The sequence below is a fragment of the Protopterus annectens genome, chromosome 17.part0 (genome assembly GCF_019279795.1).
Source record: "Protopterus annectens isolate FY-2018-M chromosome 17.part0, PAN1.0, whole genome shotgun sequence".
In the NCBI taxonomy this organism is placed as follows: domain Eukaryota; kingdom Metazoa; phylum Chordata; order Ceratodontiformes; family Protopteridae; genus Protopterus; species Protopterus annectens.
The window spans coordinates 750,099,254-750,171,342 of NC_056751.1; positions in this window are offsets into that span (position 1 = coordinate 750,099,254).

Below are 72,089 nucleotides of genomic sequence, written 5' to 3' on the forward strand. Positions count from 1 at the left end.
ACCTTTCAACGAAATGAGTTTTAGTGAAATGAGCTTTCAGTGAAGTGAAGTAGACCCATCTATATACATATGGATCTACTTTTAGAAGACTGCAAAAAACAAAAGACTGAATCACAAAAGACTGAAAATTCAAAATACTGAATGATGGAATTTGTCCCTATCCACTGTTGTGCGATCTTGGAGTTGGTATAACTATATATATATATATATATATATATATATATATATATATATATATATAGTTAGCAGAGTGTGTGTGTTTTCTGTGGGGGAAGCAGCCCCCCAAATGAGGGGTGAAGGGGGGCTTGCCCCCTGAATTAACAATGTGTTCATCATTTTGAATTTTCAGTCTTTTGGGATTCAGTCTTTTGGTTTGTCAGTCTTCTGAAGTAGACCCATATATATGTATGTATGTATATATATATATATATATATATATATATATATATATATATATATATATATATGTGTGTGTGTGTATGGAAACACTTTATAATCTTGAAATACTGAAATATCGAATTTAAGTATCCCGAGAGCATAAAATCAAATGGACGGAAACTGTGAACTCAAAAATGTTAAATTTGAAATGTTGAACCCGCGGTATGGATAGCTCGCTAGGTAAGTGTTGGGATTTTTAGGGTTTTGGGAGGGTTTGTGTGTTGTTGAGTGTGTTAGGGAGTTTTAAATGTGGGGTAGGGTTGGTAGGTAAGAATGTGAGTGTGTTACTGTTGGGGGTGGTGGTGTTTATGTGTGTGTGATGTGTGTTTGTGTAGGGGGGTGTGGAATGTGTGATGCTGAGTTGTCTGTGTTATGGAGTGTAGTGCGACCTCTGAGTTAGTATATATTGGTAGGAGAGGTAGGGGGTGCAGTCCCCAGGGGTAGGTGTATGTGTTTGTTTAGTTGTGTGCGTGTGTGTTGTGTTGCTTCTTTTAGAGTGTCTGGAGGTATGGGTGCTTGTGTTTGTATGTGTTGTGCAGTGTATGCTCTGTTTTCATGGTTTTGTGTTTCACGGTTTTGTGTGTCGCAGTTTTGTGGTTTTGGTGATATGGATTATTGGCTTTATGGTCTCGAGATACTGAAATTCGATATTTCAGTATTTTGAGATATGAAGTGAATCCGTATATATATATATATATATATATATATATATATATATATATATATATGCATATACATGTGTGTGTGTGTGTGTGTGTGTGTGTGTGTGTGTATCATTCCAAATGCTTTTTTATTCAGTTTCTTTTACAATATTTTTCCAGAACCTTTACATCCTTTTACTTTTCAGAATTTTATGCTGCATGGCTTCTAATTCATCACTGCGTCCTTTAACCTCTCAGTCTGTTTCTTTTTCTGGTTTGTTCCTGTTTTCTGACTTGGCAGTTAGCATTGCATAATCCAGCTTCCATGGAGAATGCAAAAGTCCACTCTCTGGTTTTATTCTCCATCACAGAGTATAACCTTTTTATGACTTCTTCAATTATTTTCCAAATAGATTTCATAAAATTACTTTGTAATACACTGGCATAATTTATCTTTTATTCTTGTATTCTTCTAGATTTCATTTCCATGTTCTCTTTCATTTAATCATCCATACAAGTCATTTCTTGCATCTTTTTTTTCTTAAATCGTCTTCCTTCCCTTATTTACTGTATTTACTTTTCATACATAAACTAGAAAAATAAACTCACAAGTGTAGAAGTAATGCCAAGCTATGTCTTCCTTTTCATATTGAGCACTTTTGTCTTATTATTGTATTGATTCAGTACTGCTGAAAGCACCATTTCAGCATCACCAGTAAATGCATCTCACACAGTTTGTGGGGTACTTCTTGTCCTTATAAACAGATGCAGTACATTAGAGGACATCATGCTTGATGACTATGAATCAGGACCTGCCTTCAGTCATCCCTATTTGCATTTTTTAAGCACTCTTTAGACATAATTATTTATTTGCATGCAGTGATATGCTCATTTATATCCCCTCTTTCTTGTGCTTTTCTCTCATTGCCCCATAGTGCGACTGACACCTACTGGTATGTTATCACATTCTTGTATGACAAAACTATGTATTATGCAAATAAACTGTGAAGTCTGGCCAATGATTTTGCCATAAGTGTTGTGACAAAGGAGGTACTGCCAGCACAGCTATCTGGAATTTTGTAAATAATTATATGCCATTTGTGAATATCGACATGATTCATATAAGATACTTGTGTTATAAATGTATTAGCACTGTATGTCAGGTGTATATCAAACTGCTGGTACAGAAGTGTGTGCTGAAAAGGTTTTTGCAAAGTGCTTAAAATGTAACCACAGCATGCCCTACTGGAATAGAACAAAAATGTACCTGCACTATTGTAACTGCTTAGGTGTATATATTTTAACAGTGGAAAATGGAATAAAGAAGGTTAACTTCAGAAAAATTGCTGAAATTAAATTACTTTATGGCCAGGCCATAAAAAGATGTTCACCGGGATTCATGAAGCTCAGAGCAAGGATGGTTTTAGCCTTGCACCGAGCGTCCTCCATAGAGATGGCGCAGCAGCACCATATGGATATTTATGAGGGCACGCTGCTGCACCCTCTACGTGCACAGGAAATGTGTGCGAGTGCAGGGGGCATGTTTAAGCATGGCACAGAGGCTTAAACATTCCCCCACAGTTGCAGAACCTACAATGCTTACTATTAGAGCCCGCCTCTAATAGTAAGCAATTAATTCAGTGTCCGTGGATACTGAATGTATGCAAAGCATGCAAGAGTGTCCACGAACACTGAAATAAAATCAAAGGAGTAAACACACAAGCACGTAGTGGACTGCTGAGCCACTGTCCCTAGAACTATCACATTTAAATTCCCCGTGTCCCTATTTTACATTTGTATTGCTTCGTTATTGAAAATGCAAGCGAAGCGCAGTGTGTTGGCGCGTTGCTGCCCTTTGCTTAGCGTAGCTTACATGTCAAAATCATCCAAACAGAAAAAAAACATGCAGAATCCACGTTAATGTCAATGGTGTAATGGTTAGAGCATCTGCCTAACGAACAGGCATTCACAGTTTGAGTCCCCCTGCAGCACATATCATTTTCCATGTGGAATGTGTATATGAACATATTTTTACATCTTTTTGCTGTATAACCTACATAATAACATGTAAATGTGAACTGGAGCACTGCATTAAATGTTTAACTAATTTTATTTAATTAAAGTGGTAGTGTTATAATGGATAAGGCAATAGTAAGCAGGTTTAAGTACAAATAAGCAGTAGTAAACATATATAAGTACTAGTAAGCATGTTTAAGTGCATTTGTGTGGGTGTAAGCAGTGCCTACCCACATTAAGCATAGTAGAATGTAACTGAATTTAAGAAACTGTAATCGGAAGTTAGCAATGCTTACCATTGTGCAAACCCGCATACACCCGCTCACAACTGCTTAAAAGTGCATTAATCACCCTGTATCCAATGGCCCGTGTTCTGCCCAGCAACAAAATAAATGGCCTCTGCAAAGGTGAAACCCAGGACCCTGCACACCACAGCCAATGTGATTTACCACTAAGCCATGGCAGTTATACATAAATCTGATGTTATCACAAACATATCATCCAGCACAGTCATGCAACAGCATAGGAAATGTATACAATTATGTAGATGTATGTGCATGTGTATGTACAGATATAATATATATATATATGTGTGTATATACGTGTGTGTGTGTGTGTGTGTGTGTGTGTGTGTGTGTGTGTCTGTGTGTGTGTGTGTATATATCTATATATGAAGAATGAACATCGTGACAATAAAGCAAACAAAAAGAATGAGAAGGAAAACAACAGCAACGCCTGTATTACCTTGTGCTGTCATCTTATGTCATATCAAGCTGGGCAGGGGTGTCATCTTATGTCATATCAAGGTGGGCAGGGGTGTCATCTTATGTCATATCAAGGTGGGCAGGGGTGTCATCTTATGTCATATCAAGGTGGGCAGGGGTGTCATCTTATGTCATATCAAGCTGGGCAGGGGTGTCATCTTATGTCATATCAAGCTGGGCAGGGGTGTCATCTTATGTCATATCAAGGTGGGCAGGGGTGTCATCTTATGTCATATCAAGGTGGGCAGGGGTGTCATCTTATGTCATATCAAGCTGGGCAGGGGTGTCATCTTATGTCATATCAAACTGGGCAGGGGTGTCATCTTAAGTCATATCAAGCTGGGCAGGGGTGTCATCTTATGTCATATCAAGGTGGGCAGGGGTGTCATCTTATGTCATATCAAGCTGGGCAGGGGTGTCATCTTATGTCATATCAAGCTGGGCAGGGGTGTCATCTTATGTCATATCAAGATGGGCAGGGGTGTCATCTTATGTCATATCAAGCTGGGCAGGGGTGTCATCTTATGTCATATCAAGATGGGCAGGGGTGTCATCTTATGTCATATCAAGCTGGGCAGGGTTGTCATCTTATGTCATATCAAGGTGGGCAGGGGTGTCATCTTATGTCATATCAAGCTGGGCAGGGGTGTCATCTTATGTCATATCAAGCTGGGCAGGGGTGAGCAAATCATTGCTTCTCAAACCACAGGCAGGACACTACCAGTGGGACTAACATTGTCCACCTGCTAAGTCTACCTTACAAACAATTACAGGGTAGTCCCTGGTGGGACTACCCAAAAAGTGCAGGTTGATTGGACTTCCGACCATTACACAAGCCAGGGCAGGTATGTTCAAGGACTAAAAGGTTGGGAGAGCCTGATGATACATGGGTTGAGACAACATACGTGTAGGTTCCCTAACGCTGGGGAGAGGGCGATGTGTAGAGGTGTGTTATGGCTGTGATAACAACTGGAGAATGGATGGTTTGCATGCATGTTGAACTCAGGTGGGGTGGAGGAACCATGGGTATGAAATTATGGATCCAGGCGTGTCAGGGTTGGATGGCCCGGTTCTAATTGGACCATCTCATGGAAGTCAGTGAGTTTGTTATAAGTATATATGCATACACACATACATACATCTATATGTAGAAGTACATTCCCTGTACCACATTCATTCGTTTTGCAGACATAAATAACCTGAAAGTATTTATTTATTTTATTTTTTATTTTTCATTTGTTGACCGGGCTAGTCTAGCTGGATACATGTCCATTTTCAGTAGAGGCCCGGGGAGAAAAGCTCCAAAGAACAGAAGTTACTAGACAAAATATCAGCAGATCAGTAAATTATTAATACATTCATAGGCAAAATAAAGCAGATCAGTAATTATTAATACATTCATAGGCAGAATAAAGTAAACAAGTAGGTCATACATATTGTTTAAAAGAGGTACAGACTTGTGTAGATGGCTAAACATAGCTACATTGTCGACCTTTAAGGTTTTGGGTTGGGTAGAGGGTTCGGTGTGCTTGGGATGTTTGCTGTTAATCTGGATTAGAGCAAGGGCATAGCCATTGGGAGTTTAGGAGAACCTTGAGGTGTTTTTTGAATTGGTGAAGAGAGGTCATGTGTCTTAGGTTGTTTGGGAGGGCATTCCAGGATTTGCCAATGGAATGGAAAGTACCCCTACAAACCTCGACAGTAGAGAGAATAATCAGTTGTGAATAACCATGAATGTAATAGGTTCATAGGTACGTACTAGGCTATCTACCCAAGGGCATGTATAAGCCTAGCCAAGGTGTGTCGGGGCTCGCTGCCCCATTGATCAATTTACTGAGCTTCTGTCAAGCAGAGCTATTGAATAGATCCCAGTATGTTCCAGTCTTTGTCCCCCCCCAATTATATTTGGCTTTGGCTAAACTTCTTACATTATGAGGTTGAGAGGTATGATTTTTGTGTTTGTTTAGTTGTGTTGTTTGGTCTCTAAGGCACAAGTCATGACTGAATGGAATCCTGACTTGTTGGAACAGTTTGCATACTCGGTTAACAGATGTTAAATAAATAAACATTTATCTATAGTGTATTACGGAAAAGACAGTGAACCTCTTCTCTGCACTGTGGCTTATATATCACGACTCAATAACATGCAAAATACATGGCCTTTGTAACAGTGCAGGCCTTACCTAGACTGTCATGAAATGCTTGTCATCTATATATATATATATATATATATATATATATATATATATATATATATATATGTATATATATATATTCTCATTTCTTTGCAACATTTGGCACGATTTTGCTAGGATATACAATTCCAAGATGAAATAAGTTTTTTTTTTTTTTCCGTTGCATATTGCAGTACTAGAGTTAGAGAAGATAGAGGGAAGGGACAAATCAGCAAAAATGCAGAAGTGTGTATTTTGTTTGAACTTAGTGCTGTTCTCAAAAAAATAAAATGTGAGGACTTTCTCACTATGAAATAGTGGAGCCATTCCTGTGATTTGCAGCTACGTCAATGCCAGTCACTAAATCGGTCTTATATGTAATATAATTTTGCCGAACTCATACATTATTACTTTTCATGTGTAATGTGTGCGTTATCATATAGTCATAGTTATTAATTTATTGTAGTGTCTTGTTAATGGGAGTAGCGAAGTAATGAATTATAGAGTTTAATCTTGAAATAAAGACATGTGTGTCCCAGGTGGGACAACCCAGACATTGGGAATAGTGTCCTATTGGTCACTCATTTCACTAATGTTTGTGGACTAAAAGGTTGGGATGTCTGAGGATACGTGGAGTGAGTCAACCCATGGGATGGGTCGACAGGAGTAGGGAGTGGCCAATGTTTAGTGGTGTGGATACACTGTTTCTAACTGGAGAATGGATGACTGCTGTGTCAGTGAAGTGTTGGGGTGGGTGTTTGGGGAACTAGGATCCATGAGTATATGGGTATAGATGCAAATGAAGCAGCACCGCAATAGTGTAGTGGTTAGAGCATCCACCTAATAAATAGACGTTCCCAGTTCAAATCCCACTGCAGCACCTACCATTTTCCATTTGAAATCTCTATATGAACATATTTTGACATCCGTCTGCTGTATTACCTGCATACTAACAATTAAAAGTGAACTGGAGTGAAGTGTCAGTGTCATAATGACTAAGGCACTAGTAAGCAGGCATAAGCATCAATAAGCAGTAGAAGCATATGCAATTACTAGTTAGTGTGTTTGAGTGTCGGGAAGCAGTGCTAACAGAAGGTTACAGTTTCTCACACTAAGTTAGCTTCTAGATTATTTAACCTATGTAGGCAGTGCTAACCCCCGCGCAAACAGGCTGAAACCTGCCTACTGCTGCTTAAAAGTGCTTATTCCTCCTTACCCCTACACGAACAGGCATAGACACGCTTATTGCAGGAAGGTGGTGAAAAGGGTCATAAAGAGGGAAAGACAGTAGGCAAGATAGCTAGGGATGTGCAGGAAAGGTGTAGGAGAGGTCCATACCTGCCCATGTCTTCTACAAATGTGCTGATGCTCATTGCCACCTGCAATGATAGCATGATACAGGTATTCCCTGGTGTCAGTGGCATCTGTCCATACAGGGCATGTGTGTAAGGCATTGTATGTCCTTTGTGGATCAAATTTGATGGCACCACATATGTTGCAGGCGTCCAGTGGGGAACATAGTGATGGTGCATTGTCCGCAATTATGTGCCTATTGTACCAGTGGACAGGGTGCCATGCCCTCTGCAGCCCACTGCAATCACACCATGCTTACTATATGGTAACAATATGCAAGGTACTAGGAATATAGTGGTGGTCATCTATGCAAGTGTGTTTCTGTATGAGACATGGGTTAAAACTGTATTCTGGGTAATATTAGAGTGGCTTACTTTGTTCACCAGGCCTTTTATCAGATGTAGGGTTATGGCTTGCCAACCCAGTCTCTTGGCTGATTGAAATCTGTAATCCTCGTCAGGTGGACATTGTGACATATAATATGGCTACCATATAGTAAAAGTACAAGACCCACTCCTCAACAAGTCTAGTTTTGAGGCACTCACAGACACATCCACATAGGATATGACTGAGAAACACACACAAACATACACACCTGCCATGTCTCAGAATAGAACTCCTATTTAACTAGTTCATCACACTACAGCATTACGCAGTTATAGCATGCGCTATAGAAATTACTGGGCTACAAGGTTCCCAGATGTGTATTTCCAGGTGGGTGACATCAGCAGCCTAATCCTGAATGCCATGGCAATGTTGGGTATGTGAATTGTATGGAGTGTGACTACTCTAAAAAGCATTGTTCTCTACTCAGGCAGACGAACACACACACACAGTTGCCAAGTCTGGGATTAAAACACCTAGCTAACTACTTTACCACACTATAGCAGTACGCGGTTACAGGATGCACTACGGAGATTACTATGTCACAGCATCCCCAGAGGTGTATATCTAGGTGGGTGACATCAGCAGGATTGCCAAAGTAGGGCCAATGAATTGCAGTGAGTGTGACTAGCTAAACATGCAGTGCTCTCCACATAGGCATAGGAACAGACACAAAAGCATCCCCAACTCCCATGTGTGGGACTAGAACCCCAACCAGAGTTCTATATCACACTACAGCATTACACCATTATAGCACACACCACAGAGATTGCTGGAGTACTCATTTCTCCAAAGGTGTACTCCCCAGTGATTGACATCAGCAGGATTGCCAATGTAGGGCATTTGAATTGTATTGAGTGTGACTAACCTAAATTGCCACAATTAGTCTGTATGCATTAACTGCTGTCCTGGCCAGACCAAAAAAAGCCACCTTTGCAGGTCATAAACCCAGGACCCTGTACATCATAGTCAAAGTAACTAACCACTAAACCATCACAACAATACACGAGACTGAGGTTTCGCCACAGTAGTCCCACCATAGGCTAATCAAAGTGAACATGTGAAAGGAATGTGTATACAGTTGTCCATAAAAGACCTCTCCAATGCCAACTTCATGCTACTCAAGGCAGAAGTGACAATGTTTGTGACACCCATGGAGACAGGAGCTGACAGTTCTACTGATGAATCCTGCACAAAGGTACTGTATGAGCACATCCACTTTTGCATGATTCCTGACATCCCACATGGAACGACAATGCTCACCTCCCAAATAAGCAAGCCAGTCTGGTAGTCTCCTGCCATTAACAGAGTATACAACAGAAGGTAGACACTGTTGAAGCAAAATGGATACTCCAAGGATGCAAACAACTCCCTTAATAGCCACAGTAAGACGATGAGATCCCTCATGGAATCCTCCAAAGTTGGTTATGTAACTAAAATCACCACAGATTCCATAGACAACCACACAGCATTCTATAGTTATGTCCAGAATCTAATTGGCAATGCTAAGAAGTGCTCTGAGCTATGACAGAATGGCATTACACAGACTGCTCCCACGGATTGTGCTAATATCCTGGTGGATTTGTTTAGTGCCACAGTCACCCCTCCCACCCTCAAAAGGGTCCATGGCAATATGAACAGAGTTCCACTGGGCAGTAATCATGGCCACACAGGCAGAAGCTGCACTATCCACAGTTAAGACTACATCATCCATGGGACCAGACTGTCATGTGTAATCATAACCTCGCATCAAGCCTGGTGCCCACAGAGTGGTGCACAGCTGCAGTTATCCCACTCCACAAGGGGGGATCCACCTTAGATCCCCTGGAACTACTGTCACATCAGTCTGACAAGCCTGACCTGCATGGCCATGGATTGCATTATTGGGGAAGTTTGGAACACAGACATCGGCAACCCTCAAACACTAGACCCTACACAGATTGGGCTCATGGAGGGCCACTCTTGCCTCCTGAAACCGATTGTCTGCTTTGACTCAGTCTGCATAGCTGTTGAAGAGGGCAAGGCAGTGCACAACATCTATGTGGACCTCGCCAAGCCCTTCAATACCATACACCAGTCTGGAAACATAGATTAACATACTAATCTGGCCATACATCCCTATGTCACTCGATGGTGTGCCACATGACTTACTGACAGGACCCTAACTGTAGGTATAACCATTTCCAAAGCCATCCCTGGACAAGTGACAGGTGTAGTACCTCAGGGTTCAGTCCTGGGACCAATGTTGTTTGAAATCTACATCTCTGTAGTACAGGCCAACAGTATGGGACTCTGGCTAACAATGGTAACAGATGATGGGAGACATTATGAGCCTGACTGTACTGCATGATATATTACTGATGCCAGCCTGACATCATACAGGTGGTATGGGGTATTGTCAACATCTTGTGACCTTGTTGTGTAAAAGTCCTGGTTATGGGATCTGCAACAGGTGGTAGTGTATTGCAGGGCAGACATGTTTGGCTGTGGGGGGAATACCTATTCGTGCATGACGTATGTTTGTGCCTGTCAACCCCATTCATGGTACATGTAGACATATATGTTTCTGCTATGTTCCCACCATATCTACAGATGTATGTCCGTATATACCTATATAGATATAAATATCTGCTCACACATATGTGGATATATATATATATATATATATATATATATATATATATACAATCCACTTAAACACCGACTTGCACAAAATTCACTAAAGCCGTCACTCCTTGCGAACACTTTATTAATTTTAAAACGCTAAAAATAAACTACATTTTTCATCTAACTCGAATGGTTAGACTTCTTCAGAATAAAAGCCAAACAATGTCAGTTACAATTCAAGCCACTTATTTATAAATTTGCCCACTCAAGTTTCAAGGGCTTACGTATCTCTTAAAGATATAGACTGTTAAAAAGCATGGTATTTCATTCATAACGATTAGAATGCTTTTTTTACTGACCTGTGCTTAAAAGCACTTGTACATCATTGCAGCAACCCTATTTCATTCTACTCACATAAAATAACATAATATAACAACTTGCATAAAATTAGAAACACCAGTATTATGAATGCAATAATAACTTCATAAAATGCTGTCTATAAAACGTACATCCTAAGATCCATCCCTTTGCACATATATATAGCCCTATTCTTATAATACATGTTAATATATGTTAAACGTTAAACTATACTAAAAACTGACAGTCAACTGTACGTAAAATGAATTCATAACTCAAACACTCGAAAACATAAACAATGCATCCCACACAATTTCATCTCCCACCATTGACATTAATACTGCATAAATGTTGTAACTATGCTAAATTCAAAATATACCAAAGACATTCTAAAATTAATTTATCTTAAATTGATGACAAATTATGATAATAATCCAACTTGACCCACCATCCACATGTACTGTAATGAATTGATGAATGACTATGAAATATATATATATATATATATATATATATATATATATATATATATATATATATATGTATGTATATGTTTCTACACATCAATATTAGTTTAGACATAATCAACCTATTGTTGAATTATCTATCCAAACTTTTAAGTTTTAATAAACACATAAGGCTACACTTTTCATTTAAGCCTGGATTTGTATACGCATTGAGCTTGATTTGCCATAATAACTCCATTTTCTCCAGCAATAGACCAAAAGGGCCCCCTCTCACATCTTGCTTAACTTGATCGATTACTTTGAATCGAAATTTATGATCCGGGAATGTGAGAATATGCCTAGCAAGGGCATTGTCTTCTTCTTGTAAATTAATACTTCTCTGATGCTCATAAACTCTGTCTTTTAGTCTACGCTTGGTTTTCCCTATATAAAAAGATGGACAGCATTGACACACAGCTAAGTACACTACTCCTTTTGAGTTGCAGTTGAATTTACCTCTAGTGCACAATTTAAATCCATTAACCTCAATATTAACCCCCAATAGCATTAGATAACAAAATGAACAATTGCCATCTTGTGTCATCCCTCTATTAACTATTAAGGGATTATCTTGTTGTTTTTACTGCAATAATTCCTTGAAACTTAATCCCTTTCTCCAAACTAGTGTACTGTCATCATTCAATATAGTCCAATTTTTCATTATAATTTTCCTTATATTATGATAATCTAATGAAAACCTCAAAATACAGGCTAAGTTAAAGTTAACTTTAATTTCTTGTTGAATACATTCCTGTGTTACTGCACTAATGTCTACATCACTTTGGTAGTGTAAACCATTAATATGCTGTTTTAATATGGGTGTATATATCCCATTTGTTCTTTTAAATGTTATTTCTTCTATTAATTCTTCTATAAGTGTGATAGGATATGCCCTGTTCAAGAACATTTGTTTAACATTGGCACGTTCATCTAAAAATTCTTCTTCTGTTGTTATCATGCGCGCAGCCCGTACCAGCTGACCTTTGACCACTGACTTTTTTTGATGTTGTGGGTGTGCGCTGGAATAGTGTAAAAATTTATTTGAATAAGTGGGCTTCCTAAAAATCTTTGCTTCTTATTCCTTCAAGGTATCATTTTTAATAAGTGTAACATCCAAATATGAAGTTGATGTTGAATTGAATGTGCATGTTAATTGCAAAAATTCCATGGACCCATTTAGCATGTCAGCTACATTCTCAGCCACATGTTCATCTCCTTCTATTATGATAAAAATGTCGTCAATGCATCTAACATAAAATTTTACGACATCCTTAATAGAATTATTCCCAAACACTTATGTGTTTTCCCAAAATGGCATTACCAAATTGGCAAAACTGGATCCACATGGAGAGCCCATGGCTACTCCTTTTCTTTGGATGTAGAACTGATTATCAAATAGTATAAAATTATATGACAAAATGATATCCAAAAGTTCTTGTACCAAAGAAATTTCATCTTCTGGTGCACCTTTCTGTCTCATTCTTGCTGTTACCCATTCAATTCCTTGCTGGTGCGGGATATTAGTATATAATTCTTTTACATCTACTGTTAAAAAATTATTTTCTTGTTGGTATGTAAGATTATTGATTTGCTCTAGGAAAACCCAAGAATCCTTCACTATCCATTGTTCTGTTGCTACATATTTTTTCATAATCTCATCTGCCAGTTTGGCACAGTCATACGTGGATGACCTTCTCCCATCCACTATTGGTCTAAAAGGAGGGTTGAAAACATTTTTATGAATTTTTGGAACACCGAACATATAAGGTGCTCTTGGTGACTCAATGACTAAATAATTATACATATTTAGATCTATTCTTGCTTCGATGAATAATTCATTTAAGAAGCTTTTAATGAATTGATTTGATCTAATATATTTGTTGATCGATGATTCTTCATATGTGTCAGTGGTTACGATTTCTTTAATTTTCCTATTATAGTCCAGTGTGTCCATCACCACCAACCCCCCTCCTTTATCTGGGTTCATCACCCTCACATCTGCTGCCAGTAACACCTCCAAATTCTCTTTTTCCTCTTTACTCAAATTATATTTGTGATCTGAATTTGTTTCACTCAATTTCCTCAAATCTAACTCACATATTTTCTCAAACAAAAATAGTGTATTATGTAATGGTGGGTTAAAGCAACTAGGGACCCTTAATGGGACATTATTTATAACTTGACCACCTAGCAGTTGTTTTAAATTCAATTTTCTCACAAATAATTTTAAATCACAAATTGTTTGTGCCAAGTTCATTTTACATGCAGGAACAAAAGTTAAACCTTTTGACAATATGTCCACCAATTGTCCAGAAACATGGAAAGAAGAAAAGTTAAATACAGAAAAATCCCCCTGTTCATTTTTAATCACTTCACATGTTTTGTGTTGTTGGTTAATCAGTGTTATTTTCTGTTGTTGTAATTTATCCTCTTGTTCCATTGTTTCTTTTGGTTTTGTCTTGGAAAACCCTGTTTAGTATTGGATGTGGACGCCTGTTGAATACTTCTTGTTTCATTATTATTGTTGTTATTGCGTGTTTGTGGACGCCTGTTGAATACTTCTTGTTTCATTGTTATTGTTGTTATTGCGTGTTCGTGGACGCCTGTTGAATACTTCTTGTTTCATTGTTATTGTTGTTATTGCGTGTTCGTGGACGCCTGTTGAATACTTCTTGTTTCATTGTTATTATTGTTATTACGTGTTCGTGGCCGCCTGTTGAATACTTCTTGTTTCATTATTATTGTTGTTATTGCGTGTTCGTGGATGCCTGTTGAATACTTCTTGTTTCATTGCTATTGTTGTTATTGCGTATTTGTGGACGCCTGTTGAATACTTCTTGTTTCATTGTTATTGTTGTTATTGCGTGTTCGTGGACGCCTGTTGAATACTTCTTGTTTCATTATTATTGTTGTTATTGCGTGTTCGTGGACGCCTGTTGAATACTTCTTGTTTCATTGTTATTGTTGTTATTGCGTGTTTGTGGACGCCTGTTGAATACTTCTTGTTTCATTGTTATTGTTGTTATTGCATGTTCGTGGACGCCTGTTGAATACTTCTTGTTTCATTGTTATTATTGTTATTACGTGTTCGTGGACATCTGTTGAATACTTCTTGTTTCATTATTATTGTTGTTATTGCGTGTTCGTGGACGCCTGTTGAATACTTGTTTCATAGTTATTATTGTTATTACATGTTCGTGGACGCCTGTTGAATACTTCTTGTTTCATTATTATTGTTGTTATTGCGTGTTCGTGGACGCCTGTTGAATACTTCTTGTTTCATTGTTATTATTGTTATTACATGCTCGTGGACGCCTGTTGAATACTTCTTGTTTCATTATTATTGTTGTTATTGCGTGTTCGTGGACGCCTGTTGAATACTTCTTGTTTCATTGTTATTGTTGTTATTGCGTGTTCGTGGACGCCTGTTGAATACTTCTTGTTTCATTGTTATTATTGTTATTACGTGTTCGTGGATGCCTGTTGAATACTTCTTGTTTCATTATTATTGTTGTTATTGCGTGTTCGTGGACGCCTGTTGAATACTTCTTGTTTCATTGTTATTGTTGTTATTACATGTTCGTGGACGCCTGTTGAATACTTCTTGTTTCATTATTATTGTTGTTATTGCGTGTTCGTGGACGCCTGTTGAATACTTCTTGTTTCATTGTTATTGTTGTTATTGCGTGCTCGTGGACGCCTGTTGAATACTTCTTGTTTCATTGTTATTGTTGTTATTGCGTGTTCGTGGACGCCTGTTGAATACTTCTTGTTTCATTATTATTGTGGTTATTGCGTGTTCGTGGACGCCTGTTGAATACTTCTTGTTTCATTGTTATTGTTGTTATTGCGTGCTCGTGGATGCCTGTTGAATACTTCTTGTTTCATTGTTATTGTTGTTATTGCGTGTTCGTGGACGCCTGTTGAATACTTCTTGTTTCATTATTATTGTTGTTATTGCGTGTTCGTGGATGCCTGTTGAATACTTCTTGTTTCATTGTTATTGTTGTTGTTGCGTGTTCGTGGACGCCTGTTGAATACTTCTTGTTTCATTGTTATTGTTATTGCGTGTTCGTGGACGCCTGTTGAATACTTCTTGTTTCATTGTTATTGATGTTATTACATGTTCGTGGACGCCTGTTGAATACTTCTTGTTTCATTATTATTGTTGTTATTGCGTGTTCGTGGACGCCTGTTGAATACTTCTTGTTTCATTGTTATTGTTGTTATTGCGTGTTCGTGGACGCCTGTTGAATACTTCTTGTTTCATTGTTATTGTTGTTATTGCGTGTTCGTGGACGCCTGTTGAATACTTCTTGTTTCATTGTTATTGTTGTTATTGCGTGTTCGTGGACGCCTGTTGAATACTTCTTGTTTCATTGTTATTGTTGTTATTACATGTTCGTGGACGCCTGTTGAATACTTCTTGTTTCATTATTATTGTTGTTATTGTGTGTTCGTGGACGCCTGTTGAATACTTCTTGTTTCATTGTTATTGTTGTTATTGCGTGTTCGTGGACGCCTGTTGAATACTTCTTGTTTCATTGTTATTGTTGTTATTGCGTGTTCGTGGACGCCTGTTGAATACTTCTTGTTTCATTATTATTGTTATTACATGTTCTCAGCCTTTCACTTCTCCTGACATTATCACTATCAACTTCTTCATTATTAAAGTTGTTCTGACCATTATCTTGATGCACTTCCTCACCCCCATTATGGTGAGCATCATGAATTGTGTCTATATTTTCATCATGCCTAGGGTTGATGGCTTGTTGTTTAGACCATATTTGTGATCCTGGGGGTGGTGGGTAAGCTGTCCTTGTACTACATTGTTTTTGATCCCTTTGAAGCTTCTTTATTTTGGTTTGCCTTATTTTATCCAAGTGTTGCTCAATGCTATAGGAACAGCAAAGATATTCATATTTATATCTCTCAAAATCTGCATGCTGTTTAATTTGCCCATCTAAGGATTCAATACATTGCTCCAATTCTTTATTTGTCAAGCTATAATGCTTGATCATAGTTTGTAATAATTGTAAACCTTGTTGTTGAAAAAGTTTGATTAAGTCCTGATGGAAAAATGATCCTGGCAAAAGTCCGGTGGGGTATCGCCAGGTTCTAAGCCCTTTCGGCACAATTTCCTGTTTTAAACATTCTTCAAAATACTCTATTTCCAAACAGAACTTTTTGTATTTCAACATATTTTGGTCAAATGAGTTTAAAAGTTCAGGTAATGTTTTGTCTGAATTGGTTCTATCTGATGCTACATTACTCAAGTTATTTGCCCCCAACAACCCTATTGGGGAAATTAACCAATCCTTTAAGTTCGGCACTTGTGTTGTCTCACTAACGCGACTTTGCATTGATTGTTCATGCATAGATGGACCATTTTGTGCCATTAACCTGTTATTATTGTCATTAATACCAACAGCATTACTATTTGGTAAGTTAGATGCAAGTTCTCTTTGCATTAATTGTCTATGTTGCCCTTGACTACGTTCAGCATTACAAGTTGGCACAGTACCTGTTTGCAACAATTGTGTGGAACAAGATGGTACCATCATTTGTCCCACTTGTCCTGGTTGAAGAAGGCTAAAATCCACTTGTCCTGTTGTTGATGACCGACTGGAATTAAGAACAAACATTCGGTCCTGTTGCTGCTGATGCACGTTTACGACCGTGTCCAATCTATCATTCATCAACTCCACTTTCTGGGATAGGAGTTGAATTAACATACTAAGCTTATGCATTGATTGTGGTTCCTCATCTGAGTCCTTTAAAACATTAGGTGTGTTCTCGAATGAGTTATTGGCCATAGCGATCCAAAACAACTGATACAATCTACTTAAACACTGACTTGCACAAAATTCACTAAAGCCATCACTCCTTGCGAACACTTTATTAATTTTAAAACGCTAAAAATAAACCACGTTTTTCATCTGACCTGAATGGTTAGACTTCTTCAGAACAAAAGTCAAACAACGTCAGTTACAATTCAAACCAGTTATTTATAAACTTGCCCGTCAAAGTTTCAAGGGCTTAAGTATCTCTTAAAGACATTGACTGTTAAAAAGCATGGTATTTCATTCATAACGATTAGAATGCTTTTGTTACCGACCTGTGCTTAAAAACACTTGTACATCATTGCAGCAACCCTATTTCCTTCTACTCACATAAAATAACATAATATAGCAACTTGCATAGGAGTGACGGCTTTAGTGAATTTTGTGCATATATATATATATATATATATATATATACATTTGTATCTGTGTAGACATTAATATATTCTCACACACACATACATCTACATGTCAGAATACATTCTCTGTACTGTTGAATGACTGGGCCGGATGATATGTTTGTGAATACAGTAGGGCTATGTATATCTGAGGTAGCTTAGAAGTACATCACTTTGGCTGTGGTGTGCATGGTCCTTGGTTCAAGCCTAGCAGAGGTTGTTTATTTTGTTGCTAGGCAGAACAAGAGCCGATGGATACAGAGTGATTAAGGCACTATAAAGCAGTTGTAAGCATGTTGTCAGGCATGGTATGTTTGTTGTGAGTCACATGTGAAGGCACCATAGGTGGTGCAGGTGTCCATTGGGGAACATGTTGGAGGTGCACTGTGTGCATGTACGTGCATACTGGACAGATGGCTAGAGTGACATGCCCCTGTAGCCCACTGCTATCACTGCATAGCTACTACAGTGGCCAATATGCAGTGTACTACCCACATATTGGCTGTTGCCTAGGCATGTGTGTGCGTATGACACATGGGTTGAGTGCATGCTCTGGGTAATAATGGGGTTGCTGTGATTGGCTGGCCTTGATGTCACATGTATGGGTATGGCTTTGCACCCCAGCTGCACAGCTGATGTACATCTGTTATCCCTGTATGGTTGACATTGTGATATAGAGTACGGCCAACATAAAAAATATGCAAAACCCCATCCACCTTGCCCACAAGTGTCATATACTTACAACCACCAGTACAGAGGATAGAAGTCACACACACACACCTGTCATATTCGAACCCCTACCTAACAAGTTTATTGCACTACACCAGTATGCAGCCACAGTACACGCCACAGACATTACTGAAGTGCCTCTTCCCCAAAGGTGTATTTCACAATGAATGACATCAGCAGGATTACCAAAGAAGGGCATTTCAAGTGAACTGCGAGTTTTATATTTCTTTTAAACGTGTTTACCCACTGCTTAGTGTTGCGAAAACACATTTACACCCGCCTCATTCTGGCCTAAACAAAGTTATTAACAACCCTCGCAGGTCCTGAACCCTGGACCATGCACACCATAGTCACTGGACTTACCACTAAGCCCTTCTGAGTTATATACATGTTTCATGGTTTTTAGAATACACCATTAATACAGGTATTCCACAGTACTGAAAACACATAGGACAGTCACTTTGTGTACATATGTACAGTACCTTTTAATGTACTGTACTTTGTGAAACAACACAGACAAGTCTACATATGTACAACTGTTTTAAATACATACTAAATATATATATATATATATATATATATATATATATATATATATATATATGCATTTCTGTGATGTGTACACACACACACACACACACACACACACACACACACACACACACACACACACACACACACACACATATATATGTATATACACAGACACATGTATAGCCATATATATAAACATCTCTGAACACCCTTTGTGACACAGAAGGATTCTGAGGGAATTGAAGTGTACACAAAGCACAGGCAACTCTTGTATTATAACATTCAAATTTTAATTAGTACACCAGAGAAGGGATGGTTGTTGTGTATGTGGAGTTTTGAGTGGGGACTGATGGGTAAGGAAATACACCCCGGGAATTGAGGAGTTTGGAGGGGGAATGATGGGTAAGGAAATACACTCCGGGGAGCACTTTTGTGTCACTGCTCGACAGTGGCACAGGACAATAACATACCCAACAGTATTCATTCTGACTGTCTATTCTTTTCTATTCCTACCTATGTAATATTCTGTAGACTCCACTCACCACAGATGACTACCATGGTGTGCAGCATGTTAAAAGACATAACGCATGTGTATGCCTGGCTACCGGGTAGTCACACACACACAAACACTTGCCAGTATTGTGCTTACAGGTCTTGCCTATGTAAAGGTTACTAGTAGAGTGGTAAGCAGTTGGGGGATGTGCCACAGAACCCATACAATTACAGTTAATCTGATTCTGCATCTAAGCTGGGTGACATCACAGGAATAATTACTTGCAGTGGGGAGGGGAAAAAGGGTGGTTTAGTAGATGACAAGGATAAAGGCCAGTGCAAAAGGTGGTTTCTCTTTGGAAAGCAGCAAAACCTGCTGTCATGACAGGATGCAGACACAAATACCCACACACACACACACAGTTGCTAGTGGTGGGATCAGAACTCTTGTCTATCTACAGATCACTATTACAGTACTATGCAGTTGCAAGACACACCACAGAGATTACATGTTTCCTGGCAGTCAGAACGCCCTTCTAAGATTGAGGGCATTAACAGGGATACTGACAGTTAAGATGTACATAGCTGTAAACCTGTGTGTTTAAAGTAGTCCATTACAACCTGTATGCACAAACAAGACACATCATCTGCAGGTAAGACATAAATAGGCCTGAAAGGTGTATTTATAACACAACAAGCCCTGTACTGGAGCATGTCCATCTGTGTAATGGACTACTACTATCACTATACAGGGTTACAGTGGGCATGCCCATACACTTAGTAACACAGGGCTGTTTTGGATTCACTCTGATTCTAACTACTGAAGGCCACAGTGGGCATGCTCATACACTGATACGTACAGAACACATTGTAATGGACTCTTATTGTAAACACACCGGTTTACAGCTATGTACATTTTAACTGTCAGTAAATATGCACATCATACAGGTTTACTAATAGATACCTGTATGTGGCCCATAAATGATAAATCTGCTTCTGTGCTGTGTGATACACATGCTTACACGTACATGAAGTACTGCCATATATATGTGAAGTATGCACAATCATGCATGTGTGGAAGTGACAGACAATTGGTTAACTGGGACACACAGGTGGAGCCTAAGTACAGCCTATGTCACACACATAGCTGCCCTGAAAGGCATACATTGATATCAGTTTGTGGACAGTGGCATCATAGTTGGAACAGTGGCATGTGCAAACATAATATGTGAGCCACATTGTCTAATGGTACTGAGGTGCAGGTGTCAAGATGACCTCTGCTGCCTGTGTTAGTAGTTGTCATTATTAGCAGGACTGTTCCACTAAGTATATCTCACATTGGTCATCTACACAACGTCTGCTGCTGTCCATCACCTTAGATGTAGCATGTGATACCAAGCACAATACTGCCACTCGCAGTGATGCCATGGTATGAGTGGCAACTGCTTCATCAATACAATGAGCCAATGTCCTGCTGTAATTATGAGGTTGTCCAGTGTCTGTCATTCCGGGATGACATGAGTGAAAGAAGACAAGCCTTTGTGACATATCACATGCAGCCATCATTCAAGGGAGTGTGGATAATATCTAGGTTGCATTTACCCATATAGTGCCATTCCAAGGCAAATGTCCTAAACACAGAAGTAACACCCTGACACCTACAAGACAACTGCATTGGATGAATATACTAACCAGTGCTAGATGTGTTCATAGGTTCATAGATTCATAGGTAGGTACTAGGCTATCTGCCCAAGGGCATTTATAAGCCTAGCCAGAGTGTGTCGGCTTTCGCCACCCCATTGATTAATTAACTGATCCTCTATCAAGCAGAGCCAATGAAGTGATCCCAGGGGTGTAGTTTCTGTTACCCATCCACTCATCAAGGTTTCTCTTGAAGAGTGTTAGTGAGGGGCTCTGCCTGATGTAATTTGGAATTTTGTTCGAAAGCATGGGGAGTCTCTGTGACAGGAATCCATCCCTCCAGCATGTTCTATTTATTGTTGTGGTGACGTTTAGCTCACTAGAGCATGTGGCTCGCAGTGACTTGGATTTTTTTAGGTGGAGCATGTCCATCAATTCTGAGTTTGACATGGCTTTGTAAGTCATGCAGAGATCACCTCTGAGTAAGCGATATGCCACTGAGTACAGCCAGAGTTTTTTCAGTTGGGCTGCATAAGACATACGTCTGAGGCCAGTAATCCTCTTGGTGAGGTACTTTTGTGGTCTTTCCAGCTGTTGGAAGTGTCTTGTGAGGTACATCCCAAATGGGGCATTGTACTCCATGATGGGTCTAATGAGTGACATGTAGAGGGTCACTATAACCTTTTTATTTCTAGATGTAAACCCTTTAGTAATTAGATAGGCCACATAGAAGGATTTCCTAACTACTTTGGCAATATGATTGTCAAAGGAGAGATTACTATCTACCTGGGTCCCCAGATCTCTTATTACCTCTTCTGTATTAAGGGGGCTGCCACCTATGTGGTAATTTGTGGGTGTTTTGTTTTTCCTAAATGGGATGACTATACATTTTTTGGCATTTAGCTTGTGGCCATGACTTTGACACCAGGTGTCCGTCTCAGTAAGGCCCTTTTGGAGGATGTCTGTGTCAGCTGGAGAGTCAATTATGGCTCCCAGTTTGCAGTCATCGGTGAACTTGGTTAGCCATAGTCCTTCTGTGTTTGCCTGTACTTCTGAGAAGTATATGCCGAACAGTAGGGGTCCCAGGACCGAGCCTTGCAGGACACCACTTGACTGGTTTAGAGTTGGACCTGGAGCCCGCTATTCTTTCCGTGTGAGTTCTGTCTGTACGCCAGTTGGCAACCCATCTCGTGACATAGGGGTTTATGTTCAGGCTGTTGAGTATTTCTGTAATAACCGAGTTGGGAATGGTGTCGAAAGCCTTGGCGAGGTCAAGGTAGGCTGTGTGAACCACCTTTCCCTCATCTATGGCCTTGGTGACTGTCTCGAAGAAGTCAACCAGGTTTAGTAGGCATGATCTGCCCTTAACAAAGCCGAACTGGGTCGGGTCAAGTGTTTGGTGGTTCCCAATGTCTTTGTTAATGAGTTCCATGATGATGCGCTCCATAGCCTTCCAGACCATGCTAGTCAGGCTTATGGGGCGATATTTACCAGGGTCGGTTGTAGCCCCTCCTTTGTGAAGAGGAATAACCGTTGCTGTGCACCATTCTATGGGCACATAGCCTGTGGAGAGGCTGAGGGTGAACAGCGTGTTTAGGTGGGAGATTAGTTTGTTCTGTAGTTCATGCAAGATGCAGCCTGGGACACCATCTCGTCCCACTGATGCTGAGTTTTTGGCTTTTGAAAGGGCTGTTTCCACCTGTGCATCTGTGATTTATGGAATACTACACTTTTCTGATATTGTTGTGAGCCCTTTTGGAGGTGAGAGGGGGATGAAGTTTGCACTGAATCTATCTGCCAGGATGTTGGCAATATCAGTAGGTTCAGTATATGTTGTGCTATTTTGCACTAGTTCAGTGCATATCTGCGAGTTGCCACTTAGATTCTTAACATAGCTAAAGAAGGCTTTGTGGTTATCTTTTGAATCCTTGGCAAATTTTCTTTCAAAGTTAGCCTTGGATGATTTCATGAGGGACCTTAGTCTCTTACTGATACTGATCAGGGATGTTTTTCCATCTTTTTCACACATTTCACACAATTCCACACATTTTTTCTGAACTAGTTTCCTTCTTCTATTGTATTGTCTGTTTATTGCAGGGGTCCATCAAACTGGTTTCCTTCTCTTAGAGGAGTATATCTTGGGTTTGCTAGGGATGGCATGATCCATGCATCCTTGTAGGTGCTCATAGAGTGCATTTGTAAAGGTTTCTGCATCTTGGGCAGCATTATCCTTTATAGTGGGGGCTGTGAAACTTACCACCTCTGTCTTAAGTAAGGTGAAGTTTGCTTTAGAAAAGTTTTTTACTGTGGTTTCCTTTCTTGGAGGTGGTGGTGGGGTGTGGACATCCAGAGTGATTAGTTTATAGTCTGATCTAACCAGTGACCTCCGGTGTGGAACACCTGTCGCCCATGTTGGTGATCACCAGGTCCAATATGTTTTCACCTCTGGTAGGGGAGTTTACCAGCTGATCCAGAGCATTTGAGTTGATGAATTCCAGGAAGTGCTGGGCCTGGGAATTTGTACTCGAGTAGTTTTCCCAGTGAATGGTAGGGTAATTGAAATCGACCAATATCAGGGAGTTCGGTAGGACCTTCATGTTTTCCAATGTCTCCAGAAAGGTGGAGTGGTGGTCCTGGGTCATGGAGGGTAATCTGTAGCAGGCCACAATTTGCATTGCAGATATGCCCGATGTTAGCTGCACATGGATGATCTCAGAGGTATCATGCTGCACCACTAACCTGGAGGTGTAGGTATCCTTGATGAATATGAATACATCCCCTCCTTTTGTGTTTCGGTCCATGTTCTGTGGCCGAAATGTGTGGTTTGAGTTGTAGCCCGGTAGTGCTGGGGTGATCTCTGGAGCCATGAACCAAGTTTCACTTACTGCACAGATGTTGACGTTCTCCATACTGAGGAGTGCTTCGAGTGTGTGCATTTTGAGATTTAAACTCCTTGAGTTGAGTAGCATAACCCTCAGTTTTTTGTTAATTGTGCTGTTTATGGAGGTGGGTTTGACTTTTGAGCCTTGCCTAAAAAGGCACTATGGGGGCAGCAAGAGCCTTGTCGAGTATTCAAAAGCCTAGGGGTGACAGGTGCAAGCTGTCTCTTGTGAAGCAACGTAGCTTGCCGAGCATGTTGTCCCAGGCTGACAGACACTGGATCCCTGTTGAATGACACCGGAAGCTTAGCCAATTGTTGAAATTGATCATTTTTTTTATACTGAGGTATCATTCTTGGTGAGGGCAGGATGCTACTCAGAGTCAGGGTCATATAAGCCTGGGCTGCATGATCAGAGAGCTCTTCCATGTCTCTTTTTATGTAGTCCAGGGAGGTACATCTCAGGTCGTTAATTGTGCTGTTTACAGAGGTGGGTTTGACTTTTGAGCCTTGCCTAAAAAAGGCACTATGGGGGCAGCAAGAGCCTTGGCCAGTATTCAAAAGCCTAGGGGTGACAGGTGCAAGCCGTCTCTTGCAAAGCAATGTGGCTTGTCAAGCATGTCATCCCAGGCTGACAGACACTGGATCCCCTTTAAATGACACCAGAAGCTTAGCCAATTGTTGAAATTGATCATTTTTTCTTTATACTGAGGTATCATTCTTGGTAAGGGCAGGATGCTACTCAGGGTCAGGGTCATACCAGCCTGGGCTGCATGATGAGAGCTCTTCCATGTCTCTTTTCATGCAGTCTTGGGAGGTACATCTCAAGTCATTCACACCAACATGAACAATGACAGAGTCATATTTGTACTTGTTCTGGAGTGACCTGAATGCTTGTGTTATGTGGCGGATTCTGGCTCCCGACAGGCTGCTAACAGTAACCTTCTGCTTATCCAGCCTGTTGAGTGGGACGTCAGTGTGCCTGACTACAGAGTCACCTATTACTAGTGTGTTAGGTATGTTATTTTGCCTTAAGGGCTGTGATTGTGCGTCACACTAATTTTGTGTTTTATGTGTTGTCTGGTTTGTGACGGGAAGTGCAGATTGTTTGGGTGTCTACTTTGGAGGTCTCTGATGCTTTTGCAGGTTTTTATTTAGAGCCTATGAGTGTGATTTTGTGTATTTATGTGTATTCTTTGCCAGTGCTGTTTTAGTAGGTCTATGTGCAGCTGGAGGTGTGGTGCAAGTGTTAACCGTTTCCTCTTGACTGTTTGTTCCAGTCTTTGGTGGAGACAGCTTAGTTTCCAGTTTGGCTGTATAATTGCATCTCTCGTATATGTTAGTGTTTTGTGGTAGGAGGAGATTGTTGTCTCTGTACAGGAGGCAGTTGTAACATTGCCTCAGGATACCCATATTCACCAGCTGGACTGGAGAGTGCACCTGAAGTTGTCCTTTGGTCATGCCTAAATAGTAGGGTGAGCTGCTTAGTCGCTTGGTTGGTGAGGGGTGAATAAAGAGCCTTGCCCTGCTCGGCAATCAGCGTCAGGGTATATTAGTGCTTGCTATTAGGTCTGAGCAAGTGCTGGGCTGTAAGATGCTTTTTGAGTGCTTAGGTTGAGAGTTAGACTAGTTTCAAGGGAAAAACTGAAGAGGAGACTTAGTGGAGCCGGGAATAATTTAACCGTAGCTAACCGGCACTGCCCGGTGTGCAAAACTGTGCAAACGCGGTTTTTATAGTAGGGAAATGAAAGAGATAGAAATTAGCCCAAAATGGCCAATAAACTACTAACTTCTGGGCTGCAACCACTCCTCCAGGGACAGATAGATTTCTCAAAACTCCCCCCTCTCACAGGTGAACAGAGAAACTTCCTTCTATCCAAGTAAGGTATGGGCAACTCAGAAACTAGTATCACAGCCCTGAATTCAGCACTAGCCTGAAAACTGAACTATACTAGTTAGAAAGGTGGGAAACAAGGAATTTTTTTGTTTTTTTGTTTTTTTTAAAAAGATAAGGCAAAAACAGTAAAAAATACGCTTAAAACAGCTTTAAACGACTACAAACGATCAGAAGAAGCTATCACACATTAGTGTGTAGCCTACAACAGTTAAACAAATTATTTAAACAAAAAACTTTTTTTAAAGTGCAGGCAGTCAAATAAGTACAATATGTGAAAAAAACAAGTTTTTAAATCACAATAAACGCTGGAAAATCTGCGTTTAGGCGGAAAACAGTTAAGTACAGCAAGAAAGTATAGAAAACTGATACCTAATCACCCCAAAGTCTCTCTTCCATGCCAGAAGGCTTGTATCAGTTTAAGGCTTTCTAGTGCTACCAGTAGGTTAGTTACAGGAAAGATGGGAAACAAGCGCAGATGTGGCCTTTTAAACCAGAAAGTTGAAAGAGATGGAAAAACTGCCCAAATGGTCAATAAACTACAATTTCTGGGCCATGAACCTCTCCTCTTGTGGTAGACAGGCTACCTAGTGCTTAACACTCCCAGTGATAAGCTAGAAGGCTTTCTTCCAACACAGAAAGGCTTGCGGGGCTCAGAAGCTTACCAACAGTCCAGGATACAGCAACTCTGTATCTGGACTAGGCTAGTTACAGGAAAGGTGGGAAACAAGCACAAGTGAGGTTTTTAAACCAGAACGTTGAAAGTGATGGAAAATAAAACTGCCCAAATGGCCAATAGATACAATTTCTGGGCCAGGAACCACTCCTCTTGTGGTAGATAGGCTACCTAATGCTTACCACTCCCACTGATAAGCTAGAAGGCTTCCCTCCAACACAAAAAGGCTTGGGGGGCTCAGAAGCTTACTAACAATCCTGGATACAGCAACTCTGTAACCAGACTAGGCTAGTTATAGAAAAGGTGGGAAACAGGCACAAGTGTGGCTTTCAGGGTAGCCATAGTGGTGCAGCGGGTAGTGTTGCTGCCTCACAGCAAGAGGTTCACCGGTTCGATTCTCAGCTGGGGTGCCTTCTGTGTGGAGTCTGCATGTCCACCCTGTGGTCATGTGGGTTTCCTCCAGGTGCTCCTGTTTCCTCCCACATCCCAAAGACATGCAGTAGGTGGACTGGACAATCTAAATTGGCCCTAGGTTGTGAGTGTGTGTGTGTGTGTGCCTTCTGTGGAAGGTTGGGTGCCAGGCTGGCAACTCGACACTGTAAAACTCCACTGCCAGTCATGAACGGGCAGATGATCTGCTGTGGCGATCCCTAACCAAGAAAAGCCGAAAGAAGAAGAAGGCACAAGTGTGGCTTTCAAACCAGAAAGTTGAAAGAGATGGAAAAAACTGCTCAAACAACCAATAGCTACAATTTCTGGGCCGGGGACCACTCCTCTTGTGGTAGATAGGCTACCTGATGCTTACCACGCCCACTGATAAGCTAGAAGGCTTCTCTCCAACATAATCCACTTGCTCAATGTAGAACCTACAATGGAGAATACTGATATCTGTGCAGTGAGGAACACCTGGCTGAAGTCTCTGTAGTGCACAATAGCACTACCACCATATAATTCAGATCCAAACATGTGGGCCATAACACTGGTATGGACCACTCCAGGTGGTGGTGTCCCCATATTCATACAGGCTACTCACAAGTAAAGACCACTTCTCTAACATAATTCATCACAGATGAGTCAGGCACAGGTGACAGTGGCAAAAGCTGCATTCTAGCTTGTATCCTCATATACACCCCCCACCCTGTCCTCAGACTACCAACACACATCCATAAATGTGGTATGAAATAGTATGGTACAACAACAAATAACCTTAGACTGGTGGACTGTACCTAGCCCTACATCAGCTGTGCAGAGTACCCATGTACTGACACAGTTGCATAATGTGTTATGCAATTCAATAATACCACTGTTTCTAACCAGGTCATTTGTACACATACCAGGTCCCTTGGATGTTGTCAGCAGTAACACAGTTGACCGTTGCTATACACCATTAAACAACACCCTCATGGTCAGATATGACCTAGACGTACCTGCCCTGGATATGTACATCCCACACTCATACACCATACATGTAAATACCATAGCTGTTGTTGTCCTTTGTACATACAGGTGGCTACATTCATTACACGCATGCACATGGAAGATAGGTCCATGGCTGCTGAATGCTAACAGTACATAAGGTTTGATATCTATGTTGACAGAGGTAATAATCCCTCTCTACTGGTCACCCATGACACCTATCATATCATACAGCAATCCATGTGGCATGTATGTCATTAGACATGTCCACCAAATGTAATGCCTACAAACATACACAAATAGGACTGTAGGTCTTACACACATGACCTGTATTGACAGACTCAGGGAAATACAGCTATGCTCTGTATATTCCTGAGTAGTAACAGGTGATATGTCCATGACATGTATAGCCATGTGTGACCCACAGCTCCTACATATACCCCCATGTCAACAATTGCAAGCCATGCATGTTGTGTGCTGTCTGGACATGCACCTTATTAATACAATAGCCACAACGTGCTGGGGTGAGATGTTCATAAGCCAAAGGCCTCACAGATACTTGAACAAGTGTAATGCCTAGCTCAAACAGAGCACATTGCTGGCAATCTTTCGGTAATCATGAGGCATGTGTGGCAAATATGAGGTGTGTGTGGCAAATATAATGTGCTCACTGTTGACCATTACAGTGCCCTGCCATCACAGTGGAACTGTCAACTAACAGTTTGTGGCATCATGACATGGAATATTGCTTTGTGTGTTGCTTGCTGATATGTGCTGTTGGCATAAATGTCCACTTAGCTACTCAGTGAAGGTGGTTGTGTGTCCTACCGGTACATGAATAGAACATCCAATATGGTGTAATGCTCAGCAAAGTTTCACACATGGTGTGGGGAAGGTGTGGAATGTATCCTCTTGACCTGATAGTCCACTTACTGATGGAGGCTGCATATGTGTACATGTATTGATGTGTATTTAGATTCCATGTGTGTGGAGTGTCTGATGTTTGAAGGTGACTGTTGTCTTAGTACAGCATGCAGTTGCAATGCAGCCTCAACATTGCCAAGTGTATATGGTGATATGCTCAAAGTACAGTAAGCTGTACTTTAGGTATGGACAGATGTTTGGACATAACTACTAAGTGGTGGGGCTACTTTGCAGATGAATGATTACTGAAGACAGCTCACATGTGTGTTACAACCATTCCTACAATAACATGTGTAACTGCTAAGCTCTGGTGTTGTTAATTGAAGGGGAAGACACACACAGTAGAATGCAGTAAGGGTGACATTGAAGGCAAACCTCTTGACACCTGTAACAGAAACACCTCCACTTTGCATATATTGTTGATATGTCAACACAGTTGGCAAAGGTAAAAGTCAGTAAGCTTTGTAGTGGGTGCAATAGTGGTGTAACTCTATAATACCTATCATGAGATAGGCAGGTGTTTGATTCCCAGTACTGGCAAGTGTGCATTTCCATATATGTCACGTATTGTGGGGAATACATCCCCAATGTCTTTTACTCTCCTGTACACTATTGTAAACATCTGTACAGAGTGAAGTGTAGGAAGTAAGACATAGGCAGGGGTGTGAATCTCACACATGTCAAGTGTCTGTATGTGTGTGACTTAGGTGTATATCTTTGTGAATGCTACAGTGTGTGTGTGCGTGTGTGCGTGTGTGTGTGTGTGTGTGTGTGTGTGTGTGTGTGTGTGTGTGTGTGTGTGTGTGTGTGTGTGCGTGTGTGTGTGTGTGTGCGTGTGTGTGTGTGTGTGTATTACTGTCTGATCCCTGGAGTGAGGCTGTATTTTACCATACTCAAAAGATAAATCCCCCACCCCACATCCACTCACTGAAATCTAGTATCCCTGTTGAATTCATCAATCTTAGAAGGGCATTCTAACTGCCTGTAAATGTGTAAGCCCTGAGGCGATGCTTGTTTTACCATAGTCTACTGATATACCACCTCCCTACATACACTCATCACAATCTAGTATCCCTGTGGATGTCCTCAGTCATAGAAGGCCATTCTGACTGCCTGTAAATGTGTAATCTCTGTGGTGCATCTGGTAACTGTGTAGTACTATAATAATGATTTGTACATGGGGTTTTAATCCCAAGAATGGCAACTATGTGTGTTTGCATCCTGTCATGAGAGTGGGTATAACTGCTTTCCAAAGAGAAACCACCTTTTCAACTGGCCTTTACCCTTGTCATCTGCTGAACCACTCTTTTACCTCCTACCCGCTCAGGTAACTATACCTGTGATGTCACCCACTATGGATGTGACAGCTCTGGCCACAGTAGCTTACTACACAGCTATCATGCTCTTGGATCATTAGATCAGTAAACATGTTTGAAACTTGGGAGATTATAACTGTGATGTGGAAGCTACGAAGTGCATGCAGGTATTGTCATACAGACCTGTGAGTAATCTAACATTACATATGGGACACTAAATGAAAACACTGACACCCCCCCCCCCCTTGTAGTCTGTATGCACACATTTGGCACATGCAATAACACCTGCAAGAGGAAGGCAGAACATCAAGATCAACATGCAGTTACTGTTGTTACACATGATACATACTGTCAAAAGTACAAAATGCATTCTAAAACTCTAGTACATGGTATGTCTGCTGCCTGTCAACACTACTCAGCAATGGTAATCTACAATTGTCTTCCTAGTATGTTCACACTGTGCATCAGGCCATATGACCATGTACCTGCACCGAAGGTATGGATGACAGGAATGCAGCACAGGCATCATCATATGCACAGGATGATAATGTTTGCCAGAGGCCTGGTCTGCACCATTGGATGACATCATGTGTGTGGGTTAAGGCCTTTTATCTCATTGGGCATGTGTGGATGTTATGCGTGTGTGTGTTGAGGTGCCCTATATTTGTTTCTGGTGTGTGTGTGTGTGTGTGTGTGTGTGTGTGTGTGTGTGTGTGTGTGTGTGTGTGTGTGTATGTATGTATGTACACTGATCTGGCATGTGGCTGGCCTACACAGGAGTATTATTGATAGCTGCAGACTGTGCAGGGCAGGTTGTACAGTTCACAGTGTCTAGCCACGGCCATATGACTTGCGCCTGACAGGGGTTGCATGGCCACTACCAGGCAGAGGTCCAGCTTGGGTAATGTCTGATGACACATGTCCACTGGAACCGTGCCCCTGTTGGAACCGTCCTGGACCACATGTACATGGCCTGCTGTGTGCTGGGTTGGACAGCACAGCACCAGCTGCAGCATGTGAAGTAGCATGTTCACATACATCTTCAACAGTTGGTGTAGCTGGCCTACATCTACATGCCTGACGCTTTACTCACACCAGATGTTCTAGCACAGACATTCCACACTCGAGCATCAACATGCCACAGTCAAGGACTCCCACCATGTCACACAATTGTCCATCTAAAATATCTGCAAGCTGATGGTGAGCATTTGCAATTGCCTGGATGTTGTCAGTTAAAGAATGGACAGCAGCCCTCTGAAGCCTCAGACCTTCTCTGTTGTGCCGTTCAAGACATGCCTGTGCCTCCATTACAGCCTGTAACTTGCGTCTGGTGGCACCAGCTGGCGTGCTATGTCTTGCAGGGGCATGTTGGCCAGAAACCCCCCTACAAGCAGCCCTGGGCACATGCCTGTGTGGGACATCGCCAGTCAGTTGGCTGGGATCATGGTGTGCAGACACACCTTCCATAGTCTCCACACTTTCCTGTTCCATGATATTACCCACCACCTGTCCTTCCACTATGGCCACTGGTGATGGGGTATGTGTAGGCAAGACAACTGTGTGCGGGGATGAGGGGGATACAGGTGGAATGCTAACCAATGGCACAGATTCAGCCCCTAACAACCCTGCCTGTGTCTCAATCATACTTTCATCATCACTGCTGGAGTCTGTGGGGACACTAACAGCAGGTGGACCGCAGGAGGCCAACACACCTACATCAACACCTGTGAGGGGCCGACTAGAACTGTACATTGCCAGTTATACATCACAGTACAGACACACAGAAACAGACACGCAGGCAGACACACAGACAGACACAGACAGACACATGATATGGCACACAACGGCATGCAACATGCATGTGATATGGCAGAAGGCATTCAGCTTAGACAATTATAGTGGTAGTTATACATCCCTGAGTTGCACACAACAGCATGCATGTGTTATGGCAGAAGGCATGCAGCTGACACAATTATAGTAGTAGTTAGCATACATCCCTGTGTTGCACAATTTGGGTTAGTAGGTTATGCCCCAAACCTGCAAAACAATGCATGCACTATGCTCCGTTGCACCACACTGCCATGTTTTGTGCACTATACCCCACATCGTAACAGACCATCGCAGACCTGGGTACATCTGCCAGTGATGCCTTGTGCTAGCCACTGCCCCTATGTGTGAGGAAGACATGAGCAGAAGTGTATGTTGAGTGAATATTATGTTTGCCAGAGCCCTAGCTTGTATATCTCCCCATAAACAGTGCATGTCTGTTCAACATTATTCCGTTTACCACTGAGCTGAGTCTGCAGACAATGTGCATGTGGCTATACATACATGTTTGACATGGCTGTCTTTACTTTGCAATGGTGCCACAGACCAGCACAGGTTAACAGTGCACCGGCCTGATGTGTGGCATATGAACTTGCCAATCTCATGTGGTATGACATGTCTTCTGCTGAAGTGATGACTGACATGCATACATGTTTAACACAATGGTGTCCTTTCAAATATACAGTGAGGTACTGGTGTCCCAATGCAGGGGCGTGTTATATTAGCATGGACCTTCAGCTGACACAATGTGGTCAGTCTGCCTTACAGATATACAGTGACATACTGCACATTGAGCTGCTGTGCATAGCCATTGCAGGGCATCATGTGGCTTCACTATTGCTATACAGTGTGAGTTACAGACACAGTTCATAGACATGACTGTGTTTAGACACAATACATATCTAATGTGGAATGTGACCCACATCACTGAGGTGTGTACACACTAAACCCTAATGTGGAATGTGTGACACAGGTCACTGAAGGGTATACAGATGACACCCCTGCACATCTGCAATCATATTGCGGATGCCTGGCAACTATGCCCAGGCATGGGTAACCTTGCAGTACGCCATGTTCCACATGCCATCTGTGTACCTCACACACACATGACGTGCAACCATGACAGTGATGTCTGACACCAGCAAGGTAAATGTACTGTAACTGTGGCCTGCTGTGGTTGTATGTGTATGTTGTGCAACACATGTATATATTTGGATACTGTACACATTCAAAATGTTCAAGACATGTTTTGTGGGGCTTTGATGTCATGCCTACATGAGGTGTGCACAGCCCTGTATGATGTTTAGTGTGTCACATCTGCAATATAATCATTACACAAAGACCATAGTTGTATTGTGTCAAGCCAATGTAGAACAGGGTGTACACATATGTACATTCCTTCTACTGTGTGTGTTGCTTCATGTCTCTGGCCATCCTCCATGGCCATGTGTAAACATGTTTTGTCCAATGGTTGTGATGGGCATCTCTTTCATATGTCAGTGTTGTCCCATATGACATACACCCAGAGATGTCATATGCTCCACTGAGGACAGGTATATGCAGACAAAGGGTGGTCTGTTTGGGATGTGGGATATCATGCTTTACAGGATAGTTAACCAGTGTTGCAGTCAGCCCACACAATGTCATGGATATGTCAGATAGCAGATGACATTGTGTGACATTCATAGCAAGGGTATACTCCACAAGGGTGACTCCTGTCGGTTTGTCATAATCCAGCTCCAAAACATATAGAGTGTATGCACACATATGCTCTCTGTATAGTACTGTTTGTATTCCCCACATGTGTGATGCTGATCTGTAGTACATGTCCCTACAGTGATCCACACCTCCACCATTGTATTTACAGCTGTCCACACATCTGGCAATGACAGTTTGTAAGGTTTAGTGTAGGTGTTTCATAACGTCTTTAAATATTCCACATGGGTAACCACTGTGATGCATTGCAGGCCTGACCTGTATATAATAACAGGATCACCATACATTATGTGTACATGTGTTAAATGGCCACATGGCAGATAGCATGCATCTAATATGATCTGTGTGTTATCTAGCGTGATAAGTAAAACAAACTCACCAGCAACAGGCTGCTGCCGCTGCGAAACACCAGAGGTACCTAAATAGGAGTGGCAGTGTAGTATGATCATCATCCACACCTGTGTGATAGCTACAGGGTGCAATGTGCATGTTGGCACATAAGCTAGTACAATAGACTATGCTATGCAGTATGCACATCTGTGCATACATAGAGTAGCATACTATAGTATGTGGCTTGTGTACATACATGCCTTGCATATGATAAGTTAAATATTGTACAGTAACACATGTATCTATATTAACTATACTTGTGTTACATGTGCAGTAGTGACTTACCGGCCAACTCCTGGCTCAGTGGTTGTGAGACACCCACCTCCACAATACCAGCTGAAGTTTGTGGATGGAGTTCTGCAGGTGTCCCCAGGTTGGCCAGGTGCTCCTCAGTACATGTGAGTGGGGGCTGGGTGAGCGGCCCCCCCACCTGTTGCAACTTGTTCCCTGGCGATTGCGTTTGCATGCTATTTCGCCCATCTAATTAAGTCAGTGCAGTGTCAGCGCACCTGCTGATAGGTGTGAATGTGGCCGGCAACATCATTTACCCTCCTGTAAAGTTCCTCCCACTGGGCATCCCGGTGCTGTGCATCCTGTAGCACATGTCTGAAAAGTGGCTCATGGTTGTCAAGGAGGTATGGAATGAGGACCTCATCCTCCATGCGGCTGTATGGTGGCAGCCTGGCACGCGGCATACCAGGCCGACATTATGATGGTGACAGGTCACAGTAATTCACAGAGAAGTACAGACGTACAGCTGCACATACATGTATATCACATTTATCATAATTACAAATATGGCTTTGCAAATCTGCATGACACTAACACCATTGACATGTTTAACTCACACACATTTGACACTTACTGGTGATTTCATGTTATCACCATATATGTGTGTGTCAAGTGATGAAATTGCTCATACTCCAGGTGGATGTTGTCTTGATGTGGGCATGTCTGTTTTCCTGTACTGGTATCTTTACCTATTAGCACATGCCTGGATGTGTTGACGTTAATGCAAGAGACCTTATGCTGTCTATATCTCACATATATAGTCATACACAACCTTAAGGGACATGACCTGTGAACCTGCAGACTTGCTCACAGCAAGTTTTACATGTATGTGTTTTGCCATATACATTTACATGGCACTGTACAGCAGTATAGCATCCTGCCATGTATTACCTGTGTTGCACATGTGAAACACATGCGACAATGGCTAGCTTGATGGTATTTGCAGGGTTGGATATCAACTATAACATGTATGGTCATAGTGAACTAGTAGGCTATATGCCCTGGGCCATGTATGAGCATAGGCTGAAAGGTTACCTAGCTGTAGCCAACAGACAGGTAACTTTCAGTGGCCAGTTCAAGTAGTGCCACAAAACTGATCCACAGGTTTACTGATATATTTGCCATGCGGTCATCACACCATGTCTCAAAGAGGGGCAATGTGCAGCTATGCTGGACAGGGATGTATAGTATGGCAGGAGTATGTAAAGTGTATGGGACAGGGATCTGTCAGGCATGTTATGATCCTTGTACTAGACAGGTGGATGTCCATGAAGTATGTGTTTATTTGAAATCAAGATGTGTAAGTGTAGCATGTCCAACATCTCTGGGTTGGACATGGCTTTATTCAGGGTAGGCATCATGCTACATAGTGGAGCTAGAGTTTGGGAAGGCTGGTGTAGGCCATCTGAACATGGCCAATAACACTTAAAGGAAATATGTGAGCTATTACAGGTCAATTGAGTGTTGAGTATGGGTGAGCAATGATCTATATTCATGGATGGCACCCTGTCATGATTAGGGGTGCCACTTATGACTACCTGACTGGTGTGGTGAAGTGACTATCAAAGGAAAGACTACTGTCCAGCTGGATCCCATACACACACAGTTTCCATTATGTTGCCCGCTGCCTAGGTGGTAGTTCATGGGTACAGAGTTTTTAACATAGGGGATGACAATGCAATACTTTGCAGTGAGATTGTGGCCATACATCAAACACCACACATCTAACCCACAAAGGCCCTTCTGTATGTTGCCCACAGCACTCATTGAGTCAACTATAGCTCCTAGTTCATAGTCATTTGCAAACTTCAACAGGCAGATGCCTTCTGTGTTAGTCTGTGTGGTATAAATAACAATGAGGGGGAGTACCAGGAATTAACCTTGTATTACTGTAGCTGGCACTGGTTTGATGTGTGTGTATTAGTCAGACACCTTCTGTAGTGTTGGTTCTGCCAGCGGTCCAGTTGCCAACCAATCATGTGACATAGGCATATACACCTAGTTTACTAAGTGTAGCTGGAACCCAGTATGGGTGATGGTGTCCTAAGACCTGGCAAGGTCGAGATATGCTGTGTGAATCAACCTTACTGTCAACTACATCTGTACTGACTACATCAGATACGTTGATCAAGGTTCATGGCCTTACAGACCAGACTCAGCAGGGTAGTAGTGCACTATTTCCCATTATCAGTGGTGTCTCCCCCTTTGTGGGGTGTGATAACTGTTGCTGTGCACCATTCAGTGTGTACACAGCCTGACATGCAGCTATGATTGAACATGATGTGTAGGTGGAGAGCTAATTGTTCTGACATTTGTGTAAAACACACCCTGTGATGTTGACAGGTCCCATGCAAGCTGTATGTATGGCTTTAGAGAGTGCAGCTTGTACCTACATAGTTGTTATTACAGGGACTCTGTAGTGTACCTGAATATATAAATATATATACCTGTTGGGGGGGGGGAGGTGAGAGTGGGTTTAAGTTATCACAGACCCTATCTGGATGAACGGGTGCTATTTCTGTAGGTGCAGGGGGGAGGTGGGAGTGGGTTTAGGTTCTCCAAGACCCTATCTGGATGAACGGGTGCTATTTCTGTAGGTGCAGGGGGGAGGTGGGAGTGGGTTTAGGTTCTCCAAGACCCTATCTGGATGAACAGGTGCTATTTCTGTAGGTGCAGTACTTCCCATGCCATAGTGCTGTGCAGCACGGCAGGTCTTGTCGTTGCCATTATGATTAATGACACAGCTATAGAATGCTCTGTGCTTGGCCTCATAATATGTGGCTGATTAGTTTCACAGTGGCTTTGTGTGGTCTTATATTGTGTATATAAATCTTACTGAGGCTGACCAGGGATCACCTCCACACGTGTGTTCACTCTTGCAACAGTTTTTACCTTCTGTGGTACAGTTTATGGCAGGGTACCACCAGTTTGCCTTCCTGTTTGTGTTTGGTTGAATCTTGGTTCTGTTTCAATAGCACAATAACTGCACTAATGTGAGTGCATAAAGTGCATTTGTGTAGGATTCAGCATTTGCACATGCATTGTCCATCTACATGGATGCCATGACACTCACCACTTCTCATTCCCTCCAGTACAAGTCTTTTGAGTGTGTACCTTTAACTCCTAGTGGGTGTGGCCTAAGCCTTTAAAAATGAAGTTATCAACTTACAATTCTAATAAATACTCATTGACAGAGGTCAAATATCAGTACAATTCTGTTTGCCAGCATGTTTGCTTTAAGATAAAATATTCTGATACCTTGTATGTAGAGTGGTTTTGGAATTATTAATGCAAGTATGAACAAGTAATATTTGACACCTAGAGGAGCAGTAGGGGGTAACTGCAGATGCACCTGGAGGCGTCACTCGGATGTAATGAGTTAAGCGTAACACTGGTTTTGGAGACTGACTATGTGTAGCATACTGTTAGCCCTGTTTGTGTGACTATGGTGATCCAGGTCATTGTGGTGATGAAATCAAACATGCATTGAGCACAGGCGTTGGTACATGAGGAGTCTTCCCAGTTAATAGTGGGATAGTTGAGAGTAGCCATTATTATGGTTTTCTGTCTCAAACCTATTATTCCACATTACGGCACAATATGATGGTTGATAATTCAGAGGCATGGTGGGTGGTCTGTCGCAAGGTGCAATTTGGCTTCCACTTTGGCACAAAGGTAGTTGCTCAGCATAATGCATCTGACGTTATGCACGTGCAACTAGCCTGAGGGTGTACATATCCTTCAGGAATATGGACACACCTGCGGCCCGTGTGTTCCAATAAAGGATAATGGGCAAGAGGTGAGGTATGTGTTATGACATGGTCATGCAGGTGTGCTCTCCGGAGTGTTGAAACATGTCTCAGCCACTGCACAGATATGTTATCCATGTTAAGGATTGACATACGTGAGTTCATATTGACTTTCCGAAATGTATTCTTGAGTAACTAGACACACAGTTTATTGCTTGACTGTCCCTGTTACAGCAGTGGAATTGTCACTTGAACTTTGCATGATGAAGGCACTATAGGGGAAGCATGAGCCCTAGCCAGTATCCAGATTCCAAGGGGTGACAGTTGCAGGCCCTGTCTGGCAAAGCATCATGGCCTGTCAACCATGTTATCCCAGGCAGAGAGATACTGGGTACCCTTTGGATTACACCAGCTCATTAGACAATTGGGGAATACTATCCTTTTGTCCCTTTACTGCAGTATCATTCTAGGCAATGGCAGACTGCTACCCAGGCCTTCGGACATACCTGCATGGGCTACAAGACCTGACAGTTCCTACATGTGTGTTTCCATGCAGTCCAGGCTACGGCATCCCAGGTCCTGCACAACAACATGGAATATGCCAGAGCCATGTGTACAGTTTGAAAGGTGGTCTGAGTGTATGGGTATGTGGATAATCATGGCAGACAGGCAGCTGACAGTATGTTTGCCCTCATATAGCTTGGTGTATGACATAGTCCTGGACTTTGCATTCACCTATGAATACTGTTGGGCATGTTTCTGGCAACGTGTTCTGAGGAGTGGCACAGTTTTGCAACCTATGTCATACAGTTTGTGTACTTTGTTGTCTGTCTATTCCAGCTTGGGAAATCCCTTGCTTGGCCAGATACTTGAAAGCCTCTGTAAATGTGTGTGCTTTCTAGTGGTATGTGTGGGTGTCCTTACTGTGTTCTGGTAAGTGTATGTGTTGAGTGTGGTGATGAGATGCATGCGTTAACCTACACTGCATGACTGTCCAGTCCAGTCATGGCTGTAGACTGGACTGCCTTCCCACTTGCCTCTGTAGCTGCATCCCAAACAATGTGTGGGGTGTGGTGTTAGGTGGGTTTGACAGTATACATGGCATAGAGATTACATTCCCCCAGGATGGCCACATACACAAAGCTGACATTACTAAACACCAGTCGCTGACTAGTGGACATGCCTGTATAAGCATTCAGTACTACAAGTACCAGGTACTGTATTTAGTTTACTTATTGCTTATGAAGATGTTTTAGATGGTGATGCTCACAAGTACATCTTTGAGTTATGGACGTAAAAACACTGGCTATTACAGAAACATAGTAGCTAACTTTAGCAGCAATCCTCATCTGAGGAGCACATCACATCCTGATAGTTGATTGCAGATGATGCAAGTGTCAACAGGTCTGTATCCTTTTCTGGGTATATACACACATATCCACCAGAACCATGAGGTCTGTTGGGCACGGACAGCCACTCCCCAAACAGCTTCAAGTACACTATCAACATGATCAGGATATAATCAGATAGTGTAAGCCATCACCTATGAAGCAGCTATTACACATGATCAGCAGTCTCCTACATCCTACACTCCTACTGCAGATGTTACCCTGGAGTTAAAGATGATATGCAACTTGTTTCATTAGCAGTACTGTGCACAACCTTACATACAGTATTTGGAAGCAGCTGTTAGGTTGGCAATGAGAGGTTAGGCTACACAAACATGAATGTTCAACCAGTGGGTGTCTACTCTCAATATCCACTGCCATTTGTCCCAGCACTGTAACAAGGGTCACAACACATTTGCACATGTACACATGCACAGATGTTATTGCTGCAAATGATACTAGAGAGGTGGATATTACATGTCTTACGTGCATGGATGGTTACCTAGCTCATCCAATTGTCTTTGCTATCATGCTGCTAAACTGTCAGATGAATACAATTCATATGTATCATGATATTGAGTATTGTAATTGCCAACAGACATAACTAATGTTTGCATAACATAACACAAATGCAATGTAAGATGGAATACAGATGAGACAGATCTGCCTAGGATACTGTATATGACACAGTTATTGGCACATTATCCCACAATGCAAATCATATTTGCAAAGTAAGCCCACCTTTAACATGTTCCTCACTAATACACCGATACATATGTCTACTGTTACAATATATCACCATATACTATCCCCTGATAGAGCACATACTTGTTGGACCAACCTTGACACAGACAGTGGTTGGAAAAGAATTAATGAATTCCAAGCACAACTATATCATCCCTTGTGGTGTATGAGGAGCTTGCCTTGTGACCTACAGCAGTACTCACATAGAATACTACAGGCATAACTACTACTCAACAATACATTACTACACGATAGCTATTTCCAATATATGCATTGATTACACTGTAATTATTACAGAACAGGTACTACATACACAGACGTACTACAATGTATATATACCTTATTGGTAATTGGAGGTGTTATTGAGTGGTATTTTGTCTACTTCGGTCTTTGTTTTATTTATTTTTGGGGTATTTTGTAATGTTCTGCAGGTATATACAGATGGTTTGAATGCGTGACATGCCATCCTTTTATAGTTAGAGATCAGTACCATGTGCTATCCTGATCACCAATTGGTGTTCCAAAGTAGTTAATTATATGCAGATCAGCTGTGTAACTCCTCCATTAGCCAATACCATGGCAACAGTGGAGTACAACTGAGTACTCCAATTGGGCGTTGTCCCTTTGCCTTATTTGTGAGGAAGACAGCCTGAAAGTGTGGTCTGAAATCTATTGCAACAGCTGTATGGAGACAAACTCCACTATATTGTGTGTAATGTCTAGAAGTTTTGGTCTACATGTGAGTACTGCTGTTATATTTCTTAACATTGCTACTTGTGCAGGGTTTGTCTGTACCTAATACTTCTGCATATGTTTCAGTCTGGCCAGGTTGTTTGACCAGCTCAAGACTGTATGGCTATGCATATAATGTTAGGGGGTTTACAGTGTGCTCACCAGACATCTTTAGTTTGGTGTTAATGTGTGTCATACTGTGCTGATAATCAGTAATTGGTAACACATCCTGGTGTAATTACTTTTCAACCCTCTGAAACATGATTCATTTAAACAAACCCTGTCACATCAGCAGCTGTTCCATTGTATAACAGCAACTATTTCACATAGGGCCATTTTAGTGTGACTCTGTCCAGGTATGTCAAGGTTTCAGCAGATGTCGTACAGTGGGTGAATAACTGGTAATGGTATGACAGTATGTATTGGTGTAATTAGTTTGGGTGTGGGGGAGATGTTGGAGGGTGTACATAGCAGATGCAGGTGTGTAGACACTGCTTTTATACATATTCTATATGTGTGTAGGGGTTCTTTCCCTATGTGAGCACTTATCCCTTAGTGGACTAATACTATGGTAATTGCAGGCTGATTCATTAAGGCACTGTTAAATGCTACCTGTATAACATGCAGGTAATGTTAGTCCTTGAATCCTTTTGGCCATACATCGGAATGTAAGGTTTGCTAAATAGAAGATGTCTGCGTATTTCTGTCATGGATATTTGCAGTCATTGTAGTTGTGTTGGTGACTAACCCTATGTGGCACATGTCTGTATGACATATTTGTAATAGTGTATTGGGATATACTCTTCATATGTTATGCTCATATTGTTTGGGGGGGGCAGGTTGTGTGATTGCTATGGTCCATGTTATACTCAAATTTGAACACTTCAGATGCTGTATACACACATGTATGTATGTATATATATATGTGTGTATATATATATATATATATATATATATATATATATATAGATAGATATATCTATATATATATATATATATATATATATAGATATATCTATATATATCGCTATATATCTTCGTGTACCAGTAATATATATTACTGCATACGTTTATATGTACCTCCATAGATGTGCAGATGTTTTTAACCTATCTATATATCTACACATATGTATATCTCTATATATTGACATGTATCTATCTATCTATCTATATATATATATATATATATATATATATATATATATATATATATATACACACATCTGTATATATATATATATATCTATATATATATATATATATATATTTATAACATGCATCTTTCATTGGGTGCATGGCAGTTTGTCCTATTTCCACATAATCTTACCTTTTGTATTTTAATCTGTCTGAAAACACAACTGACATAGATACATTTCGGGTAGCTTACTGATAAATTACTCTGAGGATGGTGTACATGGTTGTGGGTTCTAATCCTGGAAGTGGTTATTATTTTACTTCTCAGAGCAGGCACTGCTAGGGAAAGGGTGATTAATGCACATTTAAGCAGTTGTAAGCTAGTTTGCCCATGTTCTGTGCGACAATAAGCAAAGGTTACACCTGTGAAGCGCTTATCTATTTAACCATGTTTAAGCGCCGCTTACCATCATGCAAAACCATGCAAACCAGCTTAAAAGTGCCTTAATCAACCTGCATCCAATGGCCCTTATTCCGGCCCTCATAAAATTAAACAGCCCTTGAACCCGGGACCACGAACACCATAGTCACTGACTTTACCACAAAGGCATCTAAGATATGTGCAATTGTTATGGGTTTTAGTATATACCTTTTACTACAAGCATTCCTCACTACTGAAAACAAAAGTGACAGTCAGTTGGTGTACATATGTATAATACATGTTAATGTTCATATGTTTGTGGAATTATTTGTTGCAATGTGATCTGACAGGTGTATTAGGGATGCGCATGGCTCTGGTTTTGTGTCTTTTTTATTGTCTCCATACTCCATGTATACACCTCCAGTTCACTTCTTGAACAACCAACCCAGGCTCTCCTTGATGCATAATTATATTACCCATCATTCCTCCCCCACCCCAAACTCCACATACACAACAACTGTCCCTTCTATGGTAAATTAAGTTAATATTAATTGTCATAATACCAGAGCTGCATGTGCTTTGTGTACACTTCAATTCCTTTGGATTGTTACTGTGTCACGAAGTGTGTTCATAGATGTTTATATATATATATATATATATATATATATATATATATATATATATATATGGCTATAGATGTGTCGATATATATATATATATTCATATTCATATCTATGTGCACACATCACTGGCATGCATATATCTATATTTAGTATTAGATTTTAACAATTCTACATATGTAAACTTGTATATGTTGATTCACAAACTACAGTACATTACAATGTACTCTACATATGTACACAAAGTGACTGTCCCATTTGTTGTCAGAACTGTGGAATATCTGTAGTAAAAGGTGTATTCTAAAACCCATGAAGCATGTATACAGCTCAGATGGCTTAGTGGAAAGTCCAGTGATTATGAAGTGCCTGGTCCAGGGTTCAAGACCTGCGATGGCCTAACTTTTATTAGGCCAGAAAACGGCTATTTTAAGCAGTTGTAATCATGTTTAAAAGTGATTGTGTGACATTAAGGCAGCAGTTAAACATGGTTAAATGAAATTTAAAAGCGTATAACCTGTGCACACGAACACGGTCACATCCGCTAACTACTCAGGATATATATACTTAAGTGTAGTAACATCTCACTATTTTCTTACATAACATTACAATCTCTGTTGACTTTACTCTTGGGCACACATGGGTTTATATGGGTGTTTCAAATGTTTATTAAATTGAAGATTACTACCTTAATATGCAAACTGTGGTTAAGGTATACTTTTTAACATAAAAGCATATCTGACTTTATTGGGATTTGAACTGTAAATGCATGTCTACAATGCAAATGCTCTAACCATTACACTATTGACATTAACACTGATTCTGCCTTTTTTTCTATTTAGATGATTTCTATGTGTAAGCTAGGCTAAGCAAAGGGCAGTGGCAAACAAACCCACTGAGCTTCATGTACTCTTGTAATAATAATATAAGAAATGAAAGGGGAGAATATAAAATAAAATTCCTAACTACATTAGGCATAGCCCCTCACTGACACTCTTCAAGAGAAACCTTGAAGAGTGGATGGGGAACGGTAGATACACACCAGGGATACCACCATTGGCTCTGCTCGACAGAGGGACAGTTAATTAATCAGTGGAGTGTCAAAAGCTGACACATTCTGGCTAGGCGTATGAATGCCCTCGGGCAGTTAGCCTGGTACCTACCTATGAACCTATACATACAGTAGCAGTTAATGCTGCTAGCTTAATTTACTGTTCAGGTGCTGACTTACCTTGTGCCAATAGCAGTTGTGTGTGCAATAGGTGCAGGCTGCCTAAGTTGGATGCACACAGTAGACAGCCTATACATGACAATTTACAGGTAGTCTTGTGTGTGTGCCATCCATTTTTACTGTGTGTGCAGGTGGAGAAAGGTGTCAGTCCCTAGGTGTCTACACTGTCAGTGTGTGTGTTATATGTTCCCTCTTTGCCAAGGCATGGGCATACTGGACATGCCTCCATTTGCCTACAGGGGCTGGCTCAGGGGGCTTGTGGTCTGAGTCCCTCTATACCTGTGGGGCCTTTGGCAATGGTGGTGGGCTGTGAGGGCCTACACCATTCTGTCCCTGCTGCAGCTGTTTCTGCAGGATCATATTGTGCAGCATGGCACATACTATGAAGATGTGGGCACATGTGGCTGGAGAGTACTGCAAGGCTCCACCAGATGTGTCCAAGCAACAGAACCGTGATTTGAGCATCCCAAACGCATGTTCTATGATGATTCTAGTTTATGCGTGTGCCTCATTATGGCGTTTTTGCATGGGTGTGTGTGCATTTCTGATGGGTGTCATCATCCACAGTTCCAGTGCATTATGGAATGTCCCTCCTGGCAAATGCCTGATACAGCTGTGAGACATGCCAGATGTGGGAGTTGTGATAGCTTCCAGGGCTGCTAGCCCACACATCCATGATAATGCCCTGGGCATTGCACATGACTTGGCAGTTGATGGAGGGGTATCCCTTGCGGTTTATGTAGTACCTACCCTGCTCATTAAGTGGTGACTTGATGTGTATGTGCATGCAGTCTATTGCACCCAGTACCTCTGGTTATTCTGTCACACAGTGGAAGAGATGCATATTGCTGGCTAACTCCTCCGGCATTTGGGGGAAGTATATGTGCTCACTGCCATGTGGTAACATGGTATCCAGGAACTGGTAGAGTACCCTGGATGCTGATGCCTGTGAGATCCCCATGATATCCCCAGTTGGCCTTTGAAAGGTACCTGTGGCTAGTATTCTCAGGCTTGCACATACCTTGGTATCCACTGGGATGGGTTCCCCTCTGTTTGTTCTGGCTCTGAGGCATGGCTGGCACAGCTCTACAAGTTGCTGTAGGGTGTCCCTGTCTGCCCTGTAATACTCTACTATCTCCAGATCATGTAGCCCCTGGTAGGTTACCCTGAGTCTGAACACTATTCTCCCCCTCCTCTGGTACTTGCGGTGGTTGTCAGCATCATCCTCCTCACCACCTTCAGTCTCCATCACATGCTGGTAGATCAAAGCAATGGCAGCCCCTAACATGTACATATTAAAACTTCCCCATTTGTATACATCAATGATGCAGTGTGTATGGGAAAACACAAGTGTGTGTGAGGTGCTATCACACTTTATACTATTGTGCTATAGATGCTGCTGATGCAATTGGCTGTGTGTGAGCAGTTTCAGCTGCAAGGTATCTTACTTATGAGTTTTACATTGATTACTGCAAGTATGAGGGCTGTAGTGTGGAGTTATACTTGCCTGGCTTGATTCATCTGTTGCCCTTTAATTCCCTTTAAACCTAGATCCCCTCCCATTGTCAGGCATGCATCCACCTGCCAGCTTTATTGTCTTGTACTTTCCCTACCAAGTTGTGTGCTGCAAAGTGTGTTATGTAGCTGATATAATGCAACTCTACTTTGTTCTGCTGTGATACTTTACTGTTTTTTTTTTGCAGTACAGCCCCTCCCCTTTCCTGTTCTGCGGGTAGCTGCTAGCAGCATTGTTAGCTGTTGTCAATGGCCCACTCTAGGTTCCTAGGTGTTAATTGCTCATTTGTACTCCAATTTCCCTGCTGCAGAATTTCCTTATTTTTTTCATATATCCTTCCTGTTCCAGCTCCGGTGCATGCCACCCATACCCATTTACCGGGTTTAAGCATGTTTTAATCTCCATTCACATGCATACTTGGTTACCTTGTGTGCTCTCAGCTAGCCAAAGCTAAAGCCAGTTAAACACACCCCTTTCTTTTAGCTTTGCTTTGCTACGGGCAAACTGGATTGGCATTGCTCCAATGTGCTTACAGCAAAGATAATACATCCCTCTCTTGTTGTTATCTTTATCTCATGGTCACACCTTGGTGTTATAACACTATGCCGTGAGGTGCATCCTTACACCAGGGGGGAATCTGTGATTCAATATAACTCCTCTCATTTGCATTAGATTGCTTACTAATTCCTAGAAACCATGCATAACAGTAACACAGCCCCTTACCAACCCTTGCGCCATGGTGTGGTGTAACATGCCTGCCATTGACTATTATGGGGAAATCATGCTATGTATTACGTTGCAGTTTTATTTTCTTTTTTTCTATTTTTCTTACAATTCAGTTTGCACGCTGCTGCCCTATGCTTTAAACTTCGCGATAGCGCAAGAACAAATAATAATGTTAATTTTACATTTTGTACATGTTTTTTTATGCCAATGGCTATATATTTAGCCATTGGCATATATTAACAATATAATACATGTGCTTGGCCGGCTGACATGGCTCCGATTTTCTGTTTGCAGTAATGTAAACACCTTTTTATGGTTTACATTTCTGCATGCTTACACTACGCCTGCACCACTTCTTGGATCACTAGCTACCCTCATTTGTATGCTACACTGCTGCAAATGGGGTAATTAGCATACAGGAGCAGGGAGCTGTGCTGGTGTAGTGTACACAGGTAGTGCACATGAAAACAACTCATACCTGCATCGCTCAGTGGCCATATTTGGTGTTGGAACACCGACGCTACTCCTGTACCTGGCGCAAGCTTCGTAAATCCCGGGGGTTATCTTTCAGTTTTAGTGCAGCAAGTCTAAAACTAGGGAACTTTCTGTATTGTCTTGGAAGTGTTTTATTGTTTTATGGCTTCCACCTTTGCTGAAGATCTAAGATCTATGTATTTTCACAGGTGGATGTTAAATACTTCCAGCTTCCAGCAGTGTGTGTGGGGGGGGGTTCAACTGTGATAGAGTCAGATGACAAGAAATGATGTAACTCTGCAAGCTATCCCAGCAGTAATATTGGAGATATTAATTTAGGAAGTCTCTGAGAGAGAGAGACTCAGCATTCTGTATTCTGTCTTGGACCTGACAAGATCCAATCACCAAACATCCGCCTTGCTATGAATAAGTAGGTCTAGGGAACAGTATAATTCTCTTAGATATAGTCAGGAATTTAGCAACACTTTCTTGTTCTTTAGTTACTTGAGACTGTCCAACAATATTGTTTTAAATATTTCCTGTGATTTTGAACTCTGATGTCATTGTGATTATGTACTGAGTATTTTCTTGTTCCTTTATTATTTATTATTAAATATATTTAAACCTTTCCTTCTGGTTGACATGTCTAGAACTATTTAAGCATGGAGAGTACTTGCATATTTATTTGGTGACACTGTGTAGGCTCCTCCTAATAGCCTTGTTCTTGGTCAAACTACCATTTGTATCAATAGTAACATTACACAGTAAGATTGGACACCCTTTGTTAAGGGCTTTAAATTAGCTGATAAGGAGCTTTCTGGTGGCAGTGAAAACTACCTTATAGTCTTGGCAGAAGGGAGTATGGCTAGCAAACCTGGACCAGCCTTTCACAGGTGTGTGTGTGTGTGTGTGTGTGTGTGTGTGTGTGTGTGTGTGTGTGTGTGTGTGTGTGTGTGTATAAATCAAACCTCAAAGAGTGCATGTGTCGGTTGGACAGAGAGGGTGCTGAAGGTCTTGACTTGGTCACTCAGCTGACACCTCAACTCTATAGCTGTGCCAGTGGGAAGTCTTATTGGGGATCTGGAGAAAGAGGGAGGAACCAGACTTAACGTGGTCTCTGAGTGCTTTAAGGGAAACTTCATCTGATGCAGAGAGCTTTAGCTGGTAATACTGTGTATGTAGCTTGTCATCCTCCCAATGTATGACCCCCACTGTTGCCAGTGGTGAGAATTGAGGCTCCTTGATTATTGGTCCAGTGGTGGGGTATAACATTTATTGGTGGGCAGTGGTGCAATATCCACATATTGGGATTCAGTGGTGTGGATATTGAATTCCTGTAGCCTGTAAACAGTGGTCACTAAAGAAGGTGTTTGTATTCTTAATCAGGCGCACAATGAACATTCAGAGTTTCATATCACAATAGTTTTATTTTTTTTGTTAGCTTAGTCAGGGAGAGCAGGCAAGGATGTCAGCAGAGGAGTATACAAGCTGACAAGGATCTAGTTGGCTGAGATGTTGCAAGTCAAAGGACTGGTGCATGCCAACTTGACTAAAACAGAAATGATTGCAGCCTTAGCCCCAGTTACATCACAGACCAGCAACCAGGAAGACAACAGACTGGTCTTGGGGATGTACAGTTCTGAGAAAATGGACAGTTCAACCTTTCCACAGAGGACTTAAAACTCCATCTGGAGTTAAAGAGACTTGAACTGGAGGCCAAACATTTGGAAACAGAATCAGCAGAAAGAATGTGGCATTTGGAGGCTGAAGAAAATGGGAAACTGTGGCAAGAGAAACAAATGGAATTAAAAGCAGCAGAGAGACTGACAGGTCTGGAAGATGAGGAAATGAGAGGCAGAGGCAACACAAAAAGGAGATGCTGATGCTTCACCAGAATAATGAAGGTAATGGGGAGGGGAATAACCGAACCCCAGAAGCAGCAAAAGTCAGTAAACGTCTTCCACAATTTACAGACAGTGGTAATTTTGGGAGTTGTATTCATATGTTTGAAAGGGTAAACAATATAATGTTGACCAGGGGCTCTGGGTATGGTTCCTGACCCCCTTACTCCATAGTAAAGCTGGAACTGCTATTTATAAATTGTCTGATACTGATTGCTTAAATTTTAATACTGTTAAACATTGTTTATTAGAGTGTTTTAAGTTAACACCCAAAGCTTATAGAAAAATGTTTATTGCGCATAGATGCAAGGCAGGTGAAAATTCATGTGAATACATTGCTGAGTAAAACACTCATTTTCATAGATGGGTGAGTGGGTGTCAGATCACCACATCTGAAAGGCTAGCAGACCTTTTGGTGAGTGAACAAGTCCTTAGCACTTTGCCTGAGGACATGAGAATCTGATTAGCAGATAGGGAATGTAATACTGCAGATGAGATGGGGAAAAAGGGACACCTGTACCTAACAAGCAGGGCATCACTGCACAGGAAAGGGATACCCATTGCTGCTCATGGATGTAAGGGAACCCATGGTGGGCAGCCTAAATAGGCCCAACAGAGTCCTCCAGTAACAGGGGAAGCCACTAGTCCAGGTACACAGCCAGGATCAGGGGTTAAATGTTTTAAATGCAACCAGTGGGACCATGTAGCATATAGATGTCCATGGAGGAAAGGCGGGGAACAAAAGACGGAAGGGCCAGTAAGTGGAAATGACAGAATGCCAGCAGTAAGTTATCTGGAGACAACAAGGGTGCCAAACTACCATAAAAGCTTATATCCTGTCTTACTATATGGAAAACAGGCCACTGTTAAGAGGGACACAGCCTCTAACCTAACCATTGTAAACCCTTCAATGGTTAAAGAGCAGCACTACTTGCTTGGCAGTCTACTCCAGTCAGAGCTTTAGGCGGGACCCCATTCAAAATACCTTTGGCTAGGGTTCATCTTGACTGGGAGGGAGAAAAAGGAAGCAAGCAAGTGAGTGTGTTTGAGGATATTCCTGCAGATGTCCTGATAGCAAACGATTTTAATAATGCAGTACTGTGTGTTCATGCAGTTACACATAGTTAGCCTTGGAGACAAACATGTGGGTTTGGTAGCCTGGGTGGGACCCAGACAGACTGCACACTTGAAGCCAGGACTGGTGAGGTGGTTACCCTGTAACAGTGAAACTAAAGGTGAGCCACAGCTGCTTGTGGGTACTGATGTTCCCTTGGACAGAGTGACTGCAAGGGCAGAGGTGAGTAGTAGTACCCAGGCTGACAGGGAGGAACTGCTGTCAGAGGATACCAGACTTCCTGTGAAAGGGAACTGGGAAGGGTTACAAAGAGAGAGTTCAGCAGGCTCAGCCCTGAGGCTCCACATAACAAGGCCTGAGGGAGGTAGCCAGTGAGGCGCCTGATTATCAAGGAAAAGGGGAATCTGTATACTGAGACAAAGGGTTACTGTATAGAGAGTGGACCTTTGAGAGAGGCTAGAGGTTGAGATAATACAGCAGTTGGTGGTGCCCAGAGCCTACCATCTGACATTTCTAACCATAGCCCATGATATTCCCTTTGCAGGTCATATGGGCATAAAGCATACAAAGAGATGCATTATGCAGAACTTTTATTGACCTTGGATTTCCAGGGATGTAAAAAGGTACTGCAGGACCTGTGAGCAGTGCCAAAAAGTAGGCAACGCAGGTAACAAGATAAAAGCTCTTTTGATGCCTTTGCCTGTGACTGAGGAGCCATTTCAAAGGGTATCTATGGATATTGTGGGGCCTCTGAGTACCCCGAGTTCCACAGGGAAAAAGTATATCCTAGTGGCAGTAGATTATGCTACTAGATACCTTGAGGTGGTGGCTTTGTCCTCCATCGAGACAGTAAAGGTGGCAAATGCTTTGTTAGAAATTTTCAGCAAATTAAGTTCCCCAAAAGAAATACTGACTGACAGAGGTGCCAGTTTCACACCAGACCTGCTGGCTTGTCTGTGGGATTGCTGTGGGGTGAAGCACCTAAAGACCACCCCCTACCAACACCAAACTAATGGTCAGGTGGGGAGATTAAACTCTACACTAAACACCCTGCTATGGGCATTTGCAGACCAGTTTAAGAGGGAGTGGGACAAAATTGCCCCATCTGTTGTTTGATTACACTGAGGTGCTCCAGGAATTCACATGTTTTCCACCCTTTGAGTTAATGTATGGGCATAGGATGAGGGGACCTGTAGATTTGATTCATGATGAGTGGAAGGGTGAGTGTGAATCCCACAAGGAGTCTGTTGTGGCATATGTCCTAAACCTCAGGTTGAGCCTCAGGGAACTCATGGGCTTGGCCCAGGCAAACCTGGCAGAAGCTCAACAGGAGAAAAAGGTCTGGTATGACAGGAATGCTTGAGCTAGAGAGTATGCTGTGGGGCAGCAGGTCATGGTTCTCATTCCTGTCAGACACAACAAGCTGCAGACAGCTTGGAAGGGACCCTTTAAGGTGGTAAGGAAGGACAGTGATGTTAACTACATGGTAGAACTGCCAGGCAGGAGGCAGAGGCACAAATTGTACCATGTTAAAATGATGAAACCTTACCATGCTAGGAAGGCCCTGATGCTATGTATTAGCAGTAGGAGGTTGGAGACGTCTGAGGGGGCTGTATGAGCAACAGGGAGCCAGACAGCAAAATCCCAAATTACTATGGTGGAGCCTAGGGTTGCAGGCATATGATAGGACACCACAGCACTGTACTGGGGTCAGCTATGCAAAGGCAGCTGGGATCTTAAGACAGGGAATGGGGTAAGGTATTCCCAGATAGTCTCATCTCTCTCAAGCAATATTTCTCAAGGGTCACTTGAAAAACTAGCTTGAGTGTTCATGGGGTCACAAAGGAGGTACTGCCAGCGCAGCTATCTGGAATTTTGTAAATAATTCTATGTCATTTGTGAATATCAACATGATTTGTATAAGATACTTGTGTTACAAATGTATTAGAACTGTATGCCAGGTGTATATCAAACTGCTGGTACAAATGTGTCTGTTGAAAATGTTTTTGCAAAGTGTTTAAAATGTAACCACAGCATGCCCTACTGGAATAGAGCAGAAATGTACCTGCACTATTGTAACTGCTTAGGTGTATATATTTAACAGTGGAAACTGGAATCCAGAAAGTTAAAGTCAGAAAAATAGCTGAAATTAAATTATTTTATGGCCAGCCCATAAAATGATGTTATCTTTTAGTTTCAGTGCAGCAAGAGACACAATGTCTAAAACTAGGCAACTTTCTGTATTGTCTTGGAAGTATTTTATTGTTTTATGACTTCCACCATTTGCCAAAAAATCTGAGGTCTATGTATTTTTACAGGTGGATGCTAAATACTTCTAGCTTCCAGCAGTTGTGGGTTCACCTGCAATAGAGTCATATGACTAGAAATGATGTCATTCTGCAAGCTATCCCAACAGTTTCATTTGAGATATTAATTTAAGAAGTCTCTGAGAGAGAGATTCAGCTTTCTGTATTCTGTCCTGGACATGACAAGATCCATTCATCACACATCTGCCTTGCTATGAGTAAGTACGTCTAGAGAACAGTATAATTCTCTTAGATACAATCAAGAATATAGCAACATTTAGTTTAGATGGTTTTCTTTATTTATTTGAGACTGTCCTGCAATGTTGTCTTAAATATTTCTTGTGATTTTGAACTCTGTCACTGTAATTATGTACACTGTATATTCTTGTTCTTTTATTATTTATTATTAAATATATTTAAACCTTTCCTTCTGGCTGATATGTCTATAGCTATTAAAGCATGGAGAGTATTTGCATATTTATTTGGTGACACTGTGTAAGCCACTCCAAATAGCCTTGCACTTGGTCAAATTGTCATTTGTATTCATAGTAACATTACACAGTAAGATTGGACACCCTTTGTTAAGGGCCTTAAAGTAGCTGATAAGGAGCTGGCTGGTGGCAGTGATAACTACCTTATAGTCTGGGCAGAAGGGGGAATCTGTGATAGCCTTTCCCAGGTGTGTGTGTGTGTGTGTGTGTGTGTGTGTGTGTGTGTGTGTGTGTGTGTGTGTGTGTGTGTGTGTGTATAAAGCAAACCTCAAATAGTGTGTGTGCGTATGTCAGCTACTTGGGCAGGGATACAAAGCACTGGTTGGACAGAGAGGATGCTAGATGTCTTGACTTGGTCACTCAGCTGAGATCTCAATTCTACAGTTGTGTCATTGGGGAGTCTTATGGGGGATCTGAAGAAAAAAGGGAGAAACCAGCTCCAGACTGACTGTGGTCTCCATGTGCTCTTAAGGGAAATTGCACTTGATGAAGAAACTGCATCTGGTAATACTGTGTGTATAACTTGTCATTCTAAAGTATATTCCCCACTGGTGGCAGTGGTGAGGATTGAGGTTCCTTGATTACTGGTCCAGTGGAGGTTTGTCACAAGTGCAAAAACATAGTTTTCTTTTAATGTTGTCAATATCTGCCTTAAAATTTACTTTTTCTATTTCTGTCATTTAGTGTTTTCTATATCTCCCTTAAAAAATAAAATTTACTTTTTCTATTTACGTCATTTAGTGTCTTTTATATCTCCCTTAAAATGTATTTTTGTATTTCTACCTTTAGACCTTCATGATAAGAAAACACAGTTTTACCTCTCGCTCTTCAATGATGATCATCAACATTTCTTAACACATAAACTATATTTCCTTATAGTGGCTCTCTTACAGATGGAGATCTGATTTTTTTTTTCTTTCAAAGAGTATTCTCCAGATTTTCTTTTATACCGGTTTTACTGCTTACTTTTTTCTTTTCTGCTGCTGCTGTTTTCATAAAGCCCCCTGACAATAATAGTCATGTTGTTGACTAAATATGGTTTGTAAGCCTCAAAACATTATTTTCTAAAAATTCAAAAAACAAAAAACAAACTGGTGAAAAAACCACCCTTGCAGGTCCAGCGCCTTTAAACTCCTGGATTCAGATGGATGTGTACAAAGTTCTTTATACTCCACAGGTTATGTTGTAAACAAGAACGCCAATAAACGAAAAAACCCAAATTGAAATTTTATTAAGCTTAAAAACAAGCTTTTCGTCGGCACTCTGCACCAACTTCCTCAGAAAACAAACTGCACCACACATTTGTCTCACTATAAATACATCACTACTCAACTCAGATGCGCCCCCTAGCGGTCCCCTTTAAAAAGCACATAATTACACTTTGAAATTTTTAACTAAGAAGCAGCCAAAATATTCAACAATTTGGTATCTACTACTCATACCTGCCATCAATGCTGGTAAACCTATAATGCTCCAAATATTGAATTTTAAAGCCACTATAATTATATATAAATACAAATGATAAAATGTGTCAATAACCACAAGAAAAATTATAATATATGTTAAAAATAAGTATAAAAGTGGAAAAAAATTCCCACAAGTGTTAATATAAACATTGATATAAACAATAAATGGTGAACACAAAAATAAAATGAAAAATGGTGAGACCCAAAACTATGTTCCCAGATGGCATTAAGTAACTCCAGGAGGCTTCACCTCACTAGGCTTCTCAGTTTGAGGAAGCAACTGATGGAAAGCATACTGTTAAGTCCAGGTAAATGGTAAGCTTCCAACTTAAGTTGCCACATCAACTCCTTGCATTCTAGTCTTAAAGAATCGGGTCCCCCCCCCCCATAAACTCTTGGTTTAGCTGACCGATCACTGTAAACAAAAATTTGTGGCCTGGGTTATCTAATATATGTTTGGCCAGAGCGTTGTCAACCTTCCCCTTCCTGATGGCATATAAGTGCTCATGTACCCGTTCCTGTAGTTTCCTATCAGTCTTGCCAATGTAGAAACCTGGACAGACCGAACACTGGGCTAAATATACCACCCGATTACTGGCACAATTGAATCTTCCTTGTATGAGATACTTCTTGTCCCTGATGGAAAAAGCTGAACTTGCTTTTATGTATCTGCAGTACCTGCACATGTTACATTTGAACATCCCAGATCTGGGGGAGGCACCAGCAACTTTGGACTCCAGGATGTTTTTGATGTTAAGGCCCCTCCTAAAAGTAACCTTAGGGGGCGATAATAGCCCAAATGCTCCTATTGGCTCGGTGGTTAATAAGCGCCAATTTTTCTTTATAATGGACACAATGTCCATTGCATCCAAGATGAATGAAATTACAAAAGTACAATTGAAAGTATCAGACTCACTGGCGAGGCGAGGTAAACCTAAAGATCCATCCTCCATATTCCCCAAAATGGGGCGGAAGTGGCCATTGGTCCTCTTCCCCTGCACTTCCAAACTCAATTCTGTGACAAAATCGGCGGGGTACCCTCTGCTGAAGAACATGCCAAAGATGAACTTGCACTCCTCATGAAATTTTTTATCTTTTGATGTCATGCGGGCTGCTTGAACAAATTGGCCTTTCACAATAGCCCTCTTTTGATGTAATGGGTGTTCGCTGCCAAAATGTAAATAAGAATTCGAGAAGGTCAGCTTCCGATGTATGCTGGCCACGAAGCGATTAAGCCTCAAAACGTTATTTTCTCCCAAACACAGTCATATATGAATATATTACACACACTCTTTCATATTTGTATATCCACCCATAATACTCTTTTGGATTCCCATGCATTTCATTTATGACTTTCCAGTTTTCATTGTTCATTACAAAGACTTCCGCAGGACTAAACAGTAATCTTATAATGAAAAAAATTGAGACCTGTTTCTTTGTTAATTACTGACTGGAAATTGTGACTAGGAATACTTAAAAAGAAGTTGTGAGTAAGAATTGTGTAAATTGTGAATAAGAAAACTTAAAACAAGTTGATAGATAATTAAGCAATAACCGACACTGTGGGTTTGGTATATTGAAGATTTAACCACAGTTGGTGTGGTTTAATCACGTGGGCGAAGCCCGAGTGATTAAACAAAGGCAACCGTGGGTAAATCTTCATTCTACAATGACCCCCCCATTAATGTTCCAAAACGTGCACGCTGATTGGTCAGCGTGCATGTTGTAAATCAGACTTATACTAATGGAAAAAGGTCCTGTCGCTCGGACTTTTTCCATGAGCATAAGTCTTTTTTTTTTTTAGAAAGTATCTCGCTATGTTAAAGGAGTTTAACATAGCGAGACAGCTTTAAAAAAAGCAATGGAACTGTCTCTTAAATATTTTTATTTACTGTTGGTTGTGCTGGCCGTTTTTGTTTTTGACATATGATTTTCTGGCCATGCACCCTTGTTGTACTTGGATACATTTGTGGATTTCTCTCTAAATATACCATAATCCTGTTTTAATCTCACTTTGTATTGCATTTCTTGTTTGTACTATACTAATTTACCTTTAATTTCTCTACAAACTAGCTAATATATCTCTAACTATTAAATCATTGTCATGTAACTTGTATCTATTCTTAACCAATGTTTTCATATTATGCATAATTTGGTATAATTATTTAAAATGTAATTGTTTTGTATTATTTTTAAAGACTGTAAAATTATTGTTGTCATGTTTTATAAAACTTTGGAGCTTTTCTCCCCAGGACTCTGCTGAAAATGGACTCCTACCTAGTCAGACTTTCCTGATAATCAAATGTCAATAAATAAATAAATAAAAGTCAAAAACCTCAAATTAGCCTGATGGTCTGGTTCAAATTATTATTTTTTTCTAACACAAAATTATGATCTTAAGGAGGAACCAGCTGTTTTCTATGAGGCGTTATATACACTACCCTTTTCAAAAACATTTTCACACAAGAATGCACTGAAAGAGGGGATCCTTGCTCAGACACGCTGAAATGACCAATAAATGAATCTTAATTGAGGAATGAGACAGGCAATTGGATACTAACTCATTTAAACAATGTAGAACCAAAGAAACACTAGCCCTAAATGGTTGCTCTTTCTTTTCCTGGCATCAACTAGAAGATCTTTTGCATTTGCTAATATATCATTTTCTAGTAGCGTGTTTTTTTGACACCTTTAATACATGATGTTTATCCTCAGAAAAAGGTGCCTGAAAGGTATTAAAATTCTATCATCTAGGCAATCATTTGCAGTTGTTTGGGGTCAGGATATATCAAAGACCTCTACTCTTGTATCCAGTGTGTAAGGAAGCTTGTTGTAATTGCCCCTAGCCTTTTCCAGCAATGTTGACTGGGCCAGAAGGGAATCACCACAATTATCTCTGAGGTGTCCTTCTAAATCTTGAGAAGCACCATGTACATCAGTGGAAAGGGTGAGAAAGATTACAGGAGAATTCCTATACAAGAGAAAGATAAGGCATCTGTTTTCCAATCCTTCTTGCATGTAGTCCTGTAGCAGAATTTTGCAGATTGTTGTGAGTGAAGGCAAAAATATCTATTTGTGGTGTTCTCCAGGACTGTATCAAATCTTAGAAGACCACCTGATTCAGTTTCCATGCCTGAGGGCCTCTCCTGCTCCTGCTCAGCTTGTCTGCCATACATTTCAGCTCTGATGGTATATAAGATGCCTGTAGAGTGAGACTGTGCAGAAAAGCAATATCTCATGCTATCATGGCTAGTTTACACAGAGGGTAAGAACCTGTAATCTACCCTAAAAATTATAGACCAGTAACTTGCATTCCGACAACGTATAAACTATACATGGGAATTGATGCTGACAGAGATTATAGTCATTTAGAAGAAAACTCAATTATGTCAGTAGAACAAAAGCACAATAAAATAAAGTCATGTTGAACAAAGGATCATTTGTTGTTAAATAAAGTCATAGTGCAGAACTGTAAAAAGGGGAATAGGTATGGCATAGATTGACTACAAAAAAGCATTTGGTAATATCTCACATTCATGGATAAAAGAGTGCTTAAAAATTTATAAGATACATCCTACACTAATCGAATACATTACAGTGACCATGAAACAGTGGCAGATCACTTTGCAATTAAACCATGATAAAGGACAAATTATTATCCCAGGGATAAAAATTCAAAGGGGGATATTCCAGGGTGACTCTTTGTCATCACTGCTGTTCTGCCATGCCCTTAACCCATTAAACTATGTACGTAACAGCTTAGGCCACGGCTATAAATTGACTCCGAGAAAACAACAAAGTGTAAAGACTTCTCTTTGTTGATGATTTAAAACTGTATAGCTCATCAGATGAGGAACTGAAACCACAATTGTAAGTTGTTAAAATTTTCTCAGATGATATTAGAATGTCGTTTAGTCTTGATAAAGGTCTAAAAGCAACATTTAAAGCAAGAAAACTGCAGCACCAAGAAAACATCAGTTTGGGACAAGAATGTGATATAAACTTGAACAAGAAGGAGTGTATAAATATTTTGGAATTGATAAAAGCTCAACAATAAAACACGAATAAATGCAAATAAAATTTAGTAAGGAATATTTCAGAAAACTTTAATCCTGAAAATAGCACTAACATCTAGGAACAAAATCCAAGCTATAAACAAATTTGCTCTTCCTGTCCTAACTTACAGTTTTGGAGTGACTGACTGCCCCTAAAACATGTTGGACAGATTAGATACGAAAACAAGAAGGATGCTTCATGCTCACCAAATGATTTATAAAAATCAGTGCATGCCAAGATTACTGCATATATTCCCCATTCTGAAGGAGGAATGGGCCTTCTTGAAATTGATCACATGTATAGATCTGCAATTGTGGGACTCCACACATATCTGCTGAGCTCACAAGAGCCAACGTAGTGAAAGTTTTGAAACATGAGAAGAATAAATCTAAGATGACTTCCCTGCGTAATCTAGCAGAAGCATATCGGCATCAAGCAGGAATGGAAATCAAACCAGAAGTAGATAAAAACCAGGCAGCAAATGAATGTGCCAAAAAACAAAAGAAAGAATATAAGGTGAAGGACCAGATGAGAAGGCAAGAAATGTGAAAAATGCATAAATATATTTGCAGGTATAGAAAACTTCTGGAAGAACCTCATGTTGATCAGGAACAAGCACAGGAATGGTTAAGGAGAGGCAAATTCAAACCAAGAGATGAAATGTTAACATTGGCAGCCCAAGATAGTGGGCTGCTTACACACTGGTTTACAAAGTCCATTGAACATGTGGTAGAAACAGACAAATGTAGGCTTTGTAAAACAGAATTGGAAACAGTTGCACACCTCGTTGCTGGTTGCGACATACTAATGGCAGAAGGACTGTATACTGAAAGGCATAATAATGTGGCGAGACTGTTGCACTGGGATTGTGCAAACATTATGGTATTGAAGTGGCTGAAAATCACTGGAAACATAATCCACAAAGCATCATAGAAAATGATGAAGTCTACATCACATGAGATTACCCATTACCAACAGTTCAAAAGACAGATGCTAGAAAACCGGATATAGTGGTCCAAGAAAAGAAGACAAGAGCAGCATTGGTCATTGAAATAGCCACACCCAGTGACTAAAGTGTCCTGTGTACAGAGAGAGACAAAGTTATAAAATATCAGGATCTGCAAGCAGAAATGAGACCAATGTGGAACAAAGATACCCATCAGTTCCAATAGTAGTAGGAGCAATAGGTCTTATAAAAAAAGAGTCTACAATCATATTTACGTAGATATGCTACCAGTTCATGTAACTCCATACGAATTGCAGAAGGAGTAATTACTGGGCACATTGCAGGTGCTGTGAAGAGCACTTTTGGCTGACATCAGAGTGAAACAATGCTAATTTCATGAACTTTAATCGTACTTTGACTTAGGAATGGGGTCCAGTCCCATCATGATATTAGAAACCCAAAGATTAGGAGAAATTAAAAAAGGTAAGATCTGGATCCTCTTTGCTTGTTTATGTACCAGTTAACTGTGGTATGGTCAAGCACTTGTCGAAGCCCTGTGTAACAGATGACTGATTGAGTTGACAGCCATTATAAGAGCTAACATCTCTGTGTTATGTTTATATGTTTTGTCTGTCTTCTTTGTCATAAAGACCCTTCACTTTTATTCTCATAGACACTACTCCAGAGCAAAGTCTGAGGTGTTTGTTATGACAGATTGCACTGGAGACGGAAGGAAGAATAAGTGACCTGGATTCTGAGAAATTTGGTGTCTCTACCAAACAAACTCTCCAAGAAAGGCAAACTACCTTTTAGTAAAGTGATGGTTTGTCAAACTCCAAGAACACAGCAGCCCTCTCTGAATTGCTCTCAGAAACTCTTTAAAACCACAGGTGGCTGCATAGAGGCTGCTGTATCTATCAGAAGTAAGCCCAGAACTAGCCAGAGAAACAAACTGCCCTGGTGGCATCCCAAATTAAACAGGACATACAACAAAATTATGTCAAAATCAGGAAGGGCAATTCCCATAAAGATAAAAGCACTCTCATCAAACTAAATAGACAACTAAAAGGGCTAATTTGGTCAAACAAAGCCAACTTTGAGGTTACGATAGCCTCTCAGGTGAAAGATAACCATAAGGCCTTCTTCAGTTACATCAGAAATCTCAAGGGCAATACACAGCAATATGCTGAGCTGACGCTTAATATTGCCACATTCATCAAGTCTGGTAATATAGCGAACATTTTAGAAGACAAGTTCAGATCCAGTTTTACCCTCTTCTTACCCCCAACCATCCCTCAAGAAATAACCTCAAACATAATCCTTCCAACTATAATTAGGAGACATACACTGGCAGCATTTACTAATGCCAAGAACACAGCCTTATTGGGCCCCAATAGCATCCTATGATGCCTCTTGAACAGTTTGAAATATGACTTATAGGACCCCTGGAGTCACTATTTAACTAAAATAGGCTTTGTGCAACATGAATGGAGGACTGCAATGGTCACCCCCTCTTCATAGGTGAGGACTTTCAACAGATCCTGGAAACTACAGACCCATTAGTCTGACCCTTCTTATTTGCAAAGCCATTAAAAGAATTATCATGGAAATTACCAACAAAGGACATGGGAGATCTGCAGACACTGGATCCATCCCAGTTTGGCATTGTCAAAGGAAGGTCATGCTTACTGAGTGTGGTGGACATCTTTGTAACGGTCACTAAGGCAAAGGATAAGGAGAAAGCAGTGCATACTACCTACCCAGATCTGGCTAAAGCATTTGATACAATACCCCACTCGAGCATTGTCAACAAACTTATGGAACTAGGCATAAACCCCTTTTTAACATACCAGATAGCTAGCTGGCTCACTGAAAGAACCCAGGAGGTTTGGGTCGGTGAGGTCACCTCAACAAAGAGGCCGAGTACCAGGAGAGCACCTCAGGGCTCTGTGCATGGCTCACTACTCTTTGGCATTTACTTCTCAGCTATCAAAACCAATGTCAAAAGCCTCTAGTTCACCACCTTTTCAGATAATTGCAAACTGACAGCAGTCATTTAATCTTTCCAAGATGTGAACACCCTTCAGGAAGATCTAACACAGACAAATACTTGGTGGCAAAGCCGGGATAAAAACTCAATCCCAAGAAATGCATTGTAGTACATTTTGGGAAGTATGCCATCCCAGGTAACTACATTATCAATAAAACATGCTTAAAACTTGATTCATTCATCAGGGATCTAGGAAATCAAGTAGATAGCAACCTAACCTTCAACCAACATGTATCCAAAGTAGTAAGAAAATTCTTCTCAACTTATAAGTAAGGGTGTGGCATCTAGGTCCAAATTGGTCATCGTACCACTGCACTCAGCCCTCATCAAACCCATCATAGAGTATAATGCCCCCTTCAGTATGTGCCTGATCAGACATATGCAGCAACTGGAACATCCACAAAGGGTCCTTATGAAAAGACTACAAGAATTAATACAATACCTACTGATCGCCTCAAAGCCCTGTCTCTTTACTCAGTATAAAACGAACTTCTAAGAGGTGAGCTTTGGTGGCTATGCAAGGTATCCCTAGACCCTGTTTTGATAAACCTTTGCTCATCTGCAAAACAAAATGCTTATAGGTGTGTACTAGGCTAATGGCCATCGGGCCTTTACAAGCCTAGCCATAGGATTACCCTGGCATACTGCCACCCGATCTTAGTTCCCAGTGCCTCTGTCAAGTAGAGCCACTGGTGTTATCCCTGGTGGACAGACAGTCAGTAAATAATGTTTGTATAAATCGAATTTGTGGGCCACATTCAAGTTGCACTGCTAGGCTTATAAGGGCCCTAGTGATCATTAGCCTGGTATACACTATGAACTGATGAGCCATTAAGATTGATAGAGGAAGGCATTATTTTCCCCAGGTTTGAATGAAACATTTTAATTGGGAATGGTATATTGGAGGTGTGTTTGATTTGTTCTTTATATTGTTAACACTGATAAGGTATGTTTGCACTGGTTGCCAGCACTGAAGAAGACTTGTGTCAAAACTGGTATGCTGGTTAGTCACCTTGACACATTTTTATAATAAATATTTTTATTCACTGTTGGTTGTGCTGGCCGTTTTTTGATTTTGACATATGATTTTTTTTTTGTTTGTTTTTGACATATTTAGAGAGAAAATCAGGGTGTAGAAATTGATAAAAGTAAGGAAGTGAGTAATGAATAGAGAGAGAAAGGAGATGTAAGGTAAGATTCTGTATTTGTTCGCATTTACAGATATAGTTTATCCAGGTGTTGAGCAAGAACTGAGCCAGCTTTTGGCTAGGAAGTCTCTCAGAATGATTTGAAGGATGTGAGAGAGGGCATTAACCTGAGGGGTACAGATAAGGAGTTCCAGGCCTTAGAGACATGGTACAAGTACTAACAATGCCCAGCAGGTTTGATAGGTTTGTGGACAGACAGGAGTTTTTGCTCATTGGATCAAAATGACTAACTGGGAACATAGTTGTGTAGAGTGTTATTTAGTGCTGGGCCTGCAAATGGATTCTGGATAACGTTATAGGTGGTAAGAAGCTGTGCATATGTGAGTTGACAGGGTATTTCAAACCAATTTAGGCTTTTTAGTGCTTTACAGTGGTGGGTTTTGAAAGGGGTATTTGCAGCAAATTTAGCAACGTTGTCATACCATTGTTCAAGTTTTGCTTTTTGTGATCCTTGGAGGGCTGGTAAGGATGAGAGCTCCATGAAGAAGTGTGGGATGGACGGGGTAACCGCTCTTGATCACAGACCTGCTCTGTTCAAAAATTCATTTCGCAAACTGCCCAAAAAAGAACAAATGGGAATACTTGGGATTAACATGGCTAGGATTGCAATGGGAATACTTGGGATTAACATGGCTAGGATTGCAATGGGAATACTTGGGATTAACATGGCTAGGATTGCAATGGGAATACTTGGGATTAACATGGCTAGGATTGCAATGGGAATACTTGGGATTAACATGGCTAGGATTGAAAGGCTCTAGGGCTGCTAGCCTAGTACCCTCCTGTGAACATATGAAGGAAGGAAGTACTGGCAAGCGTAGATGTAGCTGCATCAGTGAGAGAGCTGTCGGCTGTATAAAGCATCCCTAGTTTTTGACGAGATTTTCTTATGTCTTATGCAATTTTGCATATCTAGGTCGAATTTAACAGTATCATCCTCTTTTACCTTGAGCTCAAAACCAGTTCATTTTACATTAAGAGGGTTTTATTTTGCACTCTGGCTGATCAACCTATCTGAGATGGGAACTGCTGGAAGAAGGCTTACTATGTGTTTATCTGACTGGCCTGAGGGCTTAACTGTATAAATGTCTTTCATCCGGTTGGTAGTATAAAAGCCTTGTATATATGCAGACGTCTCCAGTTTAAAATCCTGAATAGGAAACACTCTCCATAGTCACCCACTATTCATAGCTGCTCAAAGAGCTGATGGTTTGCATAGAGGGCAGCACTAGGGCAGGTCATCCTATAGTAACTACTAAACACTGTCACTTAGAACTTTAAGTGACTCTCCCCTACTCCTTCCCATCTACTAAGGATCTGGTATAATGGATAGGTGCTTCCCTGCCATCTTTGTTTCTGGCCTGGTGGATGTGGGCATCCTGAAGCAGTGTAGTAACTACCTCATGTTCACTGACAACCATTTAATTTCAGAAGAAACAGTCAGTGAGAGATGTAGATACACAATGTCATTGGAGGCAAAGTTCTCACATACACACACAAGAAATGCAAATTAGTTTGTTAGCGTTACACCCACAACACTCACTACCAACACTAAGGAACAAACACATAGACCCACATATGTGGATGTACTCACATATAATGTATCCAAACCTGCGAGATTTCCTAAAAACATCCCTCAGTGGCCCCACACACACTCAAAAAAGACAGTACCTCACATAACACATAACTCAAAACACATAGTAACCCCATTTCCAAGCCCATAAGGCAACACACCACACAGCTAAACCTTCTAATTATTGGGGATTCCATTGTAAGACAAACTGATGTCCCCCTTACCAGGCTAAACAAGGAGATAGTCATAGTGAGCTGTCTGTCTGGAGACAGGATCTGCCAGATCGCAAATGCACTTAGGTCTTTTAATCACCAGTGCCATTATGACATGGTCATAGTCCATGTGGGAGTAAATAACCTAAGATGTACCTCACTGGACTATATGAAAAGAGACATGATGGAGCTCTCTGAGTATGTGTCCCAGGTGGGAATGAATCTAGCCTTGAGTAGCATCCTACCTTCACCAATGATAACACCACAGTACCACCAAACAATGATTGACTTCAACAATTGGTTTAATTTCTGGTGTCACAACAAGGGGATACAATATCTGTCAGCTGGTGCAGACATGCTCTGGAAACCATGATGCTTTGACAGAGATGATTTGCACTTGGCACCACTTGGCTTTTGGATACTAGCAAAAACGTTATGTATCACCTTAATTCCATTTTTAGACTGTGCCAAGTTGTTAAACTCTCCAATATAACAAAAATCACTCACAATCACATAAAGGAACTTCTGATTAATGCTAGGAGTTTACATAAAAAAACTGCACTCTTCACCCTGGAGAATGCAGGCATATGTGCAGTCATGGAAGCATAGTTCAGAACCATAGAGAGCACCCGGCTATCAAAGGCTACAATGCCTTTCATACATTTCAATCCCCCTAAGTTCAGGATAAAACAAAGGGAGGAGGTGTCTCAGCATTCATAAAGGACAAGCACACTGCTAGACTGGTCCAATAACATGACTCGCTTGAGCTATTGCATGTCCAACTAACCATAGGTGTGACCCTCTATTATATTCATGCTAGCTACGGATCCCCATGATGTGAATCTGGAAAACCACACCACCTACCTAAACCTACTGAAATCCCTTACCATTCAGCATAACACCATACTTATGGGTGACTTCAACTACCCCTCCATAAACTGGAAGACTTATACGACCCATAATTCACTTTCTGAGAGGTTTTCAGACTTTGTCAATGCAAACACCTTGGAACAACTAGTTAGCTCCCTAACTAGAGGTACAAATATCCTAGATATACCTCTCAACTGTACAGATTTTTGCAGAATGTCCAGATTTTCACCTGAAAATTTTGGTCTGTTCCTCATAAAATTTATGTTTTTCTGGCAAATCACTTGGATGATCTGAGAAATTAAACGACTAAATAATGATATACACTTGAGTTTCTGACTTCATATCCTTTAGAGAATGCATTTTAACACAAACTAGACTATTCTATCTACTTTCTAAGTTTGTAAGAGCACTGTTTAAAATCTGTCCCTAATTTTGGGCCCTTCTCCCCCCATAATGTAAGGCTTTGTCCAGATTTCTTGAGCTAAGTGGTTTTGAGGTATGATCCTAGATATGGTACTTATGTGCATTAACTCCTCCCTGGTAAGATCTCCTTTAGTATTAAATCTAACCTAGAAACCCCATCAAATTCCAAACCTGTTAAGAACTTTGCTAAGGCCAATTACCTCAAGCTAAATGACAACTTATTAAACTTCCACGCCCCTTTGAACCCAGATGACACTGAGGCTGACTCTGTGCTGTACAGAAAACACTCCACAACCACATTCATAGCTGCAAAGTGGAGGCAGTACCTGTTCGAGTCAAACTTGTAATTACTGGCAAAAAAAAACAAAAAAACATGGTGGACCCCTAGCATAAATAGGCTATTCGGCCAACAGAAAAAAATTCTCCCCAAAGCCAAGAAGAAACAGTCAAAACATTGCAAAAAGAAACTCATCAACCTAAACAAGAACTGGTCAAATCTGTCAGAGCAAACTATGAGGCAAAGATAGCCTCCCAGGTGATAGGTCACCATAAGAATTTTTTAATTATGTTCATAACCTCAGGGGGGAAATACTCAGCAACGTGCCAAGTTAATCATGAATGGCAACACTTACACCCAGCCTGAAACTACAGCAAACCTTCTGGCTGACACGTTCAGTTAAACCCCCTCCCATCACCTCCTACCACACCCAAAGAAATACCAACAACCATTCCCCTATCAGTCATTATGACGGAACAGGTCCTTACAGTGGTAGTTAAAGGTGAAAACACAACCTTCCATGATGCTTCTTAAATAACTTAAAACAGAATCTATCGGGGCCACTAGAAGCCCTCTTTAACTACAACCTCCGGATCGACATTGTCTCAGAGGAATGAAGGACTGCAACAGTCATCCCTCTGCATAAGGGGGGGCCATCACCTGACCCGGGGAACTACAGACACATGAACTTGACCAGTCTTATCTGAAAGGCCATGGGGAGAATTATGGACCTGATCAATAACAACATAGGAAATCTCCAAACTCTGGACCAGTCCCAATTTGACTTTCTCAAAGGGAGGTCTTGCCTGCTCAATCTGGTGGACTTCTTTGAGAAAGTCACGAGGGCCATGGATGAGGGTGAAATGGTACACACCACTTATCTAGACTTGGCCAAAGCTTTTGACTCAATCCCCCACTCAGGGATCATGCATAAACTTACTGCATTAGGCATAAACTCCTACATCATCAGATGGATAGCAAACTGACTCACTGACAGGACACATGTCGTCCGGATAGGTGAATCCACTTCCGATAAGAAACCTGTTGCTAGAGGTGTCCCACAGGGCTCAGTGCTGGGACTTCCCATTTGGTATATACTTCTCTAAAGTAAAGGCCAATGTTGTGGGTCTTTGGCTCACCAAGTTTGCGGATAACTCTAAGCTGGGAGCAATCATCAAATCCCTAAATTATGTTAACATCCTACAAACATCTAGAGCATTTCTCTCTGGGCTCCTCTGAAAATTGTCTTCGTTCCAAGTCGGATTTTCCTGGTAAACAAATGATAAATAAAATAAAATAAATAAAAACAGGCTTAAAAATGACAAATGACTGGTGCCAAAACCATGGTCTGAGACTAAATGCTAAAAAATACATAATCATACCCTTTGGTAAATCAGATATCCCTGTAAAATATAATATTGATAGCACAACACAAAAAGTAGACTCATGATGAGGTACCTATGAACACAAATAGATAGTAATCAAAACTTTGACCACCAGGTAGCCATGGTACTGAGGAAATCCTTCTATGTGGCTCAACTTATAAGTAAAGGCATGGTATCAAGGTCAAAGGAAGTCATAGTGCCATAGCACTCAGCCCTCATCATGCCCATAATTGAGTACAATAACTCCCTTCTGCACGTACCTAACCAGGCACTTACACCAATGGCAACACCTTCAGACATTTCTCACTAAAAATACAGAGTAAGACACATGACTTATGTGGACCAAATAAAGGCCCTATCCCTTTATTCCATCTCATGTTATTTATTGAGACGTGACTTATGCCTGATCTACATTGCAATCTCTGATCCAGCCCTGATGAAAATGTTACATATTCACAAAAAAATTATACGAGGTTTATGCATTCAATGAATCTAAACCTTTTTTGTGACTCTAACAAAACTTGCTGGAGAGACAGATTTGTATCCCAAAGGCTACCTCATCTATAGAATAAACTTTCCATCTTTGTAAAGCAAAGCCCGTCCCTTACTGTCTTCACAAATAATTTAATTAAATGGATGGGGAACCATAAATTTACTCCTGGGGTGCTGCCTATGTCCCGTATGGACAGAAGTAGACTGTACAATAACTTAGGGCTCCAAAACCCAAAGACCCATTACCCTGATATGTCCCCATCCCGTATCTGGGGAATTAAGATACAATATTGTCATAGCCTGGGTATTATTGGCTAGGCTTGTAAAGGTTCTTGTGCCATGAGTGTAGTAATCACGTATGGACCTGTGAACCTATGAATGAGCTAGATTCCAAAGCAAATTCCAGTCAAGGTAAGATGCTGTTGTAGGCAAATTCCCTTAAGTCTCACAGCTACAGTTCCAAAAGAGGGTTTACATGCTTCTTGATGTGATATACAGAAATGCATGCTGCTACTTCCCCTTTGTATAGGAGAAGTGTAAACAGGCAGAATATGTTATAGTGTTGCATGCTCCAATAGACCTTCTCCTGACATAGCCTGTTTTCTAACCATGGTGTTAAAGATTGTACAGTGTTATTGGGAAGTCATATCCCCTACTACCTTTCCCTTTGAAGAACCACGTGATATTGTGTGGTGTGGTGGTGCTGTATATAAGAAAACCTAACTGAATATCCTCTGTCATCAGGATTCACCAGAGTTAAAAGCTAATTTTCTGTAATTATTTACTCATAGGATTATAAGATCAGCGAATGATAAACCTTGCATTAGACACACCCAGGACATATCCTCACAAGGTGCATAAATCCCCTCCTCTGTTTTCAACACAGTGGCTGCACTCTGAAATCCCTTCAGAATTGTATTCCTTAATTAATTTATTCATTCATTCATTTATTTAACATTTCATACATGGTTAGCTTGGTTCTCTCAAGGACCATTTCTAGCCACATATCTGTACGGTGCTGAATAAAAACAGTCATAACACATAAAACACATATAAAATTAAAATAAACAACATTTAGAAACTGTTGCATAATTTAAGACTTCAAACTTTTCTCTTAGTCAAGAGCAGTGAGCCAAGCCCAGCAACTTTCTTAAAAAAAAATTAAATGCTGCCTGTGTTATTAATTTCATCCATTTACACACTAATTAAGGATTCTGGGTACAGGTATGGATGCAGACAATGAACAACCAGTATCCTGAGAACTTTATCGAGTGAGCACATTTTTGCTTTACCCAGGCAATCTACCTGACACCTACGATTGGTACTGCCATTGCCTATTCTTAGAAACATGTTAATATTATATTATGCTTGTTTATTATAGCACAAAGGCGGAGCCACCACGGACCTCAGGAACTACCGCCCCATTAGCCTGACAACCCTGGTCTGCAAGGCTATGGAGCGTATCATCATGGAACTTATAAAAAATGACATTGGTAATCTCCAAACTCCAGACCTTACCCAGTTCAGGTTTATAAAAGGCAGATCATGTCTCCTAAACCTAATAAACTTCTTTGAAGCGGTCACCAAAGCCGTAGATGAGGGTAAGGTGGTTCACACAGCCTATCTAGATCTCACCAAGGCTTTTGACACCATCCTCCACTCTGGAATTATAGATAAACTCACTAAACTAGGTATAAATCCCTATGTCACAAGATGGGTTGCCATTTGGCTCACTGGCAGAACCCACACTGTGAAAGTAGCAGACTCCAAATCCAACTTCAGACCAGAGACAAGTGGAGTACCACAGGGTTCAGTCCTGGGTCCTCTCCTGTTTGGTATCTACTTTTCTGAAGTACAGGCTAACACAGAAGGTCTTTGGTTAATGAAGTTCGCAGATGACTGCAAACTAGGAGCCATAATCAAAACTCCTAACGATGCGGACATCCTACAAAAGGGCCTCACTGAGACAGATGCCTGGCGTCAAAGCCATGGCCTCAGGCTCAATGCCAAAAAGTGCATTTTCATCCCTTTTGGTAAATACTCTGTACCCATGAACTACCACATAGGCGGTAGTCTACTTAACACCAAAAGTGTGATAAGAGACCTTGGGACACAGGTGGACAGTAGTCTCTCCTTTGATAATCACATTGCCACAGTAGTCAGGAAATCCTTCTATGTGGCACACCTCATCACAAAAGATTTCTCATCAAGGAAAAAAAAGGTCATTGTTCCCCTCTACTCATCACTCATTACACCCATTATAGAGTACAACGCCCCTTTTGGTATGTACCTCACAAGACATCTAGAACAACTGGAAAGGCCGCAGAAATACCTCACAAAGAGGATTACTGGCCTCAAACAGATGCCCTCATGAACCGTCTCAAAAAACTCCAGCTTTACTCCGCCGCATATCGCCTACTCAGAGGTGATCTCTGCCTAACATACAAAGCTATGTCAAACCCAGAGCTGTTGGACATGCTCCAATTAAAGAAATCCCACTCCCTCCGAGCTACATGTTCTAGGGACCTAAACCTTGTAACCACAATAAACAGAACATGCTGGAGAAAAGGGAGCCCGCAAGATTTTTTGCAGGGGGGGGTGCAAAGCCAGAGCCCCGCCCACAGAGCCCCACCCCCTCCACTCACAGAGCCCCACCCCTCCACCCGTGGAGCCCCACCCCCTCCACCCACAGAGCGCCACCCCCACACAGCCATTACAGGGTCCCATTACTTGGCTATTTCTCTCCAGTTGCCATAAACACTGTTCAAAATTCTCAGTGTGCATACTGTCTTATGCTTTACTTCTACAATGATTACAGGTATCTAGATTTAATTAGGAATCCATGATAATTTTTTTTACTTACACCATGTACATTGCAACTAACTCAAGGGAACTTTCAGCTGGCAGCCCTTTTGAATTCTGATCAAGAAGGCTTGGCTATTCAGTTCTCCATACTGGAATAATTTCTCATTCATTGCTAATAATCATTTTATTTACTTGGGTACTAACAGAGTCTTACTTTTTAACTACCATTAAGACAAGATATTTGTTTTACCTCAAAATACTTCCCCTTGTTTTATTTATTTATTTGTAAGTGACTTAGAAACAACTACTGGGGAATAGTGTTCATTAGCTCAGTATTTTTCATGTAGGACACTAAACTGAGTCTCATGAGCCTGTTTAGATTATACAGATTTAAACAGATTAGTTTATAACACTAGTGTTCTTCGGCTTCCAAGATTAGCTCTCAGTAACACAAGTTGCTGTTTTAATAAAAGCTGGCATTCTGTGCTCTGAATGCACGAGACGTTATAGCTGTATTTAACTTAAACTGTGTGCATTCACTAAATTATGTATATCTTTTAATTAATGCTTAATCAAGCATTTCTTCATAATCCCAACATTGACATAGTTGCAAATCATCACTTCATCTTTTTATAGATAATTCCAATAGTGCTAATATATGCACATTAATTATTTTTTCAAGATTAGTTTTACTGAGTGGGCAAGGGAAATTCTGGGGGGTTTCTGATTTTGTGTGGTTGACCCTTAAGTTATATTAAACTGGGTCTGCATTATCACTGATGTGAACAACTTCATTATATGCTTAACTAAAAGCTTTAGACCTTTTTTCTTGACACAGCCATTACAGTATCCTTCCTGTTACTGCGATAAGCAAGAGTAGCCATGCATAAGAAGTGTACATATTTATACATATGATTATAATATATACAGATTGTATTAATTATAATATAAAATAATTTAATTATATCCCTTCTATAATACAGCACCACTTGTTAGACTGTGTTTTAAATTTATAGTTTTGAATGTTTTTCCAGCAAGCAATGAAACAAAACATATGAGCCAATAATGACAAACTGCCCAATTCAAAACATTTCAACCATAAAAGGCCACTTATTGTCATTACAATCCATCAATATCAGTCGATATGTACAATTTCTGCAGAAGTAAAAGTCATCTGAATAATTCCACATTATAGAGCTCTGAAACTAATGAAGAGGTTGTTGCTAGAAAACAACTTTATATTTCAGCATTTCATCGACAAATTCAGTGCCTGCTGCCCTTGAAGAATACATTGCCTATGTAACATTAAAAATGGTAAACTGGTATATTTGCAATACAGAATGGGTGGTAAGCTGAAAAACAAGTTCATAGTTATTAGGCATCTCATCCAAAGGAGGACATAGCCAGGACTGCAGCACTCCACCCCCTTAAAATACAAATCTACATGCTGTGGGAGTAGAACCTATAGCCCTCTGCATCAAGATGCAAGTATGCTACCTGCTGTACTACTAACACTGCTTTAAAATTCTATACCACAATAATGATACCATTTGCTAAACAAAACAGTTGCACATTTTAAGCAGACTTAGCATGAGCAGCAGTAAACTTTGCTTCCC